General features: G+C 38.9%; 1 protein-coding gene across 1 annotated transcript; it reads left to right on the top strand.

Moving 5' to 3' along the window:
* The first annotated feature begins 21,766 nt into the window (after positions 1 to 21,766).
* LOC120537711 (ubiquitin-conjugating enzyme E2 R2-like) lies at positions 21,767 to 52,072 on the top strand. The gene is made up of 5 exons (XM_039766850.1): positions 21,767 to 22,366; positions 32,329 to 32,415; positions 48,718 to 48,815; positions 50,941 to 51,075; positions 51,602 to 52,072. Exons 1-5 carry the CDS (start codon positions 22,184 to 22,186, stop codon positions 51,807 to 51,809), a joined length of 711 nt encoding a protein of 236 aa, XP_039622784.1. The 5' UTR covers positions 21,767 to 22,183; the 3' UTR covers positions 51,810 to 52,072.
* The last annotated feature ends 20,017 nt before the right edge of the window (positions 52,073 to 72,089 follow it).

Consider the following 72,089-nt stretch of genomic DNA (forward strand, 5'->3'; position numbering starts at 1 on the left):
TGAATATCATGACCAGTAAGTCTTTGTTTGGAATGTTCACTTTCTTCCTGTTTGTGAGTGGGGGTTCCTCTTGTAATAAATAAAACATGCTATGTATTTGAATCATTGGTGATTTTAAATGGAAAGGATGTGATTATGTGCAAGAGTAGGCCCTGAGGTGGACTGGCATGCAGTGCAGTGTTGGTTCATTCCTCATACCTAGTGGTGCCACCATAACCTCCTGCCTACCACAACGCTAAGCTGGATTAAGCCAATTTGTAAATGTGAAGTGTGTTATGTTTTAAAATATTTCTCTCTATTTATAAAAAAAAAATCTTGGAAGGCTTGGAAGGAGACGATATGTGATCTTCTCAGAAGACAATTTGACGTCCTGCGAGAGACACTTTAACGTCACACGAGATAAGGCAGTGAGACAAAAGGACAGCTGCTGTACAGGCCTTTAAATGATCGACGCACAGTGCAACAAGCAGAACACGCAGCACGGCAGCAGCAGGAGAAAGACAGCAGCTGATCAGACCGCATCTCCTCAGTGTGCGTTCGGCCTCCTTGACAACAGGAACGCAGAGACGCGAAATAGCTGGAGCGTAGCACACCCGGGTTTTGTTGAATGGGAGGGGGTGGGTGAGCAAAGCAAGCAGGGGGTATGTAAAATGTTTCAGTAATCTACCATACTAATAAGGGGAGCTGATGAACCAGTGATTAAGGGAACTTTATGTTTAGCCAGGGCATGGACAGTTGCCCGGGGGACCCATGCTAATCTATGTATGTTGCTGTCAATAAATAAATACTATACTATACTAAACTAAAAATATTTATTATTGTGTTACAAGTGGACATTGGCATTCGCCTCTCATTTAGTATCACGGTCACTTCTGCAACCTCAGGTGCCTGTATGTGTACGGACCTCACGCACTACATAACGTAAGAAGTGGATATGTTAACATCACTTCAACTCAATTCTCTGCAAAGAAATTTTGCAAATGTTTGTGTTGAACACTTGATTAATAATAAATAATTTATAGTAATTTCATACTGTGCCATCTCCGTCTGTATGGTTTACCATTTGAGTATCATTTATATTTGAAATTTTTCTGTTTTTTAAAGCTCATGTTATATTGTTCAAACATTTGTGTTGATTAATCTTTGCTGTACGGCATGTTTTTTAATGTTTAAAACACTGATTTTGTTGGATGTACCAATACAATATATATATGTTTCATTTTATCGACCATTTACATTTTTTTTTCCTGTGTAGGTAGGGGCCCCTATGCATTGCTTTGCCCGGGGCTTATAATGCTGTTAAGACAGCCTTGTGTGTAGCAATTGAATTCCATTACTAAATTTGAAATGTGTTTCTTGATCTGCCAGGATGACGATACAAGAGATAACACATACCTATAGTTTTTGTGTTTGCTACTGAAAGTGAAATCCATTCTTGATATAGAGTATCATCATTTGCTATGATAAGGACATGTATGGATGTACTATAGATCCTGGGAGCATTGGAATCAAAGGATAAAAAACTACTGTCATAGTGTTAAGACCGTGTCACATTATGTGACTATTCCAGCAATTCTCAGTTGCAGCCTACATTTCCATAATTTTAGCCAGTCGGAGACAGTCGGCAGAGCACTCCAGTGAAGGTCATTCACATGATGTGACAGGTCCAGCGACTCACTCTGATAAAATCAAGCAGGTCTGATTTTGTCATTGTTCGTAAGGGCCGGCTTGTGTCTATGACAGCTGATAACCAATGAATGCTCATTTGGAAATACAATGCATATAATACAGCGACAAGGAATAAGGAACATGGGTGGATCTGGACCTCACAAACAGAAGAGAAGTTCATCTGTCTGATATTTCGTGTTTTCTGCACTGTCACAGAAAAATCTTTGCTCTGTCTTCAAAGAAGGCAGTTATGGAGCACAGATGAGAACGCAGAACATTTCTTTATTTGCACAAGTTATGTTCAAATGTCTCAGTCCATGGAGTGAGTAAAACAATTAAACAATTTATCTCCTTTTATACTTTTTTTCTAATTACCATGCCCTTAATTAATACATAACGTCATACAACTCTTGACATGCAGAACTTTATTACCTCCTCCAATCAACTAATGTCACTAGTAATAAATTTCTGACTCTTGTTGATTTTCCCGTTATTATGCACACCACTTCATTAAGACAGGCGTTTTGCTGATTGTCCTAATGATCTTAGCATCGCTTCATAGGAAGGGTGTATGGGCTTTCCCATCAGTTTATCTCTACTTTCTGGAGGGGTATTTATTACTCATTTGCTTCATTCCAACCTTGGAAAATTATGTTGGTAGCTTCTATAAGATGAGGCAGAGACCTCTTGTGCTTTCAGCTTTAAGTTACATTTAGTGAACTCTTGAGTTACATTCTTTCCTTTTCGCTTGTTTTTAATAATTTATTCTGTTTTGGCTTTGTAGATATATACTTGTAATAAACTGTAAAAGATTATTATACCTATATTAACTACAAATTCCATAGTACCAAGACAGAATGAAAAAGAAAAAAAAAGGCAGAGATTGCAGTTAAACATACCATATCTGTTAGCTCTTCATATAGTGTCAGGCCCACACAGGCAGGATGTTATTGGCTTTCACAAAAAGGGGTGAACAGAACTGTGCTGGATGGTCGGCACTCAGTCAGTAAATATAAATGCCCAGCGATTTTCAGTCAAGTAAATTGACACGGTCCAGTGATGAGATAAGAAAATTCAATTGGCAAGTCTGACGTAGAAGTTAGAAGTTGTGCAATGTGACACCAGCTTTAGACAGTCAATCACCAACTTATACTGTAGGTAACTGGACACACAAATGGCTGAGGTACAGACAATACTGTCTATTTTACAGAGAGAATTAGAGGTATGTAGTCTATGTAATTGACCTTATTGTGTGTTTATTTTGAGTTCTTCCACTAAAAGTTTTGTATAATGTTTTTTTCATTGGTCACTTAGTTTTATGGATGTTACTATATGGTTTTTAGATTTTTGAAATCAAAACAGTAAAAATGAGCATGACAATGGCAGTAAACAATGTACAATATATTGTGTTCCATACACAATCAGATTTTATAGTGACAACAGAAAATCAGCTTGTGAGATTGCTCACACTACAAGAGAGCTGAATAAAATTTCTGACATGACAGAAATTCTTCCAATCATACGCCAGCCCAATCATAAGATGAAATCTGGTATGGCAACCCCTCTCGAACTGCACATGAAACAATTGACAATGAAGCTGAAATTTGCACCAACTCAGAAAATCAGCATCTACAAATTCACCTTTAAATCATGCCAAAATTGTACAGTGTATGCCCGGTATTACGTGACTTTTGTCATGGAGTATGTCAAATTTGCAGACTGAAGTCACTGATCTCGTCTTTGCACCATGTCAAATTACACAACTGGGATATTTACTTTCCAGTACAGCCGTGTTCAACCCTTTTTCTGACAACCAAATTTGTGCTGCCTGACAGAGCCGTGAAATGCTATGAAAGGGCAGCCGTGGCGAGTTAAGCAGCAATCTCTGCTCCTTTTGTTTCCATTTTGTCCAGGTACTTAAATCCTAATAAAACGGTCTCCCTTTCATAGCTGGACTTTTCCAGGCATCAATTTTAAATTAGCTTATTATTAATTTGAAAAGGTCACTTTTAAGCTGGTTTTGTTGCCTATCAATCAATCAATCAATCAATCAATCAATCAATCAATCAATCAATCAATCAATCAATCAATCTTTTAAATACATTGTTGCATTTTTTCAAAACTATCAGTCATTTTAATGAGTCACTTATATATATATTGTGGCATAAAGGGGGACGTACAGTTCCCCTAACCCGGACACAGACAGGCAGACAGACATAAGTATAAAACCACCACACGGTTTATTCCTTTTCTTGCCTTTTCAGCACACAGTGTACATATTACCAACAAATAATGCTTAGTCCCTTCTCTCTCATTTCTTCTTCTCTCCTTCTATGCTGTTTCCACTCGACTCCATGCAAGCTTTGTCCTCCACCTCTCGACTCTGGCTCCTCGAACGTTGTGAGGCGGTCTCCACTATAGTGCACCTGGAAGTGCTCCAGGTGCTTTCAGATCCTTTTCAGGCAGCACTCCCGGGTGTGGAGGAAGTGCTGCATGGGCACCCGGAACTGCTCCAGGGCACCCAGATCCTCTTCTGGCAGCAATTCTGTCTCTGTCCAGGCCCCTGGCCGTTCACCACTATATATATATAGCTGTCTAGTGAATGAGGAAGGCCCTGCCCCCCTGCTCAAAGCCCACAGCCACTCTCTTGGATTTGCATAAATACGTCGACACCGCAAGCGAACTGTGGTACAGTGTGATGAGAGAAGTCGCAAAATCAACCGCAAAGTTCAAGCAAATTATAAAAAACAACCAGATCTAAATCCGTTAAGTAATTCTCTCATGAAAAGCAGACAGACATACAGACAGAATGCGCTTGGACCACAAAATTTTTAAAACTGTTTCTTAGCAAGCACCTATGGGTCAAGGGTAACCTACATTCCAAATTCCCAAGTCCTCATGGTTCGGGAGAATTTGTGATGAGTGACTCAGTGGTATTTGGCTTTTATATATATTATATATATTGTGGACTGTGCCCGGCAGTTTATTCCGGCCAAGTCCCCCAAGCCGCCAGATGGAGCCCTCCCTGCAGTATGGAGGTGCCCCTAAGACCAGCAGGGAGTCATGGACTATGTAGTTTTTATTCTCAGCCCTGCTGGATACCACAGGGGCCGCAAGAGGGAGCTGCAGGGAGGACCAGAGACTTATTTGTACACTATGACCCGGAAGTTCGTCATAGGAAGAGCGACGGACTTCCGGGATGAAGAAAAGTACTTTTTACCTGACCCGGAAGTGATACAAGATCACATGGACTGGGGACTGGGAATACTTCCGGGTCAGGGAATATAAAAGGACTGAGGGAACTCCCAGACGGCGAGCTGAGCTGGGTGGTAGGAGGGCAACGCGCCTGGGAGTGGAGGATTATTGATTGGTTATTGTAGTGGTTTATGAATAGTGTGGAGTGGAGGGTGCTTGGTGCACATTATTATAATAAATATAATTATTGTAGCACTTTTACCAGGTGTTTGGTGTGGTACCTGAGGGTTCAAGGGAGCACTACTGCCCCCTACTGCGACAATATATATATATATATACTGTATATATATATATATATATATATATATATATATATATATATATATATATAATTGCTCTTTTTCATGTGATTCTTTATTTCATAATTACCTTTACTGATTTCATTTTGGCACAAATTGCATTCCATATGCACTCCTGCCCATCGAGATTGCCCTCCTACTTTAAAACACCTGACTCTAGTATTCCAGTGCTCTTCCTGAATTGTGAGGGACACACAACGAAATTTTATCAAGTGACAAAGTCACAACAGTAGCGAGCTGGATTATTAGATAATGCATGTTCTCCCCGTGTCTGCCTGGGTTTCCTCCGGGCCCTCCGGTTTCCTCCCACAGTCCAAAGACATGCTGGTTAGGTGGATTGGTGATTCTAAATTGGCCCTAGTGTGTGCTTGGTGTGTGGGTGTGTTTGTGTGTGTCCTGCGGCTGGTTGGCACCCTGCCCTGGATTGGTTCCTGCCTTGTGCCCTGTGTTGGATGGGATTGGCTCCAGCAGACCCCCGTGACCCTGTATTCGGATTCAGCGGGTTGGAAAATGGATGGATGGATGGTATGGCTTTCCTCAACTCTTTGCAACCCAATGGAGTTGGATAATTGGATGACATTTTAGCTATAGTAATGTATTGTGGAACTCAGAAAGTCCATTTGAAAGCTTAACCTTGTGTTTTTGATTTTCAATATAGCTGTTTTTGTTGTGGGACTTTTGTTTCCTTTATTTTCTCACTCCTTTTGCACCATTTTGAAAAACAACGGGTTACTCCAAAGGCACCGTCATGGGTAAAGCAGTTGATTCACACCGGCTATGCATTTTTTTCAGCATGTATTGTATGTATGACAGTTTTTATTCACATTAATTTTCAGAGAACAGTGGCTAGACTGATTCCAGGACCACAGGGTACGAGTTTTGAGGAAGTATTGAAGAAGCTGAACCTTCTCTGTTTAAGCAAACAGATTAAGAGGCGACATGATTGATGGTTTTAAAATTATGAAAGCAATTAGTGCAGTGCATCCCCAGCTGTGACTACAAAATGATTTTAACAAGAACATGGGGGCACAGTTGGAAACGTGTTAAGGGTAAATTTTGCACAAATGTAAAAAAGATTATCTTTGCACAGAGAAACACAGAAATATGGAATAAATGACCAAGTAGTGTGGTAGACAGTAAGACTTTAGAAGATTGTAAAGTGCTGCAGAGAGTTGAGAAGTTGGCCCACAATATTACTGGCACTTTGTTGCCATTTGTTCAGGACATACATAACACTCACTGCCTTAAGAAAGGAAAACGGGATAATAACAAACCTCAGACATCATGCACAGTTGCTCCTTCCATATGTGAAACTGTACAGGACCTCTGGCACTTGCACCAGTAGTTTCAGGGACAGTTTCCACAGATCATAAGGTTACTGAACTGCCAGTCATACTCTGCATATTCTTATATGTATATTTGTATGTATTGTGAAGCGAGGAACTCTGGAGAATTCAGAAATCTTTGGGGTGCCAACACAACTACAGCTGTTTAATAATAAAAGTAAAGAAAGTTCAAAACAGTGCCTGGAAGGACACACCAGATTTTTAGGCAACAAAAGAAGGGCTTGCCTCTCGTGTGCAATGTACTGGTTGAGCTCTCTGTCTCGAGGTTTTCTCAGTGGGTTAAAAGAAAGCTTCCTAGACTTGGTGTCCCATTTGTATGCCTTTGGTCCAAGGAGAGTCGGTGCTGGTGGTGCCCAGCAAGGACATGGCTAGACATCATTTCCCGGTTACAGGTTACCACTGTTTAGGACACCAGAGATACAGTTAGTGCCAGTGACCCCTCCTGCTTGGCGGTGGTATTGTATGACTTATATGACACCTTTGGAAGGTCCCTAACTGTACAAGTGTAAATATATACTAGCTGTGTATGGTCTTCTGGATAAAAAACAACCCAAAGACACACTTTACTATATTTGTGAATTTGGAGAGGCATCACCTAACTCTTATGAATTACAAAGTACAGAGGAAATGGACCCACCTTGTGCTTGCTGTCTCACTAGCTTTCACAATGGCGATACCATATCTTGGTGGCATATGAGTCCTATTAATCTTTGTCTTGAAAAAATACCTCCTTATATAGATAATGTTTTTAGAGTAAACTTCAAGCCTTGCCCTCCATTGCTGAAGTGTTTCACTTGCACGTTGTTGAGCCCCGGTCTTTGCTTTGTTTCGACATTGTGTCATTAGCATGACGTCATTGTTGCCTGGCGGCGTTTGATGCACACAGGTCTTTCATTGTGAGAAGTGAGGTGCATGAAAGTATGGAAAAATGTAAAATGGATCTAGTGGTTGTGGTTGAGAGTGAGCAGAGCGGACTGCGCCATACACACACTCCATACACACATACACAGGTCTTTCATTTATATATGTCTAATACACATACTACTGGTCAAATCTTTTAGAACAGCACAGTTTTTCCATTTTTTCTTCATGTGTAATCTGTTGAAATGCACTGGGTAACCTAAAATGGTGGAAAGGTAAGCGATAAACTGGCAGAGGTTTAAATTAAAAATTTAGGTTAGCAAAAACTGAAAAAAAAATGAATTTCAAAATTTTACAAATGGGCCTTCTTCATGGAACAACTAATAGGTTACAACCTACAGATGTTCAGCAGCAATTCGCCATATGGACACGTAGTGCTGACGTACTTCCAGTGAAATCTCAGCCAGCTCAGTCACATCCGTTGTCCATATTGCAGTTGTGATTTTTGTTTAATGGCAAGAATGTCTGAGACTTCAGCGTACAGATAGCTCTAGAGCTGAATGTTGTTGTGTACCTTTATGTTCAGTTTCCAGTAAGTACAACAAGCTACTTATTTTATTTTTCATACATTTCCCATCCGATGCAGAAACCCGATTTAAATGGATCATCGCAATCAGAACGAAAGCTTTATGGTTAGTTCCCATACCTAAGTTTGTAGCTGCCATTTTAAAAAAGAGGATTTTCACAAGCCAGGGTCTGAGTCAGTGAGCGTCCCCTGTGTTATTTGGGGGGAATAATTTCTCCATTCCACTTTAAAGACCGGGGGTTTGGGGGAGAAGAAAGTGACAAATGGAGGTTGACACACCGGGCAAAGAGGAGGATAATAAAGTCCTCGAGGACCACTACTATGCTTCGGCTCAGATCTAGCACTTGTCAACCTAACGCTTAGTGAGAACATGTCTCTCAGAGAGGAGATCCTCCAGCTGTGGAAACAAGCTGAGACCCCCACAATGAAGCAGCAGTTTGGCATTCACTGTTTTGCCAGCTCAGACAGAGACATTTACTTTATTACAACATAAGATGTCCAGCCAACTCATGTTATTATGTATTAAGCTTACATATTCATCTGTCACTGAATAAAGTTTGAAATTCAATTTTTTTTTTTATTTTTAAGAAACTTAATGTTAGTATATATTTGACCCATGTAAGTTAATGGTAGACACAAGGTTTTTTAAGATGTCTGGATCTTACCTTAAATAATTGTGGCTGTAGCTTGAACCCTATAGTGCTTCTGACTTTTGGCACAATGTCTGAATGATGTGACTTATGTTGTTTACTGTAAGTCTGGGCACAATAGCTAGTCCATTTTGATATCAACACCGGAAGTGAAGCAGCTGGCTGACACAGAATCCAGAAGAGAGTTTGCATATAGCCTATTAAAGCAAATTAATTCTAACAAGTTGAAGCAAACAATTTGCACAGGTGTCCCAACTTCTCTTGATTACTTTAAAACCCTCTGACTGTCTTAAAGCAGACATGGAACGGTGTTTCTACACCCTCTGAAGTACTACTTAGATAATAAAACATGCTAGAAAGTTGTACATTTCAGTGATAATAGAAAGAAAACAGCAATTAACAAATGAAATGAGACAGAGCATTATTATCCTTAAAAGTGTATGCTTTTCATTTAGAGAAATTGCAAAATAAAAATCAAAGTGTCAGTGAGTACAGAGGTGTCCTACACAATCCAAAGGCAATTGGAAACTGGAAGAAACTCTAATAGGAAGAGATCTGGCAGACCCAAAGTCACAAGACAATCAGAAGACAAGTTTCTGTGTGATGGGTACCTCACAACACAAGAGCTTCAAGCAGAGCTTAACAGTGCAGGTCGATTAAAGCAAATCTCAGTTCCTAATGTGAAGAGGAGACTTTGTACAGCAGGTTTGACAGAGCGAGTAGCAGTGAGAAAGCCATTCGTCAAAGGACAAAATAGGGCCTTGAAATACCAGCTGTGGACTACTGCAGACTGGAAGAAAATCTTATGGTCTCATGAATCAAAGCTTGAAATCTTCAGTTCACCATGCAGGGTGTTTGTACACCATCGAGTTGATGAAAGGGAGGTTCCTCAGTGTGTGACAGCAATTGTCAAACATGGAGGAGGAAGTGTGATGGTCTGGGGTTCTGAATCTAAAGGGTTACCACAGTTTGGCTGTTATATCAGTGAAATGGTTGCTACTTAGATGAATCAAAATTCTGAATAATATTTTGTACACTTAATGATTCCTTAACTTATTTTTTTGCCATTTTTTATGTGTTCTGTGACTTGATTTGATGAAACAGTAAGACATTAAACTGTGTGCATTTCCTTAAAAACTGAAAAAACTAAGGTGTTCTAAAACTTTTGATGGGTAGTATATATATATATAAATATATTGTCACAAAAAACGACCAAAAAACATCAAAAAGGTTTGGGGCAGCCACCCGTATAAAATGCTCTGGTTGCAAAAGGGTAAATAGTCGTGAGATGTTTACAGGTCGGAGTCCAAAACAGAACTGAGCTGAGTTCAAAAGTATGATGGCTTTAAAGGCCAGGACAGGAAGTGACGTAATCGGGACCGGAACTGGAAGTGATGTCATTGGGACTGGAAATTACATCATTAATAGCACTGGTACCGGAAGTGATGTCATCAATGCTGCTGGAACCTAGCGGGATTTCCCGTGGATGGTCTGCAGAGAATTGAGAGAAAAAGTCAGTGCAGCTTGCCACCCCTAGTCTTTTGTTGTACTGCTATTATTCAAGCCCTTTAGCTGCCTCCCAATTGCATGTATGTGACATATTAAATGTAATTCAGTCTTCCTCAGACCGGAGTCCTCCCAGGGTGCCTGACTAAGATGGCGGCTCTTCCGATTATGATGTGTTCTGACAGGAAGAGGCTGATCCAGGTGGGAAGATCACAGATGTGATGATGAAAGAGGAGAGCCGTCAGTCTTCTGCAGAGGGAGGAAAAGAGACACTGCTATCACACAGATTGGCAGAGAATTGCCATCACCAAAGCCTTTAAACTGTCTCCCATGTACACATGCATGACAATATATATAGAGATAAATATAGAAATATACAGTATGTATATATAATTCTATGAATGACGTAGTATCATCTCATTGTGTGTCTTTTATTAGTATTGTGTTAGTGTCACAATTCTGACAAGACATGTAAAAATGTCACTGTACTATATAAACATGACAACAATCTTGAAAGACCAGAGAGGGTGTGAAAAGCAGGCATTACAGAAGATAAAGAGAGAAATTAAAAGGTTAGTTAGTCATTTAATGCTAGTGAAATAAGTGATCCAAGAGTGAGCCCGAAGTTATCTTCTTCTGCTTTTCCTTGAAAGGAGTCCTTGAAGACCTGTGAAGGAGCTCAAGGAGTGAGATCTGTGCAGCTGTAATCAAGACATGTGAAATGTTCTCAAATAATCCTAGCAAGGCCTATTTTGACCAGTTGTTTCACCTATGAAAATGGGTGAACAAGTTTTGCAAGTAATGTAGGAAATGTGATTTTTGCCTTATAAGCAGGCCCAGTCTGTAATATTACATTTTCCAGAGGAACAAGATATTATTGTAATCTTGGTGGTGTATTTGCAAGTGATACCGTGACTCCTTTTCCAAATGGGAGGTGACAAAAGTGACATAGCTAGGTCTAATCCTATCACTCATTGTAACTCAACTGACCTAGTAATGTAAGATTCTATCAAAACTGAAAGTTGAACCAATTCAGACAGTCTGGTGAGAGTTTGTATGGCAGGATCTTGAACTGGTTGTTTGTTCAAAGCAGATCTAAGGGCAATGGTCTTCACTGCAAGGAATGACTTTGTACAGAGAAGTAATGTTCATGATAAAGATAAAGCAGTCCAATCTCTGAAACTGCAAGATGTCAAACAACAGGAGAGCATTATTAGTGCCTTTTAAGTGTGAAGGGACACTTTCATCCAATTATTACAATACAGTTTATTTTTGTATAGCCCAAAATCACACAGGAAGTGCCGCAATGGGCTTTAACAGGCCCTGCCTTTTGACAGCCCCCCAGCCTTGACTCTCTGAGAAGACAAGGAAAAACTCCCAAAAAACCTTGTAGGGAAAAATGGAAGAAACCTCGGGAAAGGCAGTTCAAAGAGAGACCCCTTTCCAGGTAGGTTGGGCGTGCAGTGGGTATCAAAAGTAGGGGGTCAATACAATACAATACACAGAACAGAACATTATTCATTAGGCTATCAAGAAAAAGAGCAGTGGGGCAGTTACATGTGGAAACAATGCAGCAGTAAGTGGAGTCTGGGAAGGAATAAGAACTGAAATATATGTGAGTTTTCCACAATAAACTGGTTAGTGTTCCGACATACATATATATATATTTTTCTGGCTAATGAGAAGAGAAATGGTTGATATAACCTCCTGTCATTAATCATCTGAAGAGTCTGGGAGAAGGGAAAATAGGCAATTGTGTTACAGAGTTGTTTGGAAACCTCCACAATCTATAGATCCTTCTTCTAGACCACTGGCACACCACCTTAGTCTGCTGGTTAGATAATAATATCACCTATGTAGGGCAACATCTGGAGTGGCTGAAATTCATGTTTGGGGAGATTGGACCAGTGTTTGTTGGGATGACAGAGTTTGCTTAAAACATTGGTTGATGAAGTTATCCACAGATGCGAATTGTGCAGCTGGTGAGTCCACAGACTCTGCTTTGGGTTAATAAACCTGATGGTGCAAGAATCGCTCTCTCTGACAGTGTTGGTCTATCCTGAAAAAATGTGATCTGAGGCAAATTCTTTAGATAATGTTGTTAAGTTCAATGTGGATTTTGGGACTGTCCAAGTTCTTTACCGCATGTACAGTAAAACAGTCAGGCACTGACTGAGCAGTGATTGTTCCTTTGTAAAAAATAGAGACAGAGGGTATGGTGACATCTAGGTAATTGTTGGAAAGAGTAGGAGAAGCTTCTCTTTATGACTGGTTTACTAACGCTAATCCTGTTGGCTTCAAGAAAAGTCATTCCACTCATACAGCTCTACTTACCATTGTCAACACGTTACAGGGTGGTTCAGATCTAATTATGCAGATCCAGATAGTCTGGATGACTTTGATTTATGCAGGGACAATTCCAGCTCAGCGCAAAGACGATTCTTCATGTCGTCAGTTTGCACACTTCTCGATGGTCCAGGATTTTTCGGGTGATTTTCTGTGTAATAAACTTAATAAGTTATAGCGTAATGAAAATTGCATAATTAGATCTGGACCACCCTATACAACACGCTAGAGCTACCAACATGTTATCTTTGCTCATCTTGCTAAATCTCTTTTTAGCCTTTGACACGGTCAACCACCAGATCCTCCTTGCCACCCACTCTGACTTTGGCATCACTGGGACTGCCCTCATGTGGCTTGAGTCCCACCTCTTGGGCAGATCCCACTGTGTGTCCTGGCATGGGGAGATGTCAAGGGTACATGAGGAAAACATTGGGGTGCCACAAGGATGGTGCTGGACCCTCTCTTGTTCTCCCTATTTACCTCTTCACTGGGCCCTATCTTCTAGTTCCATGATATCTTTTATCAGTACTATACTGATGATATACAGCTGTACTTATTGTTCCCTAGAGAGGACCATGTGTTATCAACTAGAATCTCTGCATGTTTTGCTGGTATTGCAACCGAGGTGAAGGAACACCCTCTCTAACTCAACTTGGTAAAGACTGACCTTCTTGTTATCTCAGCTCAGCTAGCTGATCAAAAACCCATCTCTGTTCGTCTTGGTTCATTTTCACTAACATCTGCTAGTAAGCATGCAATCTTGGGGTTGTGATTGATGACCAGCTGACTTTAAGGACCATGTTACTATCTATCTTATAGATTTACTCTATACATTAACTGCAGGATCAGACTGTATCCAACAGACTATGCAACACAACTCCTGGTCCAGGCCTTGGTTTTGTCACTTCTGGTCTATTTCAACAATCTGCTGGCAGGAGCACTGGCATGTGTCACCAAGCCACTGCAGATGATTCAAAATGCAGTGGCACATGTGGTGTTCAATCAGCTGAGTCGGGCACATGTCACACCTCTCTTCAGATCACTACATTGGCGGTCTGTAGTGGCACGTATTAAGTTCAAATCCCTGATGTTTGTCTGCAGAGAAGTCAATGGATTAATACCTACAGTGGTGTGAAAAACTATTTGCCCCCTTCCTGATTTCTTATTCTTTTGCATGTTTGTCACACAAAATGTTTCTGATCATCAAACACATTTAACCATTAGTCAAATATAACACAAGTAAACACAAAATGCAGTTTTTAAATGATGGTTTTTATTATTTAGGGAGAAAAAAAAATCCAAACCTACATGGCCCTGTGTGAAAAAGTAATTGCCCCCTTGTTAAAAAATAACCTAACTGTGGTGTATCACACCTGAGTTCAATTTCCGTAGCCACCCCCAGGCCTGATTATTGCCACACCTGTTTCAATCAAGAAATCAGTTAAATAGGAGCTGCCTGGCACAGAGAAGTAGACCAAAAGCTAGACATCATGCCAAGATCCAAAGAAATTCAGAAACAAATGAGAACAGAAGCAATTGAGATCTATCAGTCTGGTAAAGGTTATAAAGCCATTTCTAAAGCTTTGGGACTCCAGCGAACCACAGTGAGAGCCATTATCCACAAATGGGAAAAACATGGAACAGTGGTGAACCTTCCCAGGAGTGGCCGGCCGACCAAAATTACCCCAAGAGCGCAGAGACGACTCATCCGAGAGGTCACAAAAGACCCCAGGACAACGTCTAAAGAACTGCAGGCCTCACTTGCCTCAATTAAGGTCAGTGTTCACAACTCCACCATAAGAAAGAGACTGGGCAAAAACGGCCTGCATGGCAGATTTCCAAGACGCAAACCACTGTTAAGCAAAAAGAACATTAGGGCTCGTCTCAATTTTGCTAAGAAACATCTCAATGATTGCCAAGACTTTTAGGAAAATACCTTGTGGACTGATGAGACAAAATTTGAACTTTTTGGAAGGCAAATGTCCCGTTACATCTGGTGTAAAAGGAACACAGCATTTCAGAAAAAGAACATCATACCAACAGTAAAATATGGTGGTGGTAGTGTGATGGTCTGGGGTTGTTTTGCTGCTTCAGGACCTGGAAGGCTTGCTGTGATAGATGGAACCATGAATTCTACTGTCTACCAAAAAATCCTGAAGGAGAATGTCCGGCCATCTGTTCGTCAACTCAAGCTGAAGCGATCTTGGGTGATGCAACAGGACAATGACCCAAAACACACCAGCAAATTCACCTCTGAATAGCTGAAGAAAAACAAAATGAAGACTTTGGAGTGGCCTAGTCAAAGTCCTGACCTGAATCCAATTGAGATGCTATGGCATGACCTTAAAAAGGCTCTTAATGCTAGAAAACCCTCAAATAAAGCTGAATTACAACAATTCTGCAAAGATGAGTGGGCCAAAATTCCTCCAGAGCGCTGTAAAAGACTCATTGCAAGTTATCGCAAACACTTGATTGCAGTTATTGCTGCTAAGGGTGGCCCAACCAGTTATTAGGTTCAGGGGGCAATTACTTTTTCACACAGGGCCATGTAGGTTTGGATTTTCTTCTCCCTAAATAATAAAACCATCATTTAAAAACTGCATTTTGTGTTTACTTGTGTTATATTTGACTAATGGTTAAATGTGTTTGATGATCAGAAACATTTTGTGTGACAAACATGCAAAAGAATAAGAAATCAGGAAGGGGGCAAATAGTTTTTCACACCACTGTATATACTCTACGTAGACTCGCCCTCCCCACCTTATTTGCTAAATATTGCTTTGGATTCCTGTATGTCTAATCATTTTTCTCTGATGATGACTCCTAACAGAAGTTGAAAGCTTAGGAATAAAAATCTATTTTAAGATATGTGATTCATTTTCTCCTTTTGTGGATTTCCAGCTACAAATATGCAAACCGTATCACAGATGATATACACATAGGCCTGAATCGCAATCTGAATATTTGGACGGTTACCTACCAGGTAACCCTTGTCGTTGGTGGGCCAGTCTGCAAACATCTGCCTCTTCTTCTCAGTTGCAAGAAGCAGATCATAGACATATGATACAGTACCTGACAAATAATACAAAGAGTACATGACGCATGACTGTGATTCAGGTCTATGAATGTAATACACTGATCTTCACCTTGCCAAGTAAGTAAACCAGCTGACGTGGTGCAAAGTGGTGCTGATGTCTGAGGTTCCATCCCTTTAAGGGGAAGCAAAGGTGCATACACCTGATGAGCTCCAATTAAGGTGAAACACGTGTCATGTACTCTTTTTATTAGTTGGCAGGTAGTGTATCATATATATACTGCTCAAAAAAATTAAAGGAATACTTTTTAATCAGAGATTAGTATCAAGTCAATGGAACTTCTGGGTTATTGATCTGGTCAGTTAAGTAGCAGAGGGGGTTGTAAATCCATTTCAGCTGCTTTGGTGTTAATGAAATTAACAACAGGTGCACTAGAGGGGCAACAATGAGACAACCCCCAAAACAGGAATGGTTTAACAGGTGGCAGCCACTGACATTTTTTCCTTCTCATCTTTTCTGACTCTTTGGTCAGTAATTTTTCATTCAGCCTAAAGTCAGTGTCACTACTGGTAGCATGAGGTGATACCTGGACCCTACAGAGTTTGGTTGCACAGGTAGTTTAACTTCTCCAGGATGTCACATCAGTATGTGCCATTGCCAGAAGGTTTGCTGAGTCTCCCAGCACAGTCTCAAGGGCATGGAGGAGATTCCAGGAGACAGGCGGTTACTCTATGAGAGCTGGACATGGCCTTAGAAGGTCCCTAGCCTATCCGCAGGACTGGTATCTGCTCCTATGGGCAAGGAGGAACAGGATGAACACTGTCAGAGCCTACAAAATGATCTCCAGCAGGCCAAGGGTGTGAATGTCTCTGACAAAACAATCAGAAACAGACTTCATGAGGGTGACTTGATGGCCCAAAATCCTCTAGTGGGCCCTGTGCTCACTGCCTGGCACCATGGAGCTCGATTGGCATTTGCCATAGAATACCAGCATTGGCAGGTTCACCACTGGCGCCCTGTGCTTTTCACAGATGAAAACAGGTTCACCCTGAGCACATTTGACAGATGTGAAAGGGTCTGGAGAAGCTGTGGAGTACATTATGCTACCTGGAACATTGTTCAGTATGACCGGTTTGGTGGTGGGTCAGTGATGGTCTTGGGAGGCATATCCATGGAGGGATGCATGGACCTCTACAGGCACCTTGACTGCCATTAGGTATCAGGATAAAATCCTTGCACCTATTGTCAGACCCTATGCTGGCGCAGTGGGTCCTGGGTTCCTCCTGGTGCATGACAATACCCAGCCTCATGTGGTAACATTACGCAGGCAGTTCCTGGAGGATGAAGGAATTCATAGCATTGACTGGCCCCCACGCTCTCCTGAACTAAATCTAATAGAACACTTCTGGGCATTATGCTTTGGTCCATCCAATGTTGCCAGGTTGCACCTCACACTGTCCAGGAGCTCAGTAATGCCCTGCACCAGATCTGGGAGGAGACCTCCCAGGACACCATCCGTCATCTCATTAGGAGCATGCCCAAACCAGACGTTGTTAGGCATGCATACAAACATGTAGGGGCCATACAAACTACTAAGTATGATTTTGAGTTGCTGCAATGAAATTTCGGCAAAATGGACTAGCCTGCTGCATCATTTTTTCACTTTGATTTTCGGGGAGTCTTTGAATTCAACCCTCTGTAGGTTGATCGTTTTCATTTCCATCAAACAATGTGGCATCCTTTTGTTCCTAACACATTAACCAGTCCATAGCAGTAGAAATATCCAGCATGATTTTCTTTCCATTGAGATCTGATGTGTTTTAAAAGTGTTCCATTAATTATATATATATATATATATATATATATATATATATATATATATATATATATATATATATATATATATATATATATATATACACCTATCCATCCATTATCCATCCATCCATTATCCAACCTGCTATATACTAACTACAGGGTCACGGGGTCTGCTGGAGCCAATCCCACCAAACACAGGGCAAGGCAGGAAACAAACCCTCTGCATGGTGGCAGCCCACCACATATATATATATATATATATATATATATATATATATATATATATATATATATATATATATATATATATATATATATGGTGACACTTATGGGGTACTAAGCTGATGTTACCACTCACGTCTGCTGATGGATGGCATCTGGATCTGCCACCTCTGCGTGGTGTTAAATCTCAATTTAGACTCTTTTCATATGTAGCTCCTAGCTGGTGGAGTGAATTGCCCTCCTCCACATGGAATTCTGGCTTCCTCAACATGTATAAGAAGCTTTTCAAGACTCCCTTCTTTGGTAAATTTTTGACCCAATTGGTTAAGCTAGGTTTCCATTATCAAGGAATTGTAATGCTCTTGTATTTCTGTTCTGGGCTCTTCACTTGAAATTATCAATCTTGTCTCCTTGTTCTGTAGCACTTCTTCCCAAACAATCCTTGAACTGATGTTTACTTAATTATGTTGACTTCCTTTGTAAGTCGTTTTGGAAAAAAATGTCTTCTAAGCAAATTAATGTACTGTAAATGTACAAAAAATGTACAAGACTATCCTTAAGTCATTTGGTAATTACTGGCTATTATTTATCCTTAAGAAAGGCTTATTCATTTTATGTTATAACTAAGAAATTCAGGCACTAGTAATGTCAGGTCAGGTCAGGCTGGGGAGCATGCAGTGGTACAGTGCGTTGCTGCACCCAGAACACAACAAAACAGCTAGGTATCCTGGTTGGCAAATCCTTCAGGCAGACATGCAGTCCAGTCCCAGCCTTTGGAAATGACCCTCTATCTGCTGCAGCCAGGTGTTATGTGGGTGTTCCCTTGGCCTAGTCCAGCTACTCGGGTCCCCAACAATGAGGATCCTGTGAGCCGGATCACCCTTGGGAAATCGTACCACATGGCCTTAGTGCCGTAACTAATGCTCCCTCACAATGCAGGTAATGTGCCTTATTCGGGACTCCATGAGCAACCGCTAATTCAATACAAAGTCAAACCAGCTGTACCTAAGGATTCTCCAAAGAAACACACAATACTGAAGGAGTCTAGTCTTCATCTCAGGTCACTGGATAGCGTCCATGTCTCACAACCATATAGCAAAACAGGAAGCACCAGGACTCTAAAGACTTGGACCTTCATCCTTTTTCAAGGATATTGGAAGCACCACAAACCCCTATCCAGAAACCTCATGACCCCCCCATGCTCTCCCTATCCATCTACTAACTTCATAGGAAGAGTCACCAGAGATATGAAAGTCACTACCAAGATACGTAAACCTCTCGACAAGGTCGACATTCTCTCTGCAGACACACAAACTGCTGATGGATGTGCCTAAGAGGTCATTAAAGACCTGGATCTTGGTTTTTATCCAGGACACTAACAAGCCCAGCTTGCACTAGTAAAATAACCTATAATTTAATAAAAAAGCAGGCCGTTTTGAAAACATGTTCTTAATTTTGCATTATGCTTTAAAATACTACACTAGCAGCAAATATGATTTTTTTAAATAAATCAAAGTTAAAAAACAAGCACCTGCAGCAAAAGTACAAGAGGGGAAACATCAGGTAGGGAGACCCTCACATATTCATGTGGGCAAATGGAGAACCTTGGAGGAATAAAGGTTGAGAACCTCTGGGCTAGAGGACTGCTCCTCTATCTTGAAATGCAGTGTATGATAACATTATAAGTATAATGTCTAGAATTAACTAGCTAAAAATATTTCAATAAGCAGATGTTAAGTTTTAAAAGTTAAAAACAGACTCACTCAGAATAACATGAAGGATGTCTGGAATGGAATGGGTATAGTTACTGGACTCATGCAATCTGGGTTTCAGGTGCTAGAAGGGGATGTGGACAAAGCTAATGTCCTTAACCAATTTTTTAACATATTTTGCCTCTCATTGCCACCTTCTTCCAATGACCAAACTCCCTATACCATCCCTACCACATCAACAACATCTACAACATCAATTGGAATGGCCAGTGACAAGTCCACCTCCGATTAATAGTGTGAGCTGTCCATAACTAAAGACTAAGTAAGGCGTAAACTAAGGAAGCTACACACAGGAAAAGCTGTGGGACCATATCAAGTCAGTCCCTGAGTTCTTAAGGCCATTGCTGACCAACTTTGTGATGAACACTGTCAACTATTCAGTCTGTCCTTAAGGCTCCAGAAAGTGCTGCTTCTGTGGAATACATCCTGCATTGTTCCTGTTGCAAAGATGACTCATGCCTCTTCACCTAATGACTACAGACCAGTGGAACTTACATCGTACATCATAAAGACCTTTGAGATACTGGTCCTGGACTATACAAGTCCTCTTGTGGTATACCACCTGGACCCACTGCAATTTTTTTATCAGACAAAGATTGGAGTGGGGGGTGTAATTATCTATCTGCTCCACAAAGCTTATTCTCACCTGGACAAAACTGCCAGCACTGTGAGGGTTATGTTTTTTGATTTCTCCAGTGCATTCAATACCACCCAGCCATCCCTGTTAAAGGGTAAACTCAGAGATATGCAGATGGATGAACCTATGGTGTCCTGATAACGGACTACTTGTCGGACAGACCGCAGTTTGTGACTCCAGAACTATGTCTGGGATATGGATCTGGAGCACCACAAGGAACAGTCCTGTCTCCCTTTCTCTTCACTCTGTACACCTCTGACTGTAAATATAATACCTGGTCATGTCACTTGCAGAAATTCTCAGATGACTCTGCACTCATATGGTGTATTGATAAAGGGGATGAGACAGAGGAGAAGAGTCCGGAGGAGAACTTTGTTTCTCGGTGCAAAAAAAATTGTCTGCAACTAAACATCAGTAACACCAAGGATCAAGTTATTGACTTTTGCTGAACCAAAGAGCCTCTGTGTCTGGTCACTATTCGGGGAGATTATGTAGAGGTTGTCCATTCCCTCAAGTACTCGTGGGTCCACATCATTGACAGGTTGGACTGTCCTCGTAACACATAGAAACTATAAAAGGGCAGACTGCATTACTTTACTGTGGGTAGTGATATCCTTCACATCTTCTACAGCTGTATGAGGGCCAGTGTGATTTTCTGTGCTGTGGAGTACTGGTAAGATCAGTTTAAGGAAAGCCCACTGATTCAACAAGTTAATCAAAAGGGCAGGCTCAGTTATGGGATGCACGCCTGACCCCCTGAAGGTAGGAGCAAAGAAGATAATTAAAACAAAACTCAGTACCATTATGAACAATACTGCACATCCTCTCTCTGACACAAAAACTGAGGACTTGCAACAAACAAATCATTCATCAGAAGTGCGTCAAGAAACACTACTGGGGGCTCCTTTATACCAACAGCATTATGCCTGTATAATGCCTCACTGGAACTGTGACAGCCAGACAGAAGTTTTTCTTAATTTTTAAATTTCTTTCTTTTTAGTCACTGTAGTATGTGTTTAGATTACAGTGTTTGTGTATGTGTAGATTTACTTATTTAAAGAGCTTCTGTAAAATGTCAAATTGACCCTTGAGGACAAAGTTCAATCTGCCGATATCAAAACTACAAAACATAATCACAAAAAATATGTTTGAAAGTGTAACTGAATGCAACATCATTTCATACGATATAAGACAAGCTTGACTGTGTTTACATTTTCTGAAGTGAGTCGGTAGCTTCGTAGTGAGGTAGGCGATATAACTAGTCAGTTCGCCAGTCCAAATAAAGTCAGTTTTCGGCGTGAATTCCTGTCCAACTGTTTCTAACTCAACACCGCCTCCTTGACATAAATTCAACAACAGGACGTTTCATCGGCGAACTAAAACGACAACAACAAACCCCCTGAGCAAGCAGACCCATCCGCAGCCACGTACTCGGCGTTACGCGCCGTTAACCACACCCCTTGCGTCTGCGTGGGCGGGTACGCAGCAAGACACGACGGCTGTTGTAGTCGAATACCGCTAAGAGGTTAAGTATGCAGAAGCTGAAAGTCGACGCAAAATGTGAGCAAGGGTTTATTTCTCATATGAAGAATAGGGGGTACCTTCCGTCCTAGTGCGGGTAGTCCCTGTTATCATTGACGATAAAAGTCCACTGTTATCTGGTTCAATTATACCTGACGCACAGCCTGTGGCGATTCATTTGACTACAATTCCCAGAATTCACGTCTCCACTTAACGGGGTTCCTTTTGTTGCAGATCTTCGCTCACAGGCATTTCTCAATCTGGCTCTGCGTGGTGCTGTATAGGTGGTGCGGATCTAAAGCAAACTCAGTTCTTCGAATTTGAGTGTAGCCTACATTAGTACATTATTGACGGGTTTGGAAAAGACTACCACGTTTAAGTGCAGCGTTTTTTAGCTGCCCCAAGCAGTTTGTTTGTTTTTTTATTTTTTTGTTTTGAGTCTTTAGCGCTATTGAGAGATCAAGGCCTTTTTTGTAATAATAAAAAACCTCGCCCTCGTTTCACACATACCTCCTCAGAAGAGTGTGGACATTTTCAGTAATTGTTTTATTTACTCTAGCGAGCTTCAACGGTCACCTCGTGTCACTAAAAAGGGGGAAAAAAGAGGACAGCGGCTTCGTGAGACAGAACTGCCCTCCTCCCCTCAGGGGTACTGGAGAACATGGCTCAGCACGGTCAGCACCAGGTCGCCAGCATGAAGGCCCTCATGTTGGAGATGAAGAGCCTCCAGGAGGAACCGGTCGAAGGGTTCCGGATCACGTTAGTAGATGAAGCGGACCTCTATAACTGGGAGGTAGCCATTTTCGGACCCCCCAACACCCTGTACGAGGGAGGCTATTTTAAGGTAAGCGTGGGCCACTTGGGGCGAACACGGTGCTAGAGGTGGTTGAGCTTGCTACATCATTCGTTACAGATACTGCCCTAATAAAATAAAGACCCTTTTAAGCTTGATCTACAAGACAACTACCTCGACAGCTGCGGGAGGGGGTTGGGGTGCGCCTTTGTCTTCGTTTTCTCCCTTCCTTCCTTTCTGTACCTTTTGCAGAGCAGGGGCCAAATGGTGCCGGCGACGAAGAGTAAAAATGAGTTTCTTACGTGATGTTCGTCTAACCATACATTATGCGAAAATGAACTTCATTTTAAAGTAAAACGACCCTCTCGCTTGTCCCAGTTATTTATAGCTCTGGGGTACAGGACAGTGTTTGTGAACCCACACAAAAATCACCCTTTATTGGTTTCGATTGGATGACACTGTGGCGCAAAAAGTCTAATTTTACGTTATGAAGCAAAATCCCATTGTTCGCTTTCTCCATGGTGCGAAAACAAAAACAAATCTTCCCTCGACGTTATTTTCCCTCCCCCTCCTTCAGCGCTGCCTCACTTAAACCACCAGGGAGATTCGGGGTTTGGTGGTTGAGCTTCGTTTTAAAAAAAATAATAAAAAACTAACGTCGATCGAAAGGATGTATGCCTTGCTACTTCCGATACAAAAATGTGCATCTTTTACCGCTGACGATTGACTTGTCTCACTAAGTGCTGCGGACCAGCTTTGCCTGATTCGTATGGTGAGTCAGCAGTGGGATTCGATCTCGCATTCATGGCAAAGTCCGTGGCCCTTTGGATAGACGCGCAAGCCAAAGAATAAAGGGACTGTAACTCTTTCTCATGGGCCTTGTCGTTTTGTGCTTGTTCCTTGTAGGCCTTTTATTATTTACCAGAACTATACTTCCTGGGATGTGTGAGAAGGCGCCTCCCTACCGTGTCTACCTGCTCACTTCAGGCCACGTTTACTGGAGTTATTGTTAGTTTTAAACCGAACAAACTGCAAACAACGATTTGTTACAAAACAGATATAGCATGTAATGAACTAATGGTATAGAATCTACCTGAAACTTGTGAACTGTGTCATTATAATTTTAACATGTTACTAAGTTTTAAAAAAAATACAATAGCAAATTTTCAGATAGGTAATTTGTATCCCAATGGAGGCATTAAAACTTAACAGAAGCTGGAAAAAATAAGTACTGTAACAAACTACAAACACCCAAACATGCACAAGAACTGGTTTAGATATTAATCTCTAAACAAATACACAAGGTAAAAAAAGGAATTTAACTTTTAAACTCGTAGCTTAAAAAGAAAAGTGAATAACTGATTAGTATATTATGTCAAAAATGAAAACCCAATGAATATCAAATACTTTAAAGAACTTCAATAAATTGACCCTTTGTTCATTTCAGAACACCAACAATGTTCAAACTTGAAACAGATTTATATCGTATTCACCTGTATTTAGATCTCCATGATTACATGTCTTTGCACCTTGATCACAAACTGTAAAACTTGACCATTTTATTTACCTTTGTTAAAGATGTTTTATTACAGCCTGTAATGAAAGAATATTTATATGCAAGTAATATAAAGGAGACAAATTTTATAGATCTGTTGTAATTCTTATTGTTTCTGGGTGCCATGAGCTACAAGTATTAAATGAATCAAATCAGTTGCACCCCACAGGTTATAAAAATGACATTAGAGGATGCAAACCTTTGCAGGTTATTACAAATACTAAATTTTAAAATAAAATTTGATGTGATTGCACATGTTGGGCAGTTGTATATCAAATATATACCCTTTCAGAGAGAAAGTGAGGGCTTGTATATAGTGGGCCTTTTGTGGCTTAGTCCACTAAATACCTCAAGACAAGTAAAAAGTCAAATAACTTTTAACTATAGTCCATTAGTCTATAATCCTACTGAGTTGGTATTAAAAGTTAAGATGTCTTGCGTGCATTTAGAATTAATGTTTATGTGTCTTACTGTATAGAAATGAATATTTTATTACTTTATTGCAATGAACACCCAAAACAAAAGTAAAAAAAATACACTGGTAATTACAGTACAATATTGAAAGGAAGCAGATTATTCAATAATACAGAAGTATTGAGTATTAAAATATGTAATATAGAATATTTTTCATATTTTTGTAGTGCAAAGGCTTTGACGGAATGTTTTCTATATGTTATGAAAATTATTCCATTCTTTGTATACTTTCTCACTAGTGCAAAGGTCTCTATCATCTGGTTATGGCACTTATTGATAGAAGCTGACTTTTTTTGGTTTTACTTGCCATTTACCCTCTCCAATATTGTTTTCACTTGTTTGTTTTTAATCTGCACTCCTTCGCTGAATGACCTCCCTTGTACCTCATCCACCAAAACTGCACACAGTTCTTTGTTGTGAAGATGAGTGAGAACACTTGTACATTTGACGGTTACAGGTCAGAGACAAAGGTCCGTCTTAAGAGTTAGCATTTAGATAGCAAGGCTTTGGGGTATTGGAAAAGATAAGCCTTTCTTACAATGCTGTTTTTTCAGTTCTTGTCGAGCATTCAATGCAGACCTTTGTTTCCACTAGTGAGCTGTTCTGTTTAAACTTTGAGTCTTTTCTGTAATGCAATGATTCAAGGAGCTTTTATGTGTGGCTGTGTGTTTATGCCTAACATTTAACCTGAAGGAGTGACATTGGAAATCTTCTGACATATGCAAGATAATTCTTTATTCAAGACACATTTACAGTAAAGTCTGTTGGCCTTTCGAAAAGGGTGAAGACTAAAGTTTAAGGTAAAATTAAAAAGGTGATTATTTCATACAAATTATGCTTCTATAATGGAATGAATACTTCACCAACACAATGTTTGTTTGTAATACCAAAGCAAAATGTTTCACACATAAAACATGAACTGAAATCTTGCATATTATGTTTTGCTTTTGTATGCTTTTAATAATTAAGGGTATTCCTGTGTCAGGCAATGACAAATGTATAACATTAACAACCTTGTGTCTAGCCTCTTTAATAATGTCAGTGTAAATTTAAAATTTTGCCATTTTCTAAAACTAAAAGCCGTTGTTTTTTTATTGTATCGGTAGCTTGAAGGTGTTTTCCTTTTATCCATTTTTTTACCTTTTTTGAATTTTTGTCCTAACCTATAGTATGCAGTATAGTGAAAATATTGTGCCAAGGTCAGAGTTATTGAAGTTTTAAGCAAGTTTACACTTTTGGGCATTCCTGAAAATATTTTGACCACTTTTTTAGAATTTTGTCCATCTGAACAAGATAATTTTAAAATAATCCAAATGAAACGTGGCACCATTATTCCCATTGTAAAATGACAGAAACCAAGTAATACTGCAGCAATTTTTGCTTTTTCTACACTTCCTTACAGCTAAAATCATAACCTTACCAGGAGAAAGTTGTGCTGCACAGTGTCGCACACAGGGTTTTTTAGTCTTTTTTTTTTTTTTCCCCCCACTCTTTTATATCAGCTAAGACAACGGGGTGTCTTTTGATATCGATTTTTAAATTACCTTTAAATTTTTGCATTGCTGTTTGACTAATAACAGTATGGTAAATGGAGACCTGTAATGTTGTTGAAAATCCATATCTGACATGCTGTGTTAATTGTGAATATTGCCATTTATGTCTAGCATATTATAAAGTATTTGGAAGTGAGGAATATAAATACCAGGAAGTCAAATAATGTTTGTTTCCTCTGTGTATTCCTGTGAGCAGGTTGTGATATGACTCGGCTGTTCTTCACATTCAGACATGTTGCTGCGTGACTTCCTGGTTTTCCTACAGATAGCACTGCACTTTTGCCTGCCTTGAAAACTTTTTACCCAGGGCACCAAAGTAAATGTGATGCAATTAAGCATACACACTGTATGATCATTTTTTTGTGGCACCTAGCAATCACTATAAAGATACAGTAATTCATAAAGGTCCATGCCACTGTAAAATAAAACTGGAAATGACTTTATAATTGTAAATTACTGCTGAAGCTTAACAATGAAAACTTTTATCCTAGTTGTCTTGCAGACAGTTGAAGCCACCTTTGTGGATGCTGTTTAAGTGTATAACTGAAAAAAAGTGATTGAAGTAAATTTAATTTTATAGTTAGTTTCATGCAAGTTGTTGTGAATTTTATATAGTGTTTGTGTCTCTCTACCCACACATACATGTATACTTTTCATGTACACCAATCAGCCACAACATTAAGACCACTGACAGGTGAAGTGAATAATATAGATTCTCATTATAATAGCACCTGTTAATGGGCAGCTAGTGAACAGTCAGTTCTTGAAAGTAGGAAAAATAGGCAAGTGTAAAGGTCTGAGCAACTTTGACAAGGGCCATATTGTGATGGCTAGACGACTGGTCAGAGCATCTCCAAAACACCATGTCTTGTTCTTGGTATGCAGTGGTTATCTACCAGAATTGGTGAACCAGCAGGAAGGGTCATGAGCGCCTGAGGGTCATTAATGTGCATAGGAAGCAAAGGCTAGACTGTCTTGTCTGATCCCACAGAAGAGCTACCATAGCATAAATTACTAAAAAACTTTTATTTGGCCACAGGAGAAAGATGTCAGAACACACAGTGCATCACAGCGGTCTACTGCCAAGTGCGTCTACAGTGGGCTCATGAGCGTCAGAGCATGGAAGAAGTGGCCTGGGCTGATCAGTCACATTTTCTTTTAGATCATGTGGATGGCTGGGTACATCTGTATTGCGTACCTGGGGAAGATATGGTAGCAGAATGCAATATGGGAAGAAGGTAACATGGAACAGGTAGTTTGATGCTCTAGGCAGTGTTCTGCAGGGAAACCTTGGGTCCTGGCTTTCTTGTGGAGGTTACTTTGACATGCACCACCGACCTGATGATTGTTATAGATCACATACACCCCTTCTTGACAAAGGTATTCCCAGTTGGCAGTGGCCTAATGTGTTTACAATATTATTTGGGAAAATGCACTAATATTGCTTTTTGGGAAGAAAGAAAAAAAAAAAAACGTTCAGGAATGGTTTGAGGAACATGACAACAGTTCAAGGTGTTGATTTGACCTTCAGATTCCCCAGGTCTCATCCCGATTGAGCATCTGACATATGCTGGGACAAACAATTCCTCACCTCACAACTTACAGGACTTAAAGGATCTGCTGCTAAAGTCTTGGTGGCACAAGGGGACCTGCTTAATGTTAGACAGGTGGTGTTAATTTTGTGGCTGATCATTTTATATGCAGTACATATGTGTGCATGTGATTGTTTTCTGAATTTAATGATTTAAGAATGTTGCTTTAGTTTTCAGCTTGTTTGTCCTAGCTGATAGTCAGTGATGTGTCTCGCTCTGAGTATTTCACCGAATAATTAAATAGCCTTTGTTGCCAAGGCATTTCGTGTAGAGCCTCCTCCTTAATGGATAATTTTCTGTTTTGCTTCATTTCTATTTGTCTGTGGAACAGAGTATTTGCTGCCTAGTACTATTGATATGCTGAATCGTTTAAAAATACATGCCCTTTATAGTCTAGTCTAAGCATGTATCAATAAACAACTTAATTTTTGCATACAGTTTACTGCATGTCACCTCAGTGAAAGGTTTGTCCCATAACTCTGACTGAAGTGCCCTGCTCCAGTGCTTTTGCTCTCTGCCCTATTTAAATGAGGCCAGGGTGCCACAAAACCTTCAGAGAGAGCTTGGAGATATTGGAATTTAGCTATATGGGTCAGGTCAGGATGCTTTGGCTGGGGGATGTGTCTAATTGTGACTGAGCTCAGAGATTGGAGGGAGGGGGTAGGGGGCACTTGCAGAGTATTTGTGTTTGACACGTGACCAGCTTTGCATGGAGATTCCTGGCACCCTCTGTGTACTGCAGAGGCCAAACATAAACAGGAGTCACAAGCGCAGCCTTACAAAAGATGGACAGATTTAGGGCAGCAAACAGAGATTCGATGTAAACCTTTTGCAAAAAATGCACTCCCTTCACTCCGTGCCCTAATAACTGCCCCCATACTCGCCCCAACGCCGTGTCGTGGCTGCTGCCAGAGTGAGAAAGGTCACAAGTGAGGATGGCTGGCTGTGGTCTCAATAGATGTTACCAGAGAGCGGGTGGCTGTTAATATCCGAAAGGAAACTTGATACAGAGGATTTAAGGTTCTCGGCGTATGTCCCTTGCCGCCCAGCTTGCTTTCTTCTGCTTTTGTCACAGTACAGACACGTCTTGTGCAGATACATGTATTACTGTTGGAGTTATGCTTGTAATTTCAGCAGTAAGGGAAATGGAGTTAGTTTCAGCTTGCCAGCAGGTTGGGCAGGATACACCCCCCCAGTAGAATATTTCACACACCCCAGTCATAAGTGACTCACCCAGTTTCTCTGGAAGTTGTTTTTACCGAGTTGAGTGCTGTTGAAATACTGCCTTTTGTTGCCCCTTAATGTTTGAAGTTTTCTGGTTATCATCGTAGGATTTTTCTGTGTAACTAACAATTTAATGCACATTGGTTAAAGGTTACCTATATAGAATGTGAATGAAAGATGAGCCAGGAAAAGAGAATGACAAATAGTAAAAAACTGATAATTATAAATCAAAAAGATTTTTCCCATTTGTTTTGAGATTTTTTCACGTGAAAGATTGTTTTGATTACATATTGTTCATTACAAGATCTTTCTAAATTGTTTCATTAGATTTACTTTTAAGTTCAGCATTTTCTGTTAACAAAAGCTGAAATTTTAATATGGTTTGTTTCACACAGATGTATGTCAACCTGAATAAATTCTCTAAAAAAGCAGTTTTGACTGAAAACCATTGTCAAAAATTGCTGCTTAAATAGAATCTTTGAAGTCGAGGAAAGTTCGGACATTGGAGTAGTTTATACTGTGGTGCTTTAAATAAAAATAATTAACCTTCTGACAAGTCAGATACTTTTTCTTTACCCTTGTTACAGATGACATTTTAAGAGCTTAACTTTTTTTTTTTTTTTGTATAAATTGACTGTGGTTCCATATGATCTACACCAACCTGCATGTTTGGGGCAACAAGTTTGCACTCTAGATAGCCACTATGAAAAGTGACAAGTGATTTCTAATTTGTACAGGAAAACATTCAATTTGGCTCTTGAATTCTTTAAAAAGCACAATGATACAAAGATAACTGAAAATGCAAAAAATACCCTTAAAACATTAATAAAGTGGCTAGTCTAATATTCTTTAATGCCCTGCTTGTCAGCCTTCCCAGAAAACAGTACACAGAATGTGTTCTCTGTACATGCTGGATAATATTTCCTCCCTAGTTATTCTGCACAGTGCAAATAAATAAACCACTTTGTGGGAATATGGCGAATGAGTTTCGCCCTGACAATAACATGAATATGCACATTTCTTTATTCAGCAACACACATTCTCAAAAGACAAATGTATTTCTACTCCTGTAACATTTGTTTCTGTTAATTGGCAGTTCAAAATGATATTGCTTAAATAAAGAAGGAAGTTTTGTGTCAAATTAGGGTCATTTTACAAGTGGCCACTAGGTCATTTTTAAAATGCTTTTATCAAGACCACCAGGCTAAGAGCCACTGGTGTAAGGTAATGGAAATAAGTGTAACAAATTATTTTTCTGTAAACACTTTTTTTTTGATGAAATTTGATTAAGGAATAAATATTTTGCCTAATGTTAAAGTAAGGATGTCTCCTTTTGTGCATTGGCCTTTGGCACGGTAAATACTGTGCTAGTTTAGGGATGAATGATTTCAATTCACATTGTTCTCCAATCTGCTTACCATAATTTTTGGGTGGGTGTGGGCAAATTATAATGGCAGCAATGGGAACAAGGCAGGAACCAGTCCAGGGAAAGAGGTGCCTGTCCATAGCAGTGACTGTATACACCCACAGTTGCATTCTGACTGGGGCAATTTAAGCTCATGTCACATTAGAGTACCTTTCCTGCGATTTTTAGGTCATAAACCTTATTTGCATAATCTTCGCGAGTCCGAGTCACTTGAGGCATGCTCCTGTGCTTCCCAGTTGTTGTGTTTGACATGCCCAGTGACTTAAGACAAAGCTTCAGACTGCTCTTACTAAGATGTATAGGTGGGCATGTGTTCATTTGAGAGCTAAAGACCATTGAGTACTCGCCTGAAAATTCAATGCTTGTAATCCAGCTACAAGGAATAAGGAACATGGGTATTTACACCTGACAAATGGAAGAGGGGATAGTCTGTCTTGCATGGGTTTTATGTGTAGTAACAGAATGTGAAGAAAAATAGCTGGGTTTTTAGCTGAATTTGACATACCTGGAAAGCCTTGCCACGAGCACTGGCTCCTCTGGCAGCATGCTGTTTATTGGCTGTCAGAAAAAGAGATGAGCTTGCGATACTTTACAAATGTGACATTGTGCTGGAAAGTCATTATGCAGTTGTATAATTTGACATAGCCTCCGACACCGAGTCATGTAATACAACATGCTGATCTCATCCCCTGCACAACTTCTGCTGTCAAGATTGATATCCCCTCCAACTAGAAATTGTGTAATGTGACCCCATCTTTAGAATTGAAAGCAGAATTGCTTGTTTTTGGACCTGTTGAAGGAAGAGTGCCTGGAAGGATAAAACATTTAGGTTCATGGAGATGTGCAGTCTCCATGTTTGGAGGTAAAAATCTAGGATCCTATCCTGGATTCAATTGCTTAAGATTAAATTTTAGGAAATAATGTTGAGTCATTTTGGTATATTAAAATTGTAGAGTGTTTGTATATTTCAGTGAGAAAAAAAAAATCTTAAAACCCCACATCAGATATGATCTTAAGTATGGGAAAACAAAGCCTTTGGAATGGTGACCAGAGTTAAAAATATTGAAAATCTCACTGGGGATCTCAAAATTTAAGTGAACCAATAAAACCTGAACTTTCTATACAGAGCTGCATAAAAAAAAAAAAATAAAAACGCTAGACACGTTTGAGTGGTTACAGGAAGTGTTTTGAAAGTTTTATGCGAAAGTGTTACTAAACTTCTGTTAAGTGCCATATTGTTTAACTACTGATTTTGTAAATAAAATGCAAACAGTGTTGATCTTTAATTAGCAGACTGATGACTCTTCAATATTTTGTATCTTGTGGGCGTGTGTTCAGTTCTCTGAAACCATCAATTGTGTATCATCTTCAGCAAACATCGGTTACCCTTGGCTTTTAAATAGCTGATGAGAATTTACCCATGGCCACATGGTTGCATATCTGTTTCACTTTAGGCCAATTGTTTTACATCACATACATCTATGCACTTCTTGTTCTGCGTCGTCTTCTTTCGGCTGCTCCCGTTAGGGGTTGCCACAGTGGATCATCTACGTTGTCCACATATTGGCTTGGCAAAATTTTACACCGAATGCCCTTCCTGACTTAACGCTCCCCATTTATCTGGGCTTGGGACCGGCACAAAGAAACACACTGGTTTGCGCATTCCCTGTGGCTGGGTTACATACATCTCTGCACTGAACTTGGCAAATGTGTTGTGCTACGCTGCTAATACAAGCTATGCACCTCAGTAACTCAACATGTATATAAATTTAAACAACTGCTTAAATGTTCGTATTCATTTAAAGTTTGTGGTTTCCTCACTGCATTTTCTATAAAGGCTTCTGTGCCTGTCAATCAGTCCTTGAGTGGTCTTTAAGTTGATTGTTTGGGAATGGCATGGAAGTAGTAAACAAATTAATGTGCTGTTAGCTGATATGACATTTAATGTTTGAGCCTCCCTACCTTACACTTTTTTCCCCCCTAGAAGTGTAAGAGGTTGTATATTTCTCTCGAGAATCATTCTCTCACCCAGTGATGTGTGTGTCCAGACAACTGTAGAGGAAGCCTTACACTTGGTTCCAATTTTGGACCTGCGGAAGTCTTAACAAGGCAGGATGCTGACACAAAGGAGCAAATTGTTTAGGACTTAGTAAATAACAGCCTTTTTTTTTTTTTTTTTCTTTGTTTAGGCTCGGCTGAAATTTCCAATGGACTACCCCTACTCTCCCCCATCTTTCCGCTTCCTGACCAAAATGTGGCATCCTAATATCTATGAGGTAAGGAGGTTTGGCAGAGATGTGCACACCTTAAAGGGATCATAATGTGTATTTTGTAGCTCTTGTTTTCTAGATGCAGAAATTGTTACTGATTTCATATACTCTCCTCGACTTTCCAATGTTTCTGTTGTATAGGAGTTGTAGAACTTTAAGCCAAAGCCCTCCAAATATTATGGCATCTGGTCTGCACCCCCCAAATCCAATATATAGACCCAGTGCTGCATAGTGCAGCATGATCTTGGATTCTTTGTTACTGCTTACAGTAGTCACATAGTACATGTTTGGAGGGTAGTAGACCTGTTAATCAAAGCAGATGATTAGCTACAGCAAAATATTGACACATGATCAAATGTTGTGTAATATCACTAGGCCAGGAGTTCTGTTCTCAACCTTTTTTTCTTGTCATACTTTCTCCAGGATTTGAATGTTTTGAAATAACACAATTTCTTTGCCTCTAAATGAAGTACCAAACTCTTACTAGGCACAGACAACTAAAGGTGATCTTTCTTCAGTCCCAATCCCTAATATTGCAGTAAGGAATCTGAACATGTGATTACAGAGTTTGTTTTTAGTTTTCTTATTTTTCTTATATAAGACACTTTTTGTTTGGTTTTTTTTTTTTATTTGGAATCAAAAATAGCCTAAAATTTCCATACTTGACATACGATTGTATAGGTACATATGTATTCAGATCCAAAGAAAAGTAGAAAAATAACTTGTCAGGTTAGAAAAACTGCAAAACCGTGTCAATGTGAAGGCTGAATCTTCATCATGACTCTCCAGTTATGTTTACGTGGTGTGTTTTTTTTTTTTCCTTCAGTATTTTTTATGAATATGAGAATGACGGATCTAAAATGAAGGCTTTTCACTGTTGATTGATATTAATAAATGCTAAAAGGAAATGGTGTATATGTTTATTTTGTTACTAATAGTTAACATTCATCTTTATTCCTGTATTAGCCTGACAACTTCTACACCCGTTCTTAAAATTACTATATGCTAAAAATGTTAATAAAAATATTATAATGTTTGCCGATTGGACCTGGGTTGGGGTGGGGTTGAAGTGTACATTGTTTTGGGAATTGAGGGGGTAAGAAAGAGCACTTTGTGGTTAAGATGCTCATTTTTGCAAAATTCCTTCAATTTTGATATGTGGTTTCCATGCAGTCTCCATTCAGCATGGACCAACTCAAAGATGGGGAGTGAGAGTGTGGGATTATGGTGTAGCCTGTGTAAACAGCGGGAGACTTTAGTTGGCACAGGAAAGGGTGTGGTGGGGGGGGGGGATAAAGATGGGAGAGAAGTCTCTTTAGAAGTACTGCATGATGGAGTGAAGTGGTGCCAAAGATGGAAACCTGGGTTCAGCAACTGTTTAAGGGAAACTATCCCTGTGTGTGTGTGGTTTTTTTTTCCCCCCCACCTTCTCCCTTCTTGTCTGTGCATTCCCTTGTGTATTGCAGGTTTACACCCTCGGGTAACTAAGTCTATAACTACATTGATATAGTATTAGTCAAACAAGTCTGTCGTAATCCAGTCACTTTGTCCATCACACGTTAATATTTGTATTTCTCACTTTAAATTTTGTAAAGTCAAATAAAACTAAACTACTGAAATAGAGAAATGATGTCTATTAGATTTGTAAAGACTTCTGTTTGTGGGTAGGAATATGGCATTTAGATGCTACCTATATTACCTTTGAGCATATTAAAGATTCATTCGTTATTTATGTAATGAATGCATATAAAGTAGTTTGTGTCCTGTATCTCAAAAAGGATAACTGTCCTCTAATGCTTTTGCAGTAAATTGATTTTCTGCCATCTACTGCAAAAATTTAATTGGTAAAGAAGTTGCGCTGATAAACTAAGCAAATGTTTGGTCATATTAAAAGGGCTGGTTGTAGTCATGTTTGTAATGCTTGAATGAAGGGCTTTCAAGGGAGTAGCATGCAAAGCATAAACTGCTTTGAGCAGCAGCACTTAGTTACATATTTTAAGGTAATAATGTTATGCTAACTTTAAAATCTAAATTGTCATCCACATTGGTACTCTTAGTTTGGAGCAAATTCTCTTTCTATTAATCTGACAGTATACACATTATTGATCAAATCGCCAAGAGGCCCAAACTGCAATTTGTGTGTGTGCGTGTGTATAAATCGGCTGAATAATCCAAAGAGGAGTGTTCTCTTATCCATTTATAGTGTGTGTTGCACAAGGGATGCACGTGGCTGTGTGGTGGAGTAGGGAGGTGTGTGTGCATTCAGTTGGGGTAATTAAAAAAAAAAAAAAAAGTAGTTTTCAAGCACCTTGTTGTCTGTCATTTACAAGCACGATCAGAACAGCAAAGGGAAAGCATAAGCTCCCAATCTGCAAGAGTGTGTGTGTGTATAAAAAAATATTTACTGGATAGTCCACAGAAGGAGGCTGCTCCTCTTCCTCCTGCGATGTGAAGTGAAAATGTCAGACACACAGGCACGCTCCTGTGCACTGGGTTTTCGCTGTACGTGGAACTTTTTTTTTCTTTCTAACTACATGGAGTTATGGATGCAGTGCTGTGTGTCCATAGTGGTGTATTTTGAGGAGAGGCTGGTTACACGAGTACCAGAATGATGAAAGAAGGGATGAATATGATGCAGCAGGTCATCAAAGTGCAAAGAACACATGCAGAAATATTAGAAGTGCATATCTTTGTCATGTAGGTCATCCACACTCACAAGAATGTATTCTCCCTTCATTCAGCTATGTTTGTTAATGCATTTGAAGCCCATATGGAGTACTGCAGAGCAGGCTGGGAAACGAAGCAGATGTGAGACCATGGGGGTTCTTGGATGTAGTGAACTTATTTCCTTCAGAACTTTGTGCTGGTCCAGGAGCTGGTATCTATACTGAAGTCAAAATTTAGTACCAATCCATCACTAGATTAGTATTAATCATTATGTAAACATTGCTGAATTTGCCCTTTGCTGTGGTTTTTTTTTTAAATCTGTCTTAATTTTTCTTATGTATGCCAAATTCTGTTTTAAAGAATGAATTTAATTCAAGAACAGTAGTGTGGTTTTAATATGGAATAAAAATTAGGAAGCCTAAAATTTCCATACTTTTAACTTAAAAAATCTAAAAAAAAAAATTCACCTACAGCTAGCTTCTGGTGAAAGAGATAAAAAGGCTGTCAGAGTTAAAGCTGAACTGGCTTCTAGGAATAAAGGGTCTTTGAGGTTCCAGTTTTGATAACTTTTAAGTGTAGTTCTGTCTGTGCTTTTTTTTTGAGGATGAAGGTTACCAAACATTTGTCACTGTCTGAAACAAGAGCTTTCCAATGAGGATTAATAATGTTTAAATGTGAAGTACAATTATAGATAACTGTTAACATTCATTTTTGTTTTAAACATGTGCCAGTGAAAGAGAGACTGCTCCATCGGTGCAGGTGGAGGCATTGAGAAAAAACATTCGCCTATAACGAATCCCAGTTTCACAAAAATCTGTCAGCCTTTGTGCATGGTCTTGATGCCAGCATGGAGTTTGGAGACTCTACCTTTGCTGCTTTGTAACCATCAGCTTTCTTATCCTCATTTTTCACCATTCTTCTCTTGTGTACCACATATTTTGAAAACTGCTTCTCTAGGTTGAAAGTACATTTGTAAAGATGTTGTTTTCTATAGAAATATGAAAATGGCAAAAGAAGAAAAATGTAAAAAATATATTTTTAGAATGGCTTGGATAAAGTCCAGAATAATACCCATACTTGAGTGATTTAATAATAATTGATACTCAGACCTTTTTAAACTGGAATAGTATATTTTAAAATATCACCCTCCATCCTCATAAAACAAATGACTGAAAATGTAATATTTTTCTTTGTATATAATTATGTAATACAATGAATAAGAAGTTACAAATTTGACTTATTCATTTTTTTTAACTTGGAGGATGATTTTTATTTGATGGACTGTGTGAGTTTTGGAAATATCTATGTACTATTTCTGTCCAAGGTGAATATGCAAAATGGAGTGTGTCATGTGAAGAAAAATGTCTTTGGCCTTGTTGATGAGAAGTAAAATATACCAAGTGCTTGAAAAGTGTACTGCAGATGAGCTTGCAGGTTTTTAAAAATGTGGAAGACCATTTAAATGGAAGTGTACTCGTGCCTCCAGGTTTTGAGGAAAAAGCAGCATGGGCTTATTTGCTTTTTGTGAAATGAGGTGATGGTTTTCCTTTGTGTATAATATGAATATGGTTGAATAAGTGCCCAATGTTTCAATTTAAAACAAGGGCAAATGATGGATAAAAGAGGTGGGTTGATTTTTAGTTGAACAGCTTTAAATGTAATATTAGGCGTAATTGCCTGAAGCCTGGCACTTGCATAAAGCTGTGCAATTTGGGGGAGGATTCCAACAAATGTGGTTACCTCTAGGTATTTTGGTTGATGTTGAGGTTTTGGTGAGAGAAATCCAATTTTTAGAGCCTTGGTCCAGGGGAGGAAAAATTAGTTCTGAAGATAAGTGCATTGAACCAGACCTCATATTAAAATTGTTTTAATTTTGGGAGGTAATATGTTCGTTACATTTTTCAACACCTCAAGCTTGTTCACGAGAAATCTGTTAGTGGTACATAATACTGCTGTTTGCATGATTCCTGTTAAAAGGCTCCTGAGTTTGCCTTTTCATACTGAGTTTTCCATTGTTAAAGCAAAGCAGAATATAAAAGGCAGATGCTGGGTTCCTCTTTTTTTTTTTTTTTTTTTTTTTTTTTCAAATGGCTAATTCATGGCTGACAAAGGCTGGTGGAACAATATTCTTTTCTTGTATGGATGGTTGTCCCTGAAAAGCTTACAGCAGCACAATTTAGACACTCCATTGAAAAGCTGTTCTTAGTGGCAGCATTTTGCAGCATATTTGGTCTTTTGCCTTGGGTGTGTGGCCACATGCAGTGCTGCAGTCATAGGAACTTGTGAGACTGTAACAAAAAATTCAAAATACTGATGTCTGTTTCATTTATAAAATGTTTGCACATGCACCTAAGTAATTTTATGGATGAATGTCAAATGTTATCTCCATGGTTTCTGCTTTATAAACATGAGTTTCAAAGTAATGTATAGAGTTACAGGTAACTAACAAAGTTCACGTGAGTTAGATGAGGTTTGGAAATGTTTTTGTTTATGGCTGCAAGTTCTACACAGATGTGGTCATTGAGATCATTAACCAGTTAATATTAAACATAAATAGATGCTCAGCTGACCTAATTACTACTGTATAGTACCAATCATTGTAAGAATGGGAGGGTGGATTGTTGAGGTACGTTTGAGCAGCCATCTTAACTGAAATGTCTGCTAATGTGCTGATGTTTCATTAGAAACGTTGATGCTGAAATTGGAAGGAAAAGCATCTGCTATGGGACTCGGTGGACATAAAAGCCAAGTCATTGACATTGTCAGAATGTTGGTTTGCAATTTGAAGAAATTTGTGGGAGCTACTTTTTGTTAGTTCTAGAAATATTTCCCTGGTTAGTTCTAGTGCAGAATTAGTTTATTAAAAATTTATTTTTTACCAGAAAGATGGTTTACAGTGCACATGCTGTGGTCTACAATAATGGTTTTGGTGGTATGTATTACGTTTTCCTGGAAAGCTATTTACTTCTCTAAGAGAGCAAGGTGAATGGATTCTGAATTATTATTCATTTTTGTTAAGTTTTACTTTCCAATGAAAGACAGCATTTTAGAGCATCAGTATAAAAGCACTAAAGAATGAATTAACTCCTGGACGAATGGTGTCTCATTTCTCTAGTACAGCTCCAGTCTCTAAGAGGACTTATAAGTAGTATAGCAGGTTGTTGAGGCATATTGTGCTGTTAAATTATGCATTTCCTTTATTTTGATAAAATTGTGGATAGTAATTGTTTGTTTTAATCTCGGAAGGTGCAGTTCTTTAGAATCTTTTTTTTTTTTTTTTTGTTTTGTTTTGGTAATGTGACACCCTTTTTAGTAGGTGAGTGGGAGGTGATGGGAGTTGGGAGTAATTGTTGGAATAGCTCACTTTATTCCCCGCATAATTGAGTGTCTCTCCATTATTAGTTTGTCCAGTAGAATGTTCTACACATCTTGGTTATGTAGACATGCATGGCTTTTCAGACCAAAATCTTAACTCCACTAGAGTGAATTGATGAACAATGTTCACACACCCTTTAAGTGGGTGTAATGAATTTTTTAAAGGACGCATGGATGAATATCGGGCTAAATTTTCCAGGTTGCCTAGGATTTTTATTCACAGTTGTCAAAGGGCAACCTACTCTGTACGTGTAGTGCTCTACTGTAATTTCTATAGCTCAATTTATTTCTTTTTTGCTAGCTTATTAACAATGTGGTAGCATTTCTGTTGAAATGCAAGCTAGTTGAATGTAAATATTTGGGTTTGTCTTTAATATAGTTTTATTTATATATAAAAAAAAATGAAAAAACACTGCAAGAATTGCTGTGCAAAATCTACTCTGCTTACTCACCTGAAGATGACTTACATGTATTAATGGAGGTCTATCCGTCTATCTTCCAAACCCACTTCATCATGAAGTTGGTGTTGATACAAAATCTAGGCAGATGAAAATTTAAATTTGAAGTATCACTTTTGAAGTCTTGCATAACTTAAGAGTGCCCTGTTCATAGAACTACAGTGTTACAGATGATGAAATATCAGACCAAATACAGTACAAAGCAGTAGGGACTACTACCTTTGTTTGTGGCTGCTAATATGTTGCAACAAGTATTAGTGTTACTGACCATATTGCATTACCAGTGCAAATAGGCCCTAAGCAGAAGTCAGTCTATTTAGATAGCTATATGCAGTATGAATAAAGTGTGTATTCACACTTGTTTTGGCTTTGGTGTATGTGGGTGGCAGTGGTGATATCTTGACTGTCAAAACATAACTAGTTTAGTTCCAAACTTAAGATTCAATTGTCCATGTATTATGTCCAGTTTAATTCCATCACTTTTGTTCAGCAGCACAGTGTGCATGTTAGGCCATCATAGTGTGTGTGTGTGTGTGTGTGTGTGTAGGGTAAGCGTACTCTATGATAAACTGGCATCCTTTTTAAGGCTGGATTCTGTCTTGCACCATTCAGTTCTGGCATACACTTGCAATGCTTTCAGTAAAAGAATATCATGGAAAATGCATTCTCAGATGATGAAAGGGTGGTTAGAAAAAAAAGGGTTAGGCAATTCTCAGCTGTTTGGATTGAGCTCGTCATCCCCAATGTCAAATCTCCCAGGAGGATGTTTCCACTGCAGCAAAGCTCATTAACATTTTATCAAAACAATTCGAAAGAAAAGGCAGGCTTGTTTTTAACTACTGCATATTTTTTCATTGAAACAACTGCCAATTGCCCTAACACCCAGATGTGTGACTTTCTTTGCAGTCATCTGCTTTGCAGTTAAATGAGGTAAGGATTGCACCACTCATGATATCCGTCCGATATGCCATGTGCCTTCAAGGCAAATTTTTGTAATAAGCTTTTATTACTTCCATAATGTAAATAGGAAAGTTTTAAGAGTTTCATACTTTAAATTACCTTGCTTACATTGGCAGTTAAAAAACAAAAAAAAAAAAACCAGCAATTCTCTTTATATTAAAATCCTCTGAACAAAATAGAGGCTTCTCCTATTTCTGTATCGATCTTCTGGTGATTAGTAGAGATTTGCAATAGTTTGATTTTGCAAGAACAGTAGATGTAATCAATTCAGTACACTATATGTGTATATCGGTACCACATAATCTGCTAGAGAAAGACTTAACACTACTACTTAACAGTAAATACTATGCAGTGATCTTTACTTGTAAGAAAAATGGCAAAAGTATTTTTTGATTTAACAGTTTTAATAAAGCAAATTGAATCCACACACTGATTAGTTTTTAATGTCTGCTCTTATTAACAAGCCTACATAAATTGCTTTTATTCTGTTAAGGTAAAATGTTTTGTATTTTTGTATTCCATGATGCTTTTATTACACTCAGATTTATTGATTTAAATCAGTGGAAGCAAAAATTGCCCCTTAAACTATTTCTAATGCTGATCTACCACCACTACTGCTTTACCTATATGTTTAAGATACTTATTGCTGTACCAAGACAAAAGCCCCCTAGTCTCTAAAATAAACAAGGTGCTGAATATTAAAAATCAGTTCAGTTAAAGTGAAGGAATAGAAGTTCCTTTAGCAGCAGTAATTTGGCTGCTAATTAAAGTGATTTAGAATGAAATCCTACATGTCCGAGTTTGACAGTACAGATATAGATGGTTATACTGGAGCATGGAAGTATATTAGAGGCCGGTGTGGACAATTTTTGTCATGTAAAGCGGTTAAAAAAATTAACAAATGGTGCAAATGTTTTTTTTAAAAAAAAAAAGCTAATTACTACCTACAGTATCCTATAAGATAAACAATACATAAGGTTTTTTCGTTTTAAACGGGCCTTTTTTTCTTAAACAGTAAAAAAGTAACTGCTGATGAATGAATGAATGAATCAAATGTTATCAACCTTTGGATGGTGATTCTGATGACAAATGAACGGAGGATATCAACTGAACAGATTCATTAACATGATTGTGTTTATCTTCACAAATTGCTTTTAGATTAAATTTATTATGATATATATGTAGTTAAGTAAAATTCTTAATTGCATGTCTCCTCAGGATAGTGACAGTAATACAATACCAACAAAAAAAAACACATCTGAGAAGTTAACTACTGCCATTTTGAAGTAGTGCTGACAAATATCTCCAGGCTGCTACCTATTCAGTGTCCCTTCCTCCCCACCACTCAAAAACCTGTTTGTCCAAAACACATTTTCTTGTAAATAAATATGAGTGGCATGATTATGACAAAATTAATAATTGATTATTGCTTTTGATTTAGTTGTGATTATAAATTTCAATTAACAGCATTACAAAGAAATGTTCATCTTGTGCTGTCAATGCATTACAATCTGTACATTTTTTGTGTGTGTAGTTCACGGCCTTCTCTTGCATTTGCCTCACAGAAATGTAGTGCTTTTTTATTTGTTTCATTGGTTTATTGTATTGCTTTTTTTCCTTGAATACCACAGAAATAAGTACAAATGTACATTTTCATTCCAGCTTCTTCCATGGGGAGTTCCTTTCCTGGCAGCCCTGGGTGCAGGGTGGGAATCGGCCCCAGACAGGGCACATAGTGTCCACTCTACCTCATACTACCCAAACTGCACATTTTGGCATGCAAGTTGATAACTGACATACTCCGAAACAATTGAGCGGAACAGTGACATTCGATAAAAGTGGTGAGGCCAGTCCTCACATGAAACTTTTTGTGGGTATACAGCATAGAAGTTTGCTTTACAAAACTATCAAAGGGAGAACATTCCGCAGATAGTGTCTGGATATGGCAGCTGAACCCATGGTGTTTGAACTGTAAAACTGAACACCACAACGCATCAAAGTTAACCTAATGAGTACACACAAATCAAGAATAGCAAAGTCCTTCAGCAAATGCATCATTCTAAACAGAGTCAAAGCTGTGGCTCTAAGTCTTGATATTGCACATAACTAGCATTCTGTAACTTTCTTTTCCATAGTACAAACTTCAAAGTGTTAAATCATATTGGCCAAACAATCTGCATGCACTCTTACAGAAGCTTTGTGTGTAATGATGTGTGAAGATTAGCTGTTACATATATAATATATTTCTTACCTTTTACACACAGCTGCTACATGTAGTACAGATGAGCTGAGCTGCTGATTGATGCTTTAAGTTTCTATGATTTAATTTTATAACACAGCTCCTAAATGCATTATTTTAAGGCAGTTAAATTGACCACACTTAACAAATTTTTAATGAAGTAGTGATAAATTAATCCAAATGTATTAATAGTAGTGGGTCACCGGCACTTGATCATTTACTATGTTATTTCTTGAAAATTAATCTCAACTGCACGCACCAGTAGGGTTTGCACTCCTCCCTTATAATATGGCATTGTCCCGTATTAAAACATTAAATACTGCATACGATATTGAATCGATGTCAGATGTGTTTTTGTCCAATATTTTTGCACACATTTCATATACAGTAACTTTTCAAATTGCAGAAAATAACATGAACAATTAAAATCAAACCAGTTTTACAAGTGTAGAATGGTTTTAATTTTTGTATTGCGCTAACATGAGAATGAGGTTACACCTTGGCGTCATTCTTGGCATTACGCGGTGTTCATGCTGTTTTCATTCACATCACTCTGTGCAGCAGTACGTCAAGAACAAGACACTATTTACATTGATGTCTGATAATGTAAGTCCATCCATGAAGTGTAAGAGGCTGTAGAGGTGCATGTCTAAGTGGGAGACAGAATGTTGGTAGGTTAGTCCTGTCCCTGGCGACAAATATGCTTGCTTTTGAGCTTTTTCAGTCACCCTTGGAGAGAGATCTGACATGAAGCAGCACGTTGTGGGCTCTATCCATGTTTGAGTTACTAAAGAGAAGATGTCAGAGTGTAATCACTCAGTTTCTTATTCCTTACTCATACTTCCCCCAAAGAAGACATGGCATGTTGTTTTTTTCTTTTTTTCTAATCAATTAGCTAACATTATATTATCCTGTAACTAGTAAAAACTAGGCAATAATGTGTAAATTATGCTAATTTCCAATTATTTGGGCTGAATGTTAAGAGACTTGTTTTATATTTACATATTTTGCTTAGAAGATACTTTTATCCAAAGTGACATGCGTTATTCGGTTATCTTGACTGCCTTTAAGTCTATGGACTGTTTTGAAAAAGTTGCTAAAGTTGATCACCACAAGTGAAGGGCTATGAAGCTAGCATAACAAAACAATGATCAATTAACAAGATGACATATCTACAGAGCAAAAGTATGAACAATTTGATATTCACAGAACAGTAGGGTTTTTATTTGCTTATTAAGTGCACTGAAGGAGTCAGAATTTTGTATAGAAGTGGGCATCCCATTCAATCAAATAGGAGATACATATGAAGAGTCTTGACTGAGATTTGATAGCACACAGAGGTACCATCACTGGCAGACCCGAGTGGGTGAGTAGAATAGCACCTTGCCAATGTCTCCATATACAAGTTTTTGAACTTAATGTTTGTCACTACAGAGAAGCAGTGTAGCAATTTGAAGAGAGGAGTAACACTTGCCCATCTTGGCTGGTTAAATACAAGATTGGCTGCTTCATTTTAGACCATCTGCAGTGCCATGATGGCACATGTGGACCCTCCTGCTATTGATGAGTTGCAGTAATCCAGGGGAACAAGACCAAAGCTTGGACCAAGGTTTGTGCTTCTACTCTCAGTCTGATTTTGTGGAGGTTACACAGATTCATAAATGGAACGTTTTTTCAAACATTTTAAATAGATAAATTGGATAACTCTATCATATACATATTTACATGTTTCCAGTCTATTCTTTGCTATTTAAAAGCCCAATCTACACACATACTGTTGAATTCCTCCCCTACAGGTAACTGCATAATGCACATGAATTAGCTCTGCAGCTGTGCCCAGTATAAGCTATAACAGTGCTGATTATGCACAAAAGCCAAGCCATGATTTAGTTTTTTTAATATTTGTTTGCATAATTGTTGATACATTTGGGGAAACCAATACATACCAAAAGCATCTGTCCCATTGGGTTTGGGGATGGTGTTTGTTAGTTGTTGGGCATTGTTTCTGTTGCACAAAACTGTTCAATAAACTAGCTGCTTAATTACTTGCCTAAGCATATTAAATTATTCCAAACTGTTTTGTATGAGAAATTATTCACCACAGTCCTACAAATGACCAATCCTAGAGAACTATACATTTTTGTATTGTTAGTCTGAAACTTGGTTATCCCTTAGTAGTGAGTCTTTCACTGTATGTGGCTCAATGTAGGTTGAATCTTTGAGAACAGTAGATACACCCATATATGATGTGCTGCTAGCCTCAGCGTATACAGTACATATGCAAATTACATATTTTACTAATTAAAGAGAGCAGACAATATGGCATGGCAACACATGATTTGTCTGAAAGAAGACATCCTTATGTATTGTATATAAAAATATCATTGCTTTTGATTGAGTTGTTGGTTTAATACTAACATATTCAATGTTTTATCCACTTCTGAATGAGGTGTCCTGCCAGTCAGTCATCGCCATCTTTACCCAAATGTTGCATGGGTATGTAAAATCAAAGCAGACAGTAGAATTTTATATGACAAAGTAAGATTAAACATTAATATAAATACAAACTAATTTGTTTGTTAACCCTTAAGTATTGCTTTTCAGCATACATTCCTCATTAATATGCTTCTATAGTTATACTCAACCACAAATTGGTTGTGTAAAGCGCCACTTGTTTCAGATACATTTTAAGTTTTGTCTGACATTTGGAATTAAGTAAAGGAACCAGAACTTTGGAAGGATAATTACAGGAGGACATGACTTTTTACCATGGGTGTTGATCATTTTTCATAAACCTTTTGTTGCACAGTTTTAATCGGAGTCTTGTCTTTTGACAAGTAAAACAGTGTAATTACTGCAATTTGATTTTGCTATCGATACCCAGCTGTATAAGGATATGCATTAGGGTAAATGGCATTAACTGTTTTGCAGATGTAATGTTAGTATTACCTGCTAAGCTTTTGTTCACTTTTCAAAATGAGGACTATGAGGTTGAATTTTTAATGACTGTATTCAGGTTTGCATAGTATACTTTTCAAAGCAAAATATTTCCAAATTACAGATGATTCTTTTTATTTTGGTAGTTTGACATCGAAAAGTATTAGCTAATCTAGGTTCAATATTATTTATACTTCATTTTTCAGGAAGCTTCTGCATCCGGAAAAATGCATTCAAACTTTTTAAAATGTGGTGGTTGGGATTAGATTTCTAAAAATGCATTTTGCATGTAATCTTATGATGTGAGTGCCTCTGATTCGTCAGTCACCTTACTCTTAGTGTGTCTCTGCTTGAATACAACACTCATTTGCAATTTAGAACAATTTATAACTAGGTAAGCTCGATCTCTTGAGAGAATGGGACTACTACATGGAATGCAATGATCTCTTTTCCTGATTAATATATCGATAGTCAAAATGTAATTACAATTAATACATGTATATGCTTAATTATGCAGCCCCTAACCATTATCAAACACATTTTTTGAGTTTTGAAAAGCTAATGGAGTGTAGGTGCAATTTTGTTGGTCTTGTTTGGTCATCATGTGGTGTCTGAGAAGTCCATGGGTCAATTAGTGTTTTAGTGTTTACATGTATGTGTGTTATTTAAACCGTAACCCCTTTTATTCCCTTTCCAAATTAATGTGTTAGATGTTTTTGATTTTATGTTATACTACTGCTGAGTGCTCCGATTCCCTTAAGGTTTTTGCTATTAAAAAAAAAAACTTGCCCATGAATGTACATGCACACACATCTCTCATGCATAACAGAACAGAATCACCAGCCTCCATGTTGTACTTATTGTAAATTGTTGTTTTCTTCTGATCCTGTATGTTGGTTTTTGTTAATGATTAAAGAAAATCCTGAGGATGCAACCAGTTTCTATTTTTTTTTTTGTTTTTCCTCTATTCACTGATCTGCAAAGCAGCAGATAATTCCTAGGTACTCTATTTCATAACAAATTGGAAAAGGTTCCTGAAGCTGTTTCAAGTCACTTTTGTGATGGCTATCACAGTGCTTGCATTTACACATCCAGTATATGGTAGATTGCAAAGTAAAAAAAAAATAAATCTTAGTAGTGTATTTAAATTGTTTGTTTAAACTATTTACTCACCCTGCTAAATTCATTGTTAAGTTTGTGGGAATCTGTTTATCCCTGCTGGTTCATGAGCAAAACTGGAAAACAATAAAGAGATGGATGTTTCAAAAGTGGTGCTCCTTAGTTGAAAAGATGTTTTAATTGGTAACTGAATTTGGTATTTGTGATTCCTGTACAGGTTTAATGTTCCATATCAAAATAGTGAAGTGTGGGTTTGTTGATATTGAGCTGCTTGATTAGTGATTTTATAATGCCATGTGTTTTTTGTTGCATACGTTTCTGTATTGGACTTCTCTCTTCTGTCTAGGTCATTTAGTTAGCTTATAGCAGACTGTCCCAGGGTGGTGTTTTCCCACCACCCAGCCAACCCCCTCCTTCATCCCCCTGTTGTTCTCATCTTTGCATTCTCCAATCTCTGCAGCTTTCCTGGTTTCAGTTTTGAATATGCTTTAATTATTTTTCTACCAGTATTCTCAGGTGTAGCCTTGGCAGTGTAACTGACAGGATTTGTATTTGATCAATGCCTTTGAACATTTGGACCCTTCTTTCTAAAAATGTCTCTCTTTCTCTGTCACACATACATTCTATTGAGTTTGCTTAGCCTGTCTGAGAAGGACAAGCTTCTTAGACAAGTATTGCCCTTGCTTGCTCTCTACTCTGTAGTGTCTGGTACATTGGTAATCTGCCTGCAACTCTTGGTTTAGCTGTTGTTAATTTAATTTACTTGCAAGTGACCATGCTGACCATCCATTCTTTTTATGAACCTGTTTTTTCCAGCAGTGTATCTCTAGAGAATTGGAGCCTATTCTGGCAGAAATAGGTGCAAGCTAGAAGGCAATTGCTGAATAAATATCAGACCATTTGCAGGTTAATACATAGACTTGCTCAATTTAACACTACTTGTTACATGAACAGTGTTTGTTTTAAGAAAATTAGATTTGTGGAAGAAGCCCCTATGAATATAGCTTGCACATTCCACAAAGATTTCATTCAACAAGGGTCACAATTGTTGGATTTAGTAGTACTCGGTGCTGTACTAATGTGCCTCTTGAATCTGATAGTAAGATCCATCTAAAGAAGAGAGTTCAGCCGCATGTCAATCCCTTTAAAACCTCTGACAAAAGACTGTGGGAAAATACATAGAAGTAATGTTCTTCTTTGTGTCATGTTCAAATATTATCAGGTAAATAACGTCACTCTGTCTAGCACATTAAATGAATAGGGGTAGAGAACTGTTCCAGCCAAAACACTTCTGTAAATTAGGTTACTGTTTTCCTCAAATGACTAATAGTTTTAATTTTATTCCCGTGTATACAGTCTTGTAAAGATGTAGCATGCCTTAGTAGTGCCTTCCACCTAATGGCGAGAGATAAAAAAATAAAGTCTGTCTTGCCCTTGTCATGAAGTGACTGTTTAAAAGTAAAAGGGCATAATAAGGTGCAATGTGGTGGCACAGTGACTAGCATTGCTGCTTTTCAGATCCAATACTCCATGTTCAAATTCTACACCCAATCATTGTCAGTGGAAATTACATGTGCTTTGTTTGTGGGTACTCTACTCACACATCCACAGAGATGTGCAGGTTAGGGGTAATTGTCGGTTCTAAAGCATCAGGCCCAGCCAGAATGGTATTGAAAATGCTGAAGGGAGTGGAAGGTGCTGGAGTAGAATGGTTGACAGATCTGTGTATCATGATTGTTTTTGATTAGAAAATCAGAGTGCCTATTTCAGTGTAGAAAGAGGCATCCATTTTGAGCTTTTGGATCAGGTAATGGGGGTGGGGTTGATGGTGGAGGTGTGGTGATATGGTGTTGGTGCTAGAGATAAGAATTGGGGATCAGCACGTACAGTATAGATGCTGGGTGAAACTCTATTAAATACATTTCTTGTCAGAAGTTTGTACATAAAAGGTGTATTGGTATGAATGGTGTCTGAAGGTGGCGAGTGTAACCTTTATGGAAATTGTGCAAGAGAAACGCAGAATACTTTCTAAGTGTAAATGTAGTTATTAGTAATGAAGTTATATTGGCAAAAGTAAGGAATTTCTGCTGTTTAGGTGACATTGAGTGCCAGTGGAGTTGCTGGTGTAGTAGGGATTGCAAGTGTGAAGTGTGTGCTTTGTGATGGAGTAGTTCATGCTTTACTCAGGGCTGCTGGGACTGCTTGTAATACCTGATTGGATTAAGAAAGCTTAAGAATATTGTTTCATATGGTACCTGGGTAAATAATCAGTCGGGAGTCTGACATGGTTTACTGCAGAAACTAGAAGTTTTAATTGACACATTTCATTAGTGAAGATTAGTTTCTAATGGAGAATTTGATTGTTGGAAAAGCCATACATACCCCAAGAATAAGCTGCTGGGGTGAGAAGCAAGGGGAATTCTGTAACACTTGCATTTCTCTAGGGGCAATGAGCCTTTTAGATTAGCTAATTTTGTAAACTCTGGATATATAATCTTGTGGTACTGTCTTGGGAAATGGACCATTTTTCTTAAAGCTCATTCTTCTTAACAGAATGGAGACGTTTGCATTTCCATCTTGCATCCTCCTGTTGATGATCCCCAGAGTGGAGAGTTGCCATCAGAAAGATGGAATCCAACGCAGAATGTAAGGTAAGTTGTATATATGAAAACTTCATATTTTGTTCTCTTATTAACTTAATGTTATTGGGGGATGGGGGTTCAGAGTTGGCATCTTGTTTGTGGTTTTTATTTACTTCAGTTGTCAAGCTTTCCTTCTTTGATTGTTTCTGAGGTAACAGTGTGGTTCTGGGCATTTGCCAATGTTAATTGGAACATTTTGTTTTTCTGGCAAATTTCAAAAGCCAAACTGAATGCATTTTCAAATAGGTTGCAGTGGTTACATCTAGAAGAGTCACACCGTTTTCAGTTTTATTCAGGGTCTCAAACTGCCATTCTGCTGTCCAGCGTTGTTCTAGATTTCTTCAAAGGGATCTGATTATTAAAATTCAGTTGTAGTACTCACTGAATAATTACTTTAAATAATCTGACTAGATTTGGGACCTAAAGAACAAGTTACTAGTTTCTTTTCAGAAATGATTGTTTGATGTTACTGCTGTCATTAACCTAGATTTAGTATGAGTGACTCAACACGTAATGATTTGTTGTGGTTATTTTCTATATCTGAATGGAATACCCCATCAAGAATATTATATATCTAGTGTATTAAAGAAAACGGTTAAATCATTACTGTTGTATAGGGGTTATTTATATCTGTCTGTTTGGATATGTTCTTTATCTATACATTTTTTGTTTAAATAAGGAATGAGTGATTTGTTTTCTGTTTGTTTGGATTACTGTTTAAAGTGGGAGATGATTTGGTATGGTTAGCTTCTGCCTGGCATCCAGTGATGCTAGAATAGGCTTTTTGGTCAATCTGAATTTGGATAAAGTGGATTCAGATAATTGATAGACTTAAGGTTTTTAATGGGCTTTGTTACAGTGCCTTTTGTTCCATGTAGACTGCAGAATCTGCCCCATAGTCTTAAAGTTTATTATTTATAAGAATGTTTAATGTCATTTAAAACCCATGTTGAAATCCCCTTCCCCTTTTTATTTTCTCGTATAGGAAAAGTATTATAGTTGTCCAAAGATTCGGTGTCGATGAATCTCAATGTTTTTGTCCTCCCCGAGTTTGAAAATACCATTTTTGGAGTTATGCCTGCGTGTGTGTATGTAAACATCACTTTAGTACACTTTCAGTTAGGTCAACCAAATTTTGCATACAAGTATTAGGTACGAAACATAGATTTCTATCTACTTTTGGGCTATTTCCATTAACCGGAAGTGGTACTTTACATTTTATTCATGCAGCTGCAGAGTCCGATTTATTCAACTTTTATAATAATTGTTCTACATACTATTAATTTGATTCAGTTTGTTGTTGATGGTTCTTCATTGTACTTAATACAAAAATATAATCATTGTCTTGCAGTATACGCCTCAAATATCCATCCACATATCTGAGTGAGAAAGTCTAGGAGAGATCACTACCGATTTTTAATGACCTTTTTATTCAATTTCCAAGATTTGTAAAATGAACTTTGTTTCTGTTGATAGGTTGTTGAAGTTTTAAGGTTCTGTTAGTAAGCCTTGAAGTGTTGTTAGTATTTGAGTTAACCATTGTTCCATTCCTAATACAGTTTATATATAATTGTTTAAGGCACGAAGAGATTGTTATTAAATGCTTTTAAATGCCTTCATTAGACTTTAAAATCTCTAAACTAAACTAATCTCCCTACAGATTTTTTTTATTTTTTCTCCAGCCGTCTGGAGTTTTTTGTTTTTCTGTCCCCCCTGGCCATTGAACCTTACTCTTATTCGATGTTAATTAATGTTGATTTATTTTGTTTTATAATTGTGTCTTTCATTTTTCTATTCTTTAATATGTAAAGCACTTTGAGCTACTGTTTGTATGAAAATGTGCTATATAAATAAATGTTGTTGTTGTTGTAAAATTAAACTTTTATGGTGTCCACCTTTTTGAGTGTTGAATTCCACAATCAAAATGCGATAAAGTGTGGAGAACCTCAGAGGCAGAAAGGAGTTTTATTTGAGTGACGAAGAAAACGTTAATTTTTGAATGTTTTTAATTAAAGAAACTTACAGATTCAAATGTGTGAGTAATATGTATAGACACTTTTTTTTTTTTTCTTCATTTGTCAGATAAGCTTATCAGGTCAAATGCTAAAAAATGGTCTTGCTTTTCCCCTAACAGAACAATTCTCCTCAGTGTCATCTCTCTTCTCAATGAACCTAACACATTCTCCCCAGCTAATGTAGACTCGTCAGTTATGTACAGAAAATGGAGAGACAGCAAAGGGAAGGACAGAGAATACGCAGAAATTATCAGGTGGGCATATCTTGCTTTGTACTGTGATCCATTACTCTCTAACAATGAAGCAAAGAAAGTATACAGTATAGGCATAGACATTGATATACCTTTCAGAATCTAAGGAAATGTACACTGAATAGGCTGAATTTATGTTCTGTGTTCTCCCTGTAGATTTATTTTGAGAGTATGCAGTATAGTTGTAGTAGTTCCAGAATGTAGCAGTGTCTGGATGATCTTATGTTTATGGCTAGCTAAATTATTACATACAGCCTACCAAGATGAGATAAGATTCTGCATGCTTTGGATTGGATGAAAACTTTATAGACTCAATTGTGCTGAAACATGTTTTTGTTTGATATAATGGCTTCATAAATGTTTCCCTTTTTTCTTGCTAAAGAGCGGTTATATGAAGCTACATATTTCCCACCTGCTTATGAAATTAGTACGTACCACCTACTAAAAACATGTCCTTCAATTTATTGCATATACAGTTTCACCATTTTCACCCTCTGGAGCTAAATCATCATCCTTTTGGTTTATTTAGGAAGCAGGTTCTGGCCACAAAAGCAGAAGCGGATCGTGATGGTGTGAAAGTGCCCACTACCCTGGCAGAGTACTGTGTTCAAACCAAGGCCCCTGCGGTGGATGAGGGCTCAGACCTTTTCTATGACGACTATTATGATGATGACATGGAGGAGGGTGAGGAGGACTGCTGTTATGATGAAGATGACTCCGGGACAGAGGAGTCATGACGATAGGGAGGGGGAACTCGTGTGTGCAATCAGTAAATAATGAAAAAGAAAATTGGAAAAGGAAAAAAAAAAAAAGCAAAAAAAAAAAAACACAAAAAAACACCCTCTGCCTCACCTGGATCACTGCAGATATTTTCCCCCCATCCCTCTCCCCCATAACCCCTCTAGGAACTGTACAGTTTTATGGACACAAGAACATTGGATAAGTTTTGCCTTTTTCGGATATGAAAATCTGCTCCTTTCCCCACCAAAAAGAAGAAAAATAAAAGTTGATTTCAGTGCTTTATCACTTTGAAGACATTTTTGTGCATGCTCTTTTAGTACTGGACATATTCTCCAGTGTAAGCAAACCCTCCTGTTTGTCATTTTCTGAAGATTCTTATGACTTTATGCATTCAGAATTTGCAGAATCTTTACGTTAAGTTGGGGGAGGTAATGTTTAGTGTGTAGGTTTATTTTATTTTATTTTGGATGGGGTGATAACTAACCAAGCATATCTATCTTGCAATCTCAATTAGGCTTTAAAATTAAAGGAAACACAAACCTTCATTTGTTGACTGCAGGTTGAAGGACAGTATTTGTAATTAGACTTGTCTTTCCTTGTAGCTAAAATTCCTTTAGAATGCAGGTGTTAGCAGGCAGTAAGAATGATCTTTATTGCGGCTCTGCCTTTTGTTCATTATCATGGGTAAAGTATAAAATACAAAGTTGAGTTAAGTGTTGCATCCATGTTATAATTTGCTTTTTTGTTTTAACATTTTGGCCTTCCTAATTGTGTAAGTGCCATTCAAATTGGCACATGGATTTTGGTCCTGTTTATCATTTGAATAGTGCAGCATACATCATGATCATTGGTGGGGTGGGGGATTTTGATGATGGGATATTGACAAAAGAGAGAATGCTAATAAAATATTTTAGAGGTGACCATTAGATCTCTAAACCTTGGGGCTGGGCAGTGAGATTTTATCCTGCCTTTTTGGTGGCTTTTTGCTTTAGGTGTAATCTCCCTTAAAGGAGCACTGTTTGTAAGACTAGGCTTTAATCAGTTGATTGCCACAGCCTTGCCCTATTTTTATCATTTTTTTTAATATATTAATGAGTAGCATGTCCAAGCTCTCAAAAATGATGGACTTCTTATGGAGGTATAGCATACTTCTGTATATTTATTTTCTTTCATTTGATATTGACTGCTATGGTGATTACTGTGCTCAGCAGCTTTTATGTTCTTCTGTATGGCTGTATTCCTGAAAGTGGCTGGGCTGCATGTTGATATTTGTTGCCTCTCACACCATTTGGCTCCTGCTGTACTGTTTACATTTTTTTCAGTGCTCAGATTATAAATGCCACTCAAGATTATGTATAATCAAGACAATGCTACCCTGGTTTAATCTATGGTATTGCCTGCTGTTGATTTGCCTGTAATCATCTGGCTCCTGTTCCAGTCTCTGCACTGACCTTATCCTATTGCAGCTTTGCAACAAAGGAGATATGAGCTACCATGTTGCACTTCCTCTGGCCAGGCTATTGCTCCGTCTTGCATCTTTTTGCTTTTAAATATCCATGACCTGTTCATCGTTCTTCATTTTTGACCTTCATATGTTTGATGCACTTTTCTTCTAACAGTTTGCAAGGAGCTGTTGTTGACAAATTAATGTAGTCTGGCTTATGGCCTGCAGGAGGAAAAATTAATGTGCTGGGCATAAGGTTAGTATTGCACCATAGTTGACTTGTTGCCACAACACCAGCATGTGAAACTAAATTTACTTTTGAGTACTTCAGAGTACGTATTGAGATCACGACGTCAACCAAATCTGACTGTGCTGGTCTTGAAGAATGTGGGTCCCAGTTCCAAGAAATAGATTAATAACTGATTGCAAAACAGCTTGCTGATGGTCACAAGATTATAATTAGACTTTGAGTGTGTGTTTATGTATATAATCAGATTCTCTCTCTCAGGACTGTAAACCCAATTCATTCAACCCATCTCCTTGTCTGTTATCTCGGAGTTCCCAAGGAATCTTGTCATATTACCAGCTGTTTACATTTAATATGTTGTATGCACATTGAAAGACTTTGATCACTTTGTTGTATTTTTTTTTTGTTTTAGTTTTTTCTTATTGTTTGTAAAGCTATTTAAAATGAAAATAAAGACCTTTATTATAATATGTCTGTTGAACTAACTTCTTAAGTCCTTGATGAAGATTTCAGTTTGTAAATAGTGTGTTGGTACTGTTGATCCTCCTAATTGTCCAGCTTTCCTTACACGAATCTGCTTCTGAGCTGACTAGCTAGCAAACTGAAGTCTTGGTCTGTTTGGGTGTCTGTCAGGATATGGTGCTTTCATCAGTTTGAAAATGTATGGAAAAGTACATTTTGAACTTTGTGTGTTGGCCATGTAGCTATTGATGCCTTGCAGGCTATTTTTAACATCTTGTGGGAGTAGAGGCTCATAATAGAAGAGGGCAAAACCAGTTCACTGTATGACAATCTATAGCAAAAAGCTTAACAATTTAATACGTAGTAAATATATTAATAAAGCTGTTCCCATAATGTGTGTATGTGAATACAAGTATGTAGAGATGTATTGTACAAGAATTCTTGAGTTTTTTAAATTTTGATTTGTCTTTAGATTTAATTTGTCTCAAGAACTTTGGGAGTCAAGTGCAAGGTACACCATTGTACAGGACCCCTGGAACAATTTTCAGGTTAATAGCCTTGCTTGTGTTCGATCCCAGTGAAATTTTATGATACTTGATACTTATTTGATACCACAGCAAAAACAGAAATCTGCTTTTATATTGAAAGTACCAATAATATTTCGCCTTTTTCTGTAAGAGTGTATGTGTATATATCCTGATATATAATTAGATACTATTCGTATATATGGTGTTCGCGTCAATACCTCGACTCAGTACAAGTTAGGACCATTCAATGGGACTCTGCCTCTGTAGTTAGAACATAACGTGGCACACGCGGACGCAGTATTGCATGATTAGCTAAGAATGTTCGAATGCTTCAGTGACGCCGCTGGACGGCCGAGTATAGTAAGTCGGTGTTGGTTCAAGCAGATAACAGTAAGTTCGGTTGGTTTTTGGAATGTTGGTTTGGTGGGGCGTGCTTTCCAGGACTAACATCGTCGACTGACTTAAATCCTTCGACAGCTCCGGAACCGTAAGTAATTTAGAACGTATCGTCATTTGCTTGGTACGTCCAAATCTGTCTTGGGGCAGTTCGGTTTTGGCATCCGTCCTTCTGACATCTATTGGCAAACTGAGTAATGACAGCTGGGTATTAACAATGGTCATTGTTTAAATTTTAGCCGATCTCAGATCTAAAATGACCACGGCAACATAATTATTACTATTATTATTAGAGTCTTAAAATATGGTTTGTTTTGAAAATTTGTTTGCCGGAAAAAAATCAAATGACGTGCGTCTCGCAGCCTCGTTTAAACAGGAAGCTCTTCATTACATCGGCCGAAAAGGTCTATTTTAAGCACAAATCAGTGCCATGATAACAAAATCATTTCAAGGAGTTTTTTTAAAATAAAAAAAAAAAAACCAAATAATTCTTTACAGAGAAAGTATGGATTTCACAAACCTAGAATTGTAGCCCGATTTGATCGGGCTTCCAGTTGCGTGTGTGTGTGTGTATGTATGTGTGTATATATAGATAAATATATAGATAGAGAGAGAGAGATTCTATGGTTACAGCAGCTTTAAAATACTCGCATGTCTTATATAGTTAACCTGCTGTCATTTAAGTAATCTAGTGTTTGGACTCCTAAATATCAAAATATAGTGCAGCAGTTGAATTATCATATTTGATAGACATCGATTCCCCCAAGTGTAACAATAAATGGTGACAATTCAGCAGTCTTGGGAGACTTCAACATAGGGTTTATTAATTATTTATATAGATATATAGATAGATATATATCTCTCTCTCTTTCTCTCACGACATATAAATGTCCTTTTGAATTTAGTTACAGATAATTTAGGATATTTTCCATTTAAACCATTTTGAAGCTTGGTTTCTAACAACACTCTTAAAATGTGTTTTGTCATTTATACATGCATCATTAACTGATTAAACATTCAAATGTCACAAACTCCTGGTGCTTTTCTTTTCCAAATCTGTCCCTCTTTTAATTTTTGACCAAACTTTAAAGCTGTGAAACCAATAGTGTCAACTTTACAATACTCTTTATTATTTCAGAACTTTTTGTTAAGCAATTTGTGTTGTGTTTTCAAAACAGTTGACATGAGTGGTAAGACTTTGTTATTGCTAAGCCTGTGTATGAATCCAGACTTAGGAAATTAACTGTCCTGATGTTACCTGTGGTCAACTAAACTTAACCAGACAGATATGCACTTTTACATATTTTAGGGGTTATACTAGTGAACATTAGTTTGCCTTCAAAAACCATATTTAGCATTTGCACATTTATAATCTGCCCTTCGGTTTCTTACTGTATCTCCATGTTCCTAGTTCAGAATTTATTTTAAAGTAACTGGGATCCACTGTACTAATTCTTGTAATTTTAAACATTTCAGTCATGTCACGGCATAATCTCCTTTTGCTTAAACTGTAAAGGCTCAACTCCTAGACTCCACCCTTGTTGCTCATATCTCCCAGTTCAAATTGGTCCAGTTGCTCTTCTCTGGACTTTTAAGTGGGGCTGCTGTGTCTTTTTGGAAATACAGGCAGATGGAGCTACTCATTTCATTGATGGTGTAGACAAGCCAAATACTCACTTTTGATTGAAACCTCCTTTGATTTTTACTTGCTCTCATTTGCTACTATCTCCAGAGGGTCCAGACTGTACCTCATAACTGAGCCTGTGCTTTTAACGAGCTTATTTCGGTGAACCTCTCTTGAAGTGATGTTACCAGCCCAGCAGGCAACATCTGGAAAATCATATTGGTCACCACAGAGTTGTAGAAGATGTGAAGAATCGTCAGTTTCCACATTAAATGAACCCAGTCTTATAAGGAAGTGAGCTCTGCCATTTCTTATACAGTTCTGTGTTCCAACACCAGTCCAACCTGTCATTCAACGTGGACCCCAAATTACTTGTAGCAGTGCACCACCTGTACTTCCACTCCTTTTAATAGCAATCAGAAACGGGGTGTATGTGGTGTAGTGAAAGTCTCAGTAAACAGTCCCTTGGGTTTGCTGATGTTAAATTGCAGACCATTCTATCTGCAGTAAGAAGCAAAGTTCTCCACCTGATTCTTATCTCCTGTCTCATGCCCCTTATCAATACACCCCCTAAGTGCAGAAACATCTCTTAAGAAATTCTGCAAATGACATGACCTGGTGTTATAGTTCAAGTCAGAGGTGTTCAAAGTGAAAGTAAAAGGACATCCGACTGTGCCTTGTGTTGCTTACAGACACTGCCGTTCTGGTTCAAAAACTGACGTCTGCCTGAAAGGATTCTGTAGGCTCATCCACCTGCATATCGCTGAGCTTTCCCCTTGACAGATAGCTGTAAGGTGTTGAAAACACAGGAGAAATCAAAAACACAGTTCTCCCAGTGCTGTCAGCTTCGTCTAGGTGAGAAAAAGCTTTTGTGGGGCAGGCAGACAATTGCATCATTCACTCCAGTCTTTGTCCAAAAGGCAAGCTTTAGCGAGTCCAGGTGCTCCTCCACAGGAGGACTTGTATAATCCATTAAAAGATGCTCAAAGGTCTTCAAGTTGTGATATGTAAGTGCCACTAAGCCTGTAGTCATGAGGTGAAGAGGCACTGACTTATTTATGACAGGAAATATGCGCTTAGAAAATGAGTGTATACTTGGATTGACATTTGTAGATGTCCAACTATAATGTGCACATCTGTTCCTTTATGGGGAGATGTAGGACACTGTGTTAAATAGTGATTAATCTTGCCGTCATTTCATCTCCTTTTAACAACTTGTGACACTACAAGTTAAATGGTTACAGCTCACACCTGATTAAATTACAAATCGATTTTCTGGACAAATTCCATAAAGTGGTAAAAGTGGCAATAACAACAATCTGTGTGTGTCGGCTTAGCACGTAGCAGTGTTACAATGCGTCATTTTTACTCCTGTTTTTCTCATGTATTGTTGTTCCTCCTGAAGTGTGGTTGGGCAATATGACCTATAAATAATTCTGCACGATGTTTAGGTTATTTCCCCATACATGGTCTGTATCTCAGTGGCATTTCCTAACTGCTTGATTTAACCCTTTGATGTATCCTGTCATACCAGTGTGAGGATTCTAGTAGTCCTTGCAGGCTGCAACATGTGTTTGCATTCAGTTATTGTTTTTATTCATTAGTGGATTCTAGTAGAACCAATTTTAAATATGTATGCAAAATGGGGAAATCACAACCAAGTTAAATTTAACAAAATAGTCATTGTGCATGTGCATTGGAGAATCTCTTCATGGGCTTAATTGTGGCATGTAATTACCCACCAGGGCGAGAAGCGGTGCTGTTGCAGACATTCTCTTCTACTCTCCCCACAGCACTTAACCTGTATGTACGTACCACACACATTCGCACAGAAGAGTGGTCTGGATAGGTGGGTGAGTGTATGTGACATGCATGTGAGTTTTTCCATTTTGTGGCCTTGTGAGGGAGAGAAGTGAAATACCAAAGCGAGTCTCATACCATCATCTTAAATAAATTTATGCTTGATGTGTGTGATAGTCACTTACTACATGTAGAATAAGCCACAATGTGTTGAGTATACAGTGGGTACAGAAAGTATTCAGACCCCCTTCAATTTTTTACTCTGTTATATTGCAGCCATTTGCTAAAATCATTTAAATTAATTTTTTCCCTCATTAATGTACACACAGCACCCCATATTGACAGACAAAAAAAAATGTTTGAAATTGTTGCAGATTTATTAAAAAAGAAAAACTGAAATATCACATGGTCCTAAGTATTCAGACCCTTTGCTCAGTATTTAGTAGAAGCACCCTTTTGAGCTCATACAGCCATGAGTCTTCTTGGGAAAGATGCAACAAGTTTTTCACACCTGGATTTGGGGATCCTCTGCCATTCCTCCTTGCAGATCCTCTCCAGTTCTGTCAGGTTGGATGGTAAACATTGATGGACAGCCATTTTTAGGTCTCTCCAGAGATGCTCAATTGGGTTGAAGTCAGGGCTCTGGCTGGGCCATTCAAGAACAGTCACAGAGTTGTTGTGAAGCCACTCCTTCGTTATTTTAGCTGTGTGCTTGTCTTGTTGGAAGGTAAACCTTCGACCCAGTCTGAGGTCCTTAGCACTCTGGAGAAGGTTTGTCCAGGATATCCCTGTACTTGGCCGCATTCATCTTTCCCTCGATTGCAACCAGTCGTCCTGTCCCTGCAGCTGTAAAACACCCCACAGCATGATGCTGCCACCGCCATGCTTCACTGTGGGGACTGTATTGGACAAGTGATGAGCAGTGCCTGGTTGTCTCCACACATACCGCTTAGAATAAAGGCCAAAAAGTTCTATCTTGGTCTCATCAGACCAGAGAATCTTATTTCTCACCATCTCAGAGACCTTCAGGTGTCTTTTAGCAAACTCCATGCGGGCTGTCATGTGTCTTGCACTGAGGAGAGGCTTCCGACAGGCCACTCTGCCATAAAGCCCTGACTGGTGGAGGGCTGCAGTGATGGTTGACTTTCTACAACTTTCTCCCATCTCCTGACTGCATCTCTGGAGCTCAGCCAAAATGATCTTTGGGTTGTTCTTTACCTCTCTCACCAAGGCTCTTCTCCCCCGGTAGCTCAGCTTGGCCGGACGGCCAGTTCTAAGAAGGGTTCTGGTCGTCCCAAACGTCTTCCATTTAAGGATTACGGAGGCCACTGTGCTCTTGGGAACCTTAAGTGCAGCAGAAATGTTTTTGTAACCTTGGCCAGATCTGTGCCTTAGCACAATTCTGTCTCTGAGCTCTTCAGGCAGTTCCTTTGACCTCATGATTCTCATTTGCTCTGACATGCATTGTGAGCTGTAAGGTCTTATATAGACAGGTTTGTGGCTTTCCTAATCAAGTCCAATCAGTATAATCAAACACAGCTGGACTCAAATGAAGGTGCTCTCAAGGGTGATCAGAAGAAATGGAAAGCACCCGAGTTAAATATGAGTGTCACAGCAAGGGGTCTGAATACTTAGGACCATCTATCTATCTATCTATCTATCTATTTCAGTTTTTCATTTTTAATAAATCTGCAACAATTTCAAAAATTCTTTTTTTTGTCTGTCAATATGGGGTGCTGTTTGTACATTAATGAGGAAAAAAAATAATTTAAATGATTTTAGCAAATGGCTGCAATATAACAAAGAGTGAAAAATTGAAGGGGTCTGAATACTTTCCGCACTCCACTGTATCTGTTGTACCCATGGAGCCCTATCCAAAAGTAATTCATCTACTTGCAGTCACTCTGAACTAAAAATAATGTAAAAATGCTTGTCCCGTTATGTTTTTGGAATTTTGATATCACAGTTTGTACCAAGCTATTGTGTTTTGTGACATACCTATGTGTGTGTGTATATATATACTAGCAAAATACCCGCGATTCGCAGTGGAGAAGTAGTGTGTTAAAGAAGTAATTAAAAAGAAAAGGAAACATTTTGAAAATAACGTAACATGATTGTCAATGTAATTGTTTTGTCACTGTTGTGAGTGATGAGTGTTGCTGTCATATATATATATATATATATATATATATATATATATATATATATATATATACACACACACACATATATACACACACACATAAACATATATATATACATGCATATCTACATATATACAGCGCATCACTTTTTCCACATTTTGTTATGTTACAGCCTTATTCCAAAATGGATTAAATTCATTTTTTTTCCGCAGAATTCTACACACAACACCCCATAATGACAACGTGAAAAAAGTTTGAGATTTTTGCAAATTTAGTAAAAATAAAAAAATTGAGAAAGCACATGTACATAAGTATTCACAGCCTTTGCCATGAAGATCCAAATTGAGCTCAGGTGCATCCTGTTTCCCTGATCATCCTTGAGATGTTTCTGCAGCTTAATTGGAGTCCACCTGTGGTAAATTCAGTTGATGTGACATGATTTGGAAAGGCACACACCTGTCTATAGAAGGTCCCACAGTTGACAGTTCATGTCAGAGCACAAACCAAGCATGAAGTCAAAGGAATTGTCTGTAGACCTCCGAGACAGGATTGTCTTGAAACACAAATTTGGGGAAGGTTACAGAAAAAATTCTGCTGCTTTGAAGGTCCCAATGAGCACAGTGGCCTCCATCATCCGTAAGTGGAAGAAGTTCGAAACCACCAGGACTCTTCCTAGAGCTGGATGGCCATCTAAACTGAGCGATCAGGGGAGAAGGGCCTTAATCAGGGAGGTGACCAAGAACCCGATGGTCACTCTGTCAGAGCTCCAGATGTTCTCTGTGGAGAGAGGAGAACCTTCCGGAAGGACAACCATCTCTGCAGCAATCCACCAATCAGGCCTATATGGTAGAGTGGCCAGACAGAAGCCACTCCATAGTAAAAGGCACATGGCAGCCTGCCTGGAGTTTGCCAAAAGGCATCTGAAAGACTCTCAGACCATGAGAAACAAAATTCTCTGGTCTGATGAGACAAAGATTGAACTTTTTGGTGTGAATGCCAGGCGCCACGCTTGGAGGAAACCAGGCACCGCTCATTACCAGGCCAATACCATCCCTACAGTGAAGCATGGTGGTGGCAGCAACATGCTGTGGGGGATGTTTTTCAGCAGCAGGAACTGGGAGACTAGTCAGGATAAAGCGAAAGATGACTGCAGCAATGTACAGAGACATCCTGGATGAAAACCTGCTCCAGAGCGCTCTTGACCTCAGACTGGGGTGACGGTTCATCTTTCAGCAGGACAACAACCCTAAGCACACAGCCAAGATATCAAAGGAGTGACTTCAGGACAACTCTGTGAATGTCCTTGAGTGGCCCAGCCAAAGCCCAGACTTGAATCCGATTGAACATCTCTGGAGAGATCTTAAAATGGCTGTGCACCGACGCTTCCCATCCAACCTGATGGAGCTTGAGAGGTGCTGCAAAGAGGAATGGGCGAAACTGGCCAAGGATAGGTGTGCCAAGTTTGTGGCATCATATTTAAAAAGACTTGAGGCTGTAATTGCTGCCAAAGGTGCATCGACAAAGTATTGAGCAAAGGCTGTGAATACTTAGGTACATGTGATTTCTCAGTTTTTTATTTTTAATAAATTTGCAAAAACCTCAAGTAAACTTTTTTCACATTTTCATTATGGGGTGTTGTGTGTAGAATTCTGAGGAAAAAAAATGAATTTAATCCATTTTGGAATAAGGCTGTAACATAACAAAATGTGGAAAAAGTGATGCGATGTGAATACTTTTCGAATGCACTGTACATATACACACACACACAACAACAACAACATTTATTTATATAGCACATTTTCATACAAAAAAAAATGTAGCTCAAAGTGCTTTACAAAATGAAGAATAGAAAAATAGAAGACACAATAAAAAATAAAAATAAGTCAACATTAATTAACATAGAATAAGTAAGGTCTGATGGCCTGGGAGGACAGAAAAAACAACAAAAAAAAAAAAAGCTCCAGAGGCTGGAGAAAAAAAAATCTGTAGGGATTCCAGACCAAGAGACCACCTAGTCCCCTCTGGGCAGACACACACACACACACACACATATCTGTCTATCTATCTATCTATCTATCTATCTATCTATCTATCTATCTATATACACTGTTTGGGGTGTGAGCAACTGTTGCTGGGGTTGGCAGAATCCATCAAGGAAGAAAAATGAAAAACATTATTTGTACAAAATCTTAATTTATTTATCCATTCCTAAATAATTAAATGGGCAGGCTATTTCGTATCAGTGTAATACGCCGTTTGTTAAAATGGATAACTCCTGCTCTTACGTGCAAGTCTGCGTGGATATTATGAACTATCGCATCTGTTCAAGTTCTATTTAAATTTTAAATAGAAGGAGTTTTATTTAGTCGACAGAAATATCTTTGGTAGGAATGTAAGTTAAATGTAGGCATCATTGCATAAATTTTTCTTCACCATACAAATGTAAAGAGTAAATTCGCCTTACATTCCAACCAAAGATATTTGTGTCGACTAAATAGAACTTGAAAAGATATATTTTTTCAAATGTGATCGCAATTCAGATCGAGTTGACGCGCACCGACGCATCGAGCCCGCATGCTATTGTGGTTTCGCCTGCATGCCTCAATGAGTCATCCTCTCCTCGCTCTTACTTTTTTACCGTTCATCTAATGAATACACCGAGTATGGCTTTACCAAAACAGTCATTGATGGCGAATAAAGTATCCATTATTCATAAAGCTTCAATTGGTGATCTGTCTTTCTGCGTTAACTGCATATTTTTTCATACGTCTCAAACCAAGGGGATGCGAAGGTAAAATGAATCGGGAAGCGCGCGTACATACTCAGTGCACCCCCTCTCGGGAATCAAACCTTGGACGTCGGCGCTAGAGGCAAAGCCTCTACCATTGCGCCATGGCGTGTAGTTTGTCTATTTGAGCGTATGTAGATCGGGGTATATATATATATATATATATATATATATATATATATATATATATATATATATATATACTTGCGCTTCGCAGCGGAGAAGTAGTGTGTTAAAGAAGTTATGAAAAAGAAAAGGGAACATTTTGAAAATAACGTAACATGATTGTCAATATACAGTAATTGTTTTGTGAGTGTTATGAGTGTTGCTGTCATCAAGGATTTGATTATCATTTCTTTCAATCAGGTTTCGTATTTGTAGGATGTGTTGTGTTCAAGTTACATTCCGTGTTTGTCAGTCATTGTAAAGATAACAGGTTTCATTCATCGATTCGTTTCTTACTGCATCAATAAACAGCTTGTCTTCTTCTTTATCTGAGACCTGACACACTGCATGCACAGGTTTTTTTTTACACTGTCTTCCTTTAGCGGGACATTGACTTTTTCCACTGTGTTTCTGCAGTAGTTGCACTTATGAATATGCTTGTATGTATCACACGCTTCATTTTTTTTTGCTGCCTTCTCAATTGTGTAATTCGGTTTTTGTTCAGCACTCTTTGGAACTGTTGCTTTTTGTCTGTGCACGCGCCAGTTCACGGAGCCGCGGTGTACATGCATCGAAGGTTATCAGCTGTGCTGGTGCCATCTCGTGTGATGTCCACGGCTGTATTTAATGTTAGCTAAGACCTGGCACTTAAAAGTTTCTCTCGCAGTTTCGCCGAGTTTGTGCCAAACACCACCCTGACCATCTCATCTTCCTCTGCATAAGCACAGTCCTTGACCCGTGAATATTTAGCGGCAGTGTTTCTATTGGATTGCCGCTGATGGACGGCCTTATATGGGCAGGCACTAAATTACGTGGGAGGCATAACTCCGCCTCCCACGGGTATCGAGCAGAAGTCTATTTTAGTATATGGACGAAAAAATAGGTTCCAGTTATGACCATTACGCATAGAATTTCGAAATGAAACCTGCCCAACTTTTGTAAGTAAGCTGTAAGGAATGAGCCTGCCAAATTTCAGCCTTCTACCTACATGGGAAGTTGGAGAATTAGTGATGAGTGAGTCAGTGAGTCAGTGAGTGAGTTAGTGAGGGCTTTGCCTTTTATTAACGCTGGGGTGTGGCCAATGAAGGAGTGTTGGGAATCACCTGGAGCTCATCCGGGAGGATATAAAAGGGGCTGTCTCCCTTCATTCACGGCTGGAGTCGGGTGGAAGAAGGACGAGGCAGAGAGAGTGTGGAGGCGGTCCGAAGAAAGGCATTGAGTGGCCAGGACTGAGTTGGGGTTTGTGCACTGGACTTTATATTTGTAAATATTTATAGTGTAAATAAACGTGTGGTGGCAAAAATCAACATGTCCGCCTGTCTGTGTCCGGGTCGGCTCCACAATATATATATATATATATATATATATATATACATACACACACACACATATATATAGTAGACACGCACAAAGTTGCGGTTCAGAGTTTGCGGCCTCAGTCATTCGCAGATTTTTCCTTAGAACCTATATAATAATTGTTAGTGGAAACTGCAAATATCCTCCGCAATTTTTACGGCCTTTTTCGTGGCAATACTGAACTGTAGAGAGAACAGGAAGCAACTGTAGTGGAAAACGCGGCTTGGGATGGTGAAAGTAGCCAGTAGAATTTGAAACTGCAACTCCCAGCAGTCCCTTCAGTGGCTCTGATTGGTCTTCTGCTGTGGGTGCTGGGGCTGTTGGGGTCAAAAGATGTCAGCATGGCTTTTAAAAAGGGGGCCGGTGACCAAAAGCAAAAAAATTGTTTGTCATTTGTGTTAGAAGTTCCTGTCTGTCTGCCTTCTTTTGGGTTACCTGTACTTTTTAATTTTGTCGTGCGTCTGGATTGTCTGCCGTCTGCCTGTGTACATGAGGACTGTAAGTGGAATCGTGGCCATCCTGCAAAGAAAGGAGCGCTCCTGAACCCGTCCACCTGTCTTCACCATTTTAGGAACTACCGGTAGGACTATCTGTACATTCCCATTCAACGTGCGGATATCTGGACTATTTTCAACATTACATTTCATCTGTTGCCGTTTTTCATGAATGTTTTTCATGATTTACTGTGTGTGTTTTGTTTGGGCTTTGTTGTATTTAATGTGTAATCGCCATTAGGGGAACAGGGGTGGTATCGTTTTCATTTATTTAATTTGTTTTCATTACATTCTTTATTTGCTGTTTGATTACCGGTTTGCTTTGTTTTTGTCTCTGTTTGTGAGTGCGTGCGGGTCGGGCCAAGGCTGGGTGCGTCCCTGGAATCTCCATCATAAAAATAACTAAATCACTGTCTTCTCAACGGTGTGAATCTTAGTGTCATCGGACTGATACAGTGTCATTCATTTCCCAGTTGTTTCCCAGTGCCATTTGTGAGCATGCAGGAGCTGATCAGTCAGTGCCGTACATTTGCTGAGCAGCCAGCTCATGACCACTGCCAGCCCCTTGTGAGCAGTGGGATAGAGCACACCCCTAGAAGACACGGACGCTCCTCAAAAAACGCTGATAGACTACTTTCACATTGCTCCCTTACTTGCTGGACTAATTTGCGGCTGCTCTGTCGCGTCATATGCTTCTCGCGAGATGCTACGCATACTTAAAAGCCTGAACAGCACCTGTCCATTTTGGCTGATTGCTTTGTTTCTCTCTCCTCCCCCAGACATCCTCTGCTCCTGTTGGGGTTCCCTCTCCTGTTGTGCTCCCCTATGATCTTGGTCTATTCTTTAATCGACAAATAACTGCAAACTGAACTCGTTTTACTTCTGAAAGAGACATGTTTGTTTGAAGTGTTTGAATAAAGTTCCTGTCTCTATGGTCTCCTGTGTTTCTGTGCAATTCTGTGACCCAAGAGTGACACCCTGCAGCCTCACTGTCCCTGAGATTGAGCCGCTGCACTAGACTAGCCTGCTAGCATCAGCACTTACCTCTGTGTGCTTGCATGCAGCCAGTTCAAGCACAGTTGGCTCGGTGATTTACATCGATGGCGTCAGTTTCACTTTGTACATATTGTTCCAGTAGTTTTTTAAATACAGTGGCACTTGCGTTCACGACCATAATTTGTTCCAAAACTCTGGTCGTAACCCGATTTGGTCGTGAACCAAAGTAATTTCCCCCATAGAATTGTATGTAAATACAATGAATCCGTTCCGGACCGTACAAATTGTATGTAAATATATATTTTTTTAAGTTTTTAAGCACAAATATAGTTAATTATACCATAGAATGCACAGTGTAATAATAAACTAAATGTAAAAACATTGAATAACACTAAGAAAACCTTGAACAACAGAGAAAACTAGCACTGCAAGAGTTTGCATTATAGCACTATGAACCGCTCGCTAAAAACACTTTTTTTGATGAGTTTTAAGCACAGGGAAAAAAGTGAACATTTGAAAAATCAATAATTTAATAAACAACCAAGAAAAGTAATATTGCAACAATGCACAGGCACGCCTGTGTGTGTGTGTGTGTGTCTCTCTCTCTCGTGGGCCTGTGTGTGTGTGTCTCACGCGCGCACCTGTGTGTGTCTCTCTCTTTCGCTCGCTCGCTGCACAGGGAATGTACAGGGAGAGACTGAACACATGCGGAAATCATCGCGTGCTCAAACCGAAAGGGAAACTGGCTTTTCGTATACCAAGTGTGTGGTCGGGAACAGATGCAAAAGTTTGGCAAACTTTTTGGTCATAAACCGATTTGTACGTGTTCCGAGACGTTCGTGAACCGAGGTTCCACTGTAGTTTTCACAGTTTATTAGCAGTGTTACAATAATTGTGATGCTCTTTCATTAAAATTTCACTTTTTCTTTGTGAATTGTGATGTTTACATAAAGTGCAGAAAAAAAAGTATTTGGCGTACAGGGATGCATTAACCCCAAGTATGAAATGCCAAAACGCTCTGCATCTTCTAAGGCTTCTGGCAATGAAAACGCGCTTGCATGAATTACAGTACATATAGCGGTACATCAGTATTTTACATTCTAGCACTGCGGGTGACATATCAGTACAGTACTGTGCAGTATGCAGGTTTACATTTACATTCTTTTTTTAGGTAATGTATTAAGATGAGTTTGAAATTAAATGAAAGTGTTTTGGGGGCATATTTAGGGTTTAAACTTTAATAAACTATATAAATAGAATTTTTTTTAACTACATCCAAAATTCACAGTTTTTCTCAATTCGTGGCTGCTCTAGGAACGTAACCCCCGTGAATTTTGGGGGTGTACTGTGCATATATATATATATATATATATATATATATATATATATATATATATATATATACAGTATATATAATATATATATACAGTATATATAATATATATATACAGTATATATAATATATATACAGTATATATAATATATATACACATACATACTGCTGAGCCAAAACATTCTGAGCACTCCCATATGAAGCAAATGATGTTGACTATCTCATAACAATGGCGCATCTCAAGGTCAGGGATACGTTAAACAGTAAGCTGGCACTAGGTTCTTGTAGTTGGTGTATTGAATGCAGAAGGTTTAGGGTGTTTGTAAAGACCTGAGTGACTTTGATAGGGGCCACATTGCTATGGTCAGACGACCAGGTCAGAGTATTTCTGAAACTGCAAAGCAAAAGTGGTTCAAAGAGGAATAAAGCATGAACCACTGACAAAATGTTGGGCAGCCAAAATTCATCAATTCGAGAGGTAAAAGAAGGCAAACCCATCTGATACAAACCAAAAGAAGGGCTAGTTTGGTGCAAATCACAGATGGTTTAGTGATGGTAATGTGTCAGTGCACACCGTGCATCAAACTCTGCTGTATGTGGAGCTATGTAGCTGCAGGCCAGTCTGAGTGCCCATGATAACCCAAGCATACAATCGAAAGTCATGAAAGTATTGAAACTGGATCATGGATGAATGGAAGAAGTTCGCCTGGTCTGATGAGTCCTGTTACAGGAATTTTGGAAGGAAAAATGTGTAAATGAATCTGGTGAAATATATATATGTTCAGAGGATATTAATGTCAAGCTGTAAAACAAAAGCTGTATGATTGATTTGCTATAATTTGGCCAGTGGTGTCCAAACTTGTGTATAGAACTGAACAGTGTTAAATATTAGGAGTCCAAACATTAAGGGTCAATTGAAATGTGCGCTCAGCTCGGAATGACCCCATTTTGATCTGTCATTAACCGTAAATACATGCTGAAAGACTAACTTTGGGGTTTAGTACCGTTTTGGTGTGCCTCAGTGCGGTGGACTAGTAGCAGACCAAGACAAAGACTACATGCTGTTGTAGTGAGCATCTTGGGAGTCGGAGAAGGGGTAGAAAGTTGCATACTAACTTGGACAATCTTGTGGGCAGGTGCAGTGGACTTAATGCAGGGAGTAATTTTAGAAAATGAGCTGCGTGCCAATCAGACAATTACAGACAGGAAAAAGTACTAGTATGCCATTACAAGTATGGAAACCATGTTGTATATTTATATCTGCACTGTAGCGTAGTGTGATAACTGAATCAAATATATTTAACTTTGAGTGCCCCATACAAAGAACAGTGATGCTTGGAAATATTTATATTGAGTAACATAAGATAGATCAATACAAATCAACATGCATCTCTGTCAATGACACCATCAACATATAACTGACAAATTTGGGAGCAATCACACCAGCTGTGCCTCACCACTGGCCACAGCTCTTCTTTCATCAGTTTTCTGATGCCCTGTAAATGACTTTCAGGTAATACTTTCATCATCTTCCATAATTTTTTTTAGGGTCACATTGGTGCTTGGCTGTCACGTCAGAAAGTGGAGGTGTCTTTGCAGGTATCCTCAGGATCTGCAGTGTCTTATACAGTGTAGACCTTGTACTATACGGTGAATTCTGCGCTACATTTACACTTTCATTACGAATATCATCTCACCTCTGATTAGGTATTTTATGTGCTTTAGTGACTGTTGGATTAATTTGGTTATTAATGAATGATACGTATCAGCTCTTCTGTATTATCTACATAATTGGGAAATGAATTACAGAGAGACAATGATACTTCAGATAAGATTCTGCTAACGTGCACCTCTCATCTTCATAAGAAATTTTAGGTCCTTTTCATGTACTCAAAGTGATTAATCTAATATAGCCTAACGATTACAGTTATTTTTTATTAAGTTTACATGAGGATGTACTTTTTTTCTGTGCTGTGACTCTTTGAATCAAGAGGGTTTGGTAGCGACACATCATTAATTGAGGCTGAGCAAGATGTTAATTGCTGGCGCATCGCTGTTAACTGACTATCAGATGGGCAGTTCTGCAAACCGAGGAGAAACACGAGGCAAAAACTAGACTAGCTGGGAATTAGTTAACGCTCATTTCCACTCGGGGGGCAAGCTGCTGCAGACGTGGTCGCACACAAACAATGCACATCAAGGCCTGTTTGTAGTTCAGGCATTTAGTGTATGGCTCTATGCAGTTGCAGAATCCTCCAGCTTTTCCCAGAGCTTTTTTCTACACCTTTTATACATCAGTCTCGGAGGTATTTCCATTTCTGCTTGCACAAAATTTCATCTTTGTCTAAGATCTATGTGATTTCTCATTATACATTTTTGCACACGTCTATCTTTGTATGCTTTTAATGTTGAATTACATAGGTGTGGGGAGCGACAAATCATGTCACGTAACTGTTGCTTGAATATGCCTATGGTTTCATGCCCAGTGTGTCGATGTGCAGTCCCAAAATTCTGGAGGCACTTTGTAGCCGACGGGAGGGTCCACACACCAGGAACATTGAAGATATTAGCCTCACTTGCACCTTAGCGAACACGTGAAGTATATGTAAATGGGCCTTTAAACTCTGGACTGATCTTGTTCTGCTGTTTCCTGAGATGGCACTAGAATCTGAGGAGCACCTCCTTTAAGTGTTGAAATACATAATCTGGTCTTGGGTTGCTGCTGGTACCATATTGTCTTGGGTACACTGCAACCGACCAAAGATGTTTTCAGCTAAATCACCAATAAGTCCCAAAGGTTGTAAACTTTGGTGTTGTGTTTATCCAAATAATGTGTAACTCAGCAAACTTTGGTCGTAAGCTTATTTTTAACTGATATTGCCATTTAAATGATTTAATTAATGCTGTACAAATGACATTGGGAACCTGAACTTTCAGAAAATCATTGATAAATCATAATAAAAGGCAGTCCATGGGTTTACAACTCAGATCCTGGAGGGCTGCAGTGGCTGCAGATTTTATATTGTAAATCAGCGACCAATTTCTGTTGTTAGTTGACTTCTTTTCTTCTTTATTTTAATTCCCTAGATTTTTAGGAGTTTCAACCAAACAAATATTAGATGTGAAGTGAGCTGACAGATGACCAGCTAAGTTGGAGCCTTAAACATCTTGTTAATTAGAAGAAAAAATAAAAAAAGGACTTTCATTAGTGAGAAAGGCGGTATGTACAGTATGTAAAGAATTACTATTATACCTGTGCCTTTAGGCAACAAAATAGACCAATGGAACAAACAGGAAAGAGAGTTACACTTTCAATTATCCATCCATTTTTCAACCCGCTGAATCCAAACACAGGGTCCTGCTGGAGCCAATCCCAGCCAACACAGGGCACAAGGCAGGAACCAATCCTGGGCAGGGTGCCAACCCACCGCAGGACACACACAAACACACCCAGCACACACTAGGGCCAATTTAGAATCGCCAATCCACCTAACCTGCATGTCTTTGGACTGTGGGAGGAAACCGGAGTACCCGGAGGAAACCCACGCAGACACGGGGAGATCATGCAAACCCCACGCAGGGAGGACCCGGGAAGCAAACCCAGGTCTCCTAACTGTGAGGCAGCAGCGCTACCACTGCGCCACCCACTTTCAATTAATTATGTATTATTTATACATAATTATTTATAATTATTAGGGGGCTCGCCCACCCCTGGGTTTGGTTTACAGGATGTACAATTTAAAGAGATTGTTAGTTTCATGGGAATTGTTACATATGCATTATTTTCACTTTTATTTTAAAACGTTTGTAAAAACTATACTTTATTTCTGGCCCCGGGCGTGGTTACATCCCTTTCTCGCAGGACGTGTGAGTGCCTCGCGTTGTGAAGGGGTGGCGGCTGAACGCACGGTAAGGAGATGCCATCGGATCATTTGCTGTCTTTCTGCTGCTGGCGAGCTGCCTGTTCTGCTTGTCTCGCTGCCCGATCATTTCAAAGCCTGTACAGCAGCTATCCTTTTGCCACTTCGCATCTCTGTCGCCCGCGTTATGAAGGGTGGGGCGACGGTTAGGCTGGCTGAACGCATGCTAAGGAGAAGCAGTCTGATCATCTTCAGGCTTTTTGCTGCTGGACAGCTGCGTGTTTTGCTTGTCTCTTGTCGTTGTTTTAAGAGCTGGGAGCACATGAAGCGTGTCTGCTAACAGCAATCCAACAACTGCTAGGTTAGATGTCTGTGAACTTGTTTTAAATGAGGTCTCACTGCCTTGTCTCGCGTGACGTTGTAAAAACAATACTTGTCCTTTATTTCCGTCCCCAGGCGTGGTTAAATCTCTTTCTCAGGACGTATAATGCTGCTCGCGTTGTCAATTGGGGGCGGCTCAACGCATGCTAAGGTGGTGCCGCCGGATCATCTACCGTCGCACTGCTATCAGTCTTCCGTGCTGTACTCCGCCCTCCCTCAATCGGACCTAACATTTACTTAAAACAAAAAAGGCTTCAAC

This window comes from Polypterus senegalus, chromosome 10, assembly GCF_016835505.1.
Source record: "Polypterus senegalus isolate Bchr_013 chromosome 10, ASM1683550v1, whole genome shotgun sequence".
In the NCBI taxonomy this organism is placed as follows: Eukaryota; Metazoa; Chordata; class Cladistia; order Polypteriformes; family Polypteridae; genus Polypterus; species Polypterus senegalus.

Coding starts and splice junctions, on each gene's coding strand:
- LOC120537711 (XM_039766850.1), top strand. CDS start 22,184: ATGGCTCAGCACGGTCAGCACCAGGTCGCCAGCATGAAGGCCCTCATG. Junction 48,816..50,940: donor AATCCAACGCAGAATGTAAG/GTAAGTTGTATA, acceptor TTCCCCTAACAG/AACAATTCTCCTCAGTGTCA. Junction 51,076..51,601: donor GAATACGCAGAAATTATCAG/GTGGGCATATCT, acceptor TGGTTTATTTAG/GAAGCAGGTTCTGGCCACAA.